The 72,089-nt window shown below is 41.3% G+C and overlaps 2 protein-coding genes and 1 pseudogene across 2 annotated transcripts; 1 reads left to right on the top strand and 2 right to left on the bottom strand.

Moving 5' to 3' along the window:
• Nucleotides 1–9,957: 9,957 nt before the first annotated feature.
• On the bottom strand, nt 9,958–11,007 carry LOC147424697 (uncharacterized; annotated as a pseudogene).
• Nucleotides 11,008–11,798: 791 nt separating this feature from the next.
• LOC147424698 (uncharacterized) lies at nt 11,799–12,412 on the bottom strand. Its single transcript, XM_086500759.1, has 2 exons — nt 12,198–12,412; nt 11,799–12,120 (listed from the first exon to the last, which is right to left on the bottom strand). The coding sequence occupies exons 1-2, from the start codon at nt 12,410–12,412 to the stop codon at nt 11,799–11,801; spliced, it is 537 nt and encodes a 178-aa protein (XP_086356885.1).
• A 1,516-nt stretch (nt 12,413–13,928) lies between these two features.
• Nucleotides 13,929–17,214, top strand: LOC147424699 (uncharacterized). The gene is made up of 6 exons (XM_086499980.1): nt 13,929–14,006; nt 15,180–15,383; nt 15,456–15,515; nt 15,564–16,110; nt 16,195–16,300; nt 16,392–17,214. Exons 1-6 carry the CDS (start codon nt 13,929–13,931, stop codon nt 17,212–17,214), a joined length of 1,818 nt encoding a protein of 605 aa, XP_086356106.1.
• Nucleotides 17,215–72,089: the final 54,875 nt, after the last annotated feature.

The raw sequence follows: 72,089 nt of genomic DNA on the forward strand, positions 1-72,089 counted from the left end.
TTGTGCACCTAAAAATCAATGTGTGCTTAATGATTTTTCAATTGTGATGATTGATTTGTGTTGTGGTCATGCCCAAGTAGATATTCATGAATTCAAATTGCAATTTCGACAAGATTAACCCTTGTGTGTGCGCACCTAAAAATTGGTAAAAATTGCCAATTATTAGTGTGTGTGCGCCTAAAATGTGCTTAATGTGCATGAGTAATAATGAATGATTGTATATTTGATGTGTATAATGGATAATTGCTGTGTCTTTTAGCTCAAAATAAGGATTTACGCACTCCAAATGCGTCAATTTTTGACCTAATTTTGCCGATTTTAATTGCCTAGTTTGGATTTTATTGATGAAATTATTTGGCAATTGCATCGATGTGATTTTTGTGATTTGATTTTGGCTACATTAATCCCCTATGTGTGGAGAATTTTTAGTTTTTTTGGGTATTTTTGAATAATTTCTTCTGATCTTGACGAGCTATTTTGCGTGCGTATTTATGGCATTATTTTGAGTGCATTTGTGCCCTCCTTGGTCGAGTTTTAAGCGTTTCGCTATTTTCGGGGGCCGGGTTGTTTATTTTGTTGCAAATCATTTTTTGATAAAAATTGCTATTTTTGGTGTGCTTATGCGAGTCAAAAGTGTTCGATTGTGATTGCTGACAATTTCTTGAGATTTCTAGAATTTTTTCAAATTTTTTTGGATCTTTTTGCTAACTGTCTGAATTTCCGAAGTGATTTTAAACGTTTTCGGCTAATTTTCAAACTAAATTTGGCTTTTTCAGGGATTAAGATAATAAAAATTGAGAAATTGGTAACAACGAGCGTCGGTCGGTTCATCACAAACTTGAACGAATGCTGTGATAAGTTTTCGACCATCGTGCGGACTCTACGGTAAAATTTCAGGCCCTGATGCAAAAACCCAATTTTGACGTCTCGTGTGCGTGGGAATTGCCCCTTGCGATGATCAAAGGCTAAATAATTTAAAAAATGAACAAATATAAATCTCCACCTCACGATCTCTCCTACTTCTCCTTTCTCTCTCTGCCTTTTAGGTGCAATAAACAAGCCTTTGGTTTTTTTTAATTAAAGTTTAACTCTCTCTCTCTTCTTCCTCTGTCATGCGAGAAACCCACTCTCTCCCTCTGTGCGTGGGCGTGGACCCCTCTCTACCTCTCTCTCACTTTTTCTCTCTCTTCGTGGCATGAACACACTTAAACACACATACCCACTCTCGCTCTCCCACTGTCGTATACCCTCACTCTCTTGACAGGCTGCCACATCAGCGACATGTAAAGTCCAACTCTCTCTCCCTTTGTTTCGCGCGCACGGCGTGCAGTATTTTTAATTCTAAAAATAAAAAATACTGATAAAAATACCAAAATTTTTAAGAAAATTCAGAATTTCACAAAAAATAATAAAATAAGAGAAGAGGAGTCGAAAAAGAAAAAAAAGTTACAAAAAGGCGTCGAGAAAACTAGAAGGAAGAAACCAAGAAGAAGCGAATCAGATTAGTAGAAGAACAGCCGAAAAACCCAAAAAAAGCGAGAAAAGAGACCAACTCAAAGCCGTGAGCAACTAAAAAAATCTTAAAATTTGTCAAAATTATGCAGAAAACGAACCGATTGTACCTAAGAAATCGAAGCATGTAGAGAGCTTACCGGCTAGGATACATTCACACAAAACTGAATTTGAAATTGAATTTTTGCGTGAAATTTGACCGTTACTGCATTGTTCACGCGTCGAAATTGGGAATCGGGACTGAGATTAGCAGATTTTGGTAAAAAACTAACAATATTCAAGTCATAAGTCTCGCCAAAACCTAAAATTTGACCTAGAATCAGGGAAACTCCTTAGGAACTGGGAGTGAATTATTTTGGCCAAGAATATCATTGTTCTAGCCAAATTTTGAAAGAGTTTCCACGATTCAGTCAAGGAGCTAAAATTGATCATACCTACTAGAAACAGGCAGGTCCAAGTAATTGTATTGCAAATTGAGCTTCTAATCGGACGAATAGGGACACAAATCACATTGGATTGCAGGTTATGCTATTCAAGGCCAAATTTTCATCATTTCAAAGGTTGCAATCAATTCTGACAGTTTTAAGCTAAAGTTGATGAACTCTTGTGAATCTAAAGAGCAGTCAACTACCAAAATTGCTTTTCCATAAGCAGTATTGTTGAATGTGAGCAGGAGAAATTCTACTAATCAACACAGGATTTGCTAGGAGAAAATATTTATAGATTGAGCCAACATGGACTCAAGTCAAGCCGAGAGCTCAAATGCACAAGAACCAAAGCTAACCAGTAGCAGTAGCAACACATACACAATTGCAACAGAGAAAATTTTACGGCTGTATGGCTACAATGGAGATAAGGTTTTGTATATAGATTTGGAAGTCCAAAGATACCTAATGAGCAACAAAAGCAACACAGGAGCCAAGATCCTATTGATAAAAGTAAAGCCATATTTAGAGAACTCTCGGATGTTTTTTCAGATTTCAGTGGATCTAGGTATTGCAGGCTCAAAGATGAAGTGCAGATAGAAGTTCAAAAAGTCAACCCAAGTGTTTATCCAGAAATCTGCACAAGCCAGCAAAGCATCCATTTAGTGCATATGCAATCAGGATCTTTGTACATAGATTACAGTGGTCAGATCTATAGTTGAGAACTAGAAATGGAAGATCCAACAGATCAACCAATTGAAGCCAATCTAATTGGAGAACCGAGTCAAAGAGAATACAAAGGTCAAGATGGAGCACTCTATAGCCTGATGCTCACTGTTTTAAAAGAAGATAGCAAGCACAGAAACAAAAACTTCTCAGCTAGAGCTTGACATGACAGGACCAAATTAAATACCACCAGTTATGGCATATTGCTCAGATTGTGGAGGAAGAAATGGACATTTTTTTGAAGAATATCCAAGAAATCCAGACAACAGGGACACATCAACTGCCAAGCAGGGCACATAGCAAATTGGAAATACAAATCTTGATGTAAGTGCATCTAACTTGTCACTTTTAATGCAATCAGATGCTCTGCATTACCATTAGAAGCACCAGCAAAAGCATTGCAAGTTCAAAATGAGCATAAAGATGCACAGGCACTTGAAAAGCTTAAAATTTATTCTTTGAACAACAAACTCCTGTGTGAATTTGGTCAAGGTGTCTAGATATCACCGAATGTTGAAAAGAGTGTTAGGTTTGCAAATGATTCTGCTTCCAGTGCCACAAGTGTGCAATCATTCATGAGTCTAAGGGACACATCGAAGCGAATGATGTTAGCTTTGTATGACACACATAATTCATATGCACACTATGTAGACCAAAAAAGACAATTGTACAAAAAGGATCAACCAGTGTTTGAACGGCCCACATCCCAACTCATAGAAGTGCGTCCTGTGATAGATCAGAAAGGATGGTTCATTTCAAAGGATAGAAACTATAATTATAGCCCATCCTCTGTAGAGATGAAGGATATTACCCGAGTGAACCCAAAAACCAGTTTAGAGCCAAACTCTCCTCCATCAGAAGTCAGGATTCGACGTTGTGACCAAACCAGCATATACTTTGACCAAAATAGATGTAGATATAGATGAGAGTCTAAAATCTATGATGCCTTGGGTCCTAAAAGCACCGAAGCTCATATCATAGGAGACCCATGGGGTAGACAATATTAGAGCAAAGATAATGCTAACTACAGCTTGGCTTGGGGAATAATTTGTATGTTTCACGAAGATACATAGAAAACTATGCAGAAGATTTACATATACCAAACATCAACAATGCCACCCAAAGTGTGCCTTCACAATCCCAAAAGGTAAGTCTAAAATAGTTTCAAACTCTCATAATGAAGTAGGCTATAGTGATCACCCTAGGAAGGGGGGAGTTGTAAATTCATCAAAATTAGCTCTTGTACCAAGAACTACAATTTCAGCTAGAAGCCCTAGAACTTCTAGCCAACAGACCCCTTCAAAGCAAAAACCATTGAAAGATCATATGGTTGTTGAAAGTTTCAAATTGACCTAGATTCCATCAGATTCTACAGATAAATACCTCTATGAAGATCATCAGGGACAAAAGTTTCAGCTAATCTTCACAAGTCAAAGTCAAAAGCCACCAAATCCAATAGTGTTCAAATAGCTACATGTGACCAAGCTCACATATGCATATCGTGATGCACATAGTAACAAATATCAGTAAGATCACGACCTTATACAAACCCCTATGGATGGTAAGATTGAAGTCAAAGACTATCTAAAGATGATGCAAAGCCTCAAGCTGCCAGAACACGTGACAGAAAACTCAAAATCAATGAAAGCTAAAGTCCAGAAGGATACACCAAGGTCGCCACCAAAATATCCTTCAAAGAGACAGATTCTGCCAGACAGTGCAATGGATCTTTTAAGATCAAAGGTTAGTCAGATGCAGGTAGGCAATTCTCAATAATTGCAAGAAAAAAGTGCAATATTACAGTGAATAGAGTCAACATTGATTGAAGAAAATGGTCAAAGCAAAAAAGTTGAAGAAAAAATTCAATCCATGGATATTGCCACAAAAGAATCAATCAATACAAAAAGAAATCCTGAGACGATCAAGTCCAACATTGTTGGTGAGAATGAAGAAAAACTCTCAAGTGAAGTAAAGCTATATTTTCAGTTAGACAAGAACCTCATGTCCTTTCGCACTTGGAAAAAATGTTGCCAACCACAGTTGGAAGATGCTCCTAAATTTGTTAGCATATCAGGAAACAAACAATCAAAATTTGTGGGAACCATCTCCACCACCATTGAAGTAGGTTTACAGAACATTAAAGCCCAATTCCATGTGATCATGGTAAAAGAAGTACCTGATGGCCTCATATTGGGAATGCCATTGGCCCAAAAGGTCCTAGGGGTGAAAGCATGTTAATGTGTCACGATTTTTGTGCTAGTTAGCATTTTCAAAATTTCAAGTTAGCACATTTTTAAAAAGTTGCGCGTCCTGTAAATTTTTTACAACTTATATCAAAATTTGCTAGAGGTTGTACATTTGGATTCCTTGTTTCAAGAGATTTCTACTGATATATCATATGTCATAGATCTTGGAGATGTAGCTCATGTTATTGTACTAGTTAGCATATGTCAAAATTGTGCTAGTTAGCATTGTCCGGGACATGAAAAAGTGTGACACATTAACATGGTTTCACCCCTAGAGTGACAGAGGTCAATGAAGATACAGTCATCAAAGAAAACAAAGAATGAACACTAAAAATGGTCACCCACGGACGACTGCACAAAGTCCTCAAGTACAGTTAAAATGGAGACTGATATGAAAGCAGAACTTATTCAAGATAATTCATATCCATCAAAAAGAACTTCAACAGAGCTTAAAGCAAATCACGCAATAGAAAGTGCAAATCAAACAGAGCATGTAATGGAATTGGCCTATTTAACTTGAGAGCAGTGGAAATTAATGAGAGTACTTTTGAGAAATGACTTTGTGAGCATAGCGGGTGAATATAATTGAAGATAGCAACATAATCATAGCAATTAGTTAACTTGGCCTGAACAATAATTTTGCAAGAAAGAGAATTTAGAGAACATGACAACAGTTGAGGACCGGATTTATGTGGAGCCGGTCCCCCCTCCAATAGGCATTTGTATTATGATTTCTCCCATTAAGAGAGACTTGTTACAATACAGCCTTTGTGTTCCTTGTGACCTAGGTAATGAAATGAAGATGGAAAGCTTCACTCATCACAAGCATAACATAGACTTGAACAAATCTTTAATTATCCCAAGCCTTAGTCCCAAGACCTGAAACACCTTCGAAGGTAGAGAGAGCTAGCAGGGAATGAGGGTAGGGAAGAGGAAGAAGAAACATTTCATAGGAGAAAGAATTAGTTCCTCACTTATCATAACTCTTCTTGCTAGCATATATAATATCATAGTAATGAAAGAGAAGGAGATGGCAAGCTTAAGCATTGAAGCATGGCTCTTGGTTGGATATGCACTCCATAGCCAAGAGTGGTAGTGTAGGCTCTCAACCTCTACTTGCTTGGAGAAGGAGAGGGAGATCTTGCACTGTTTGTGAGTGTGTTTGGGTGAGCATACCCCCTAACCAACCCCCTAGATTTCTTGGGTCGACCCCCCTTGTAGCTCATGCTTGAAGCTCATTGGACCCCTCCAGGCCTAGCCAATTACAAGTAGCAGGCATTACAAGCAGCAAGGGTAGCCTTGGGATAAGTGTCCCTCTTTCCGTTTTGAGAGAGAGGACTTGATAAATGAAAAATCCATTAATTAAATCTCCTAAATTATCATTGGACCCCTTGGGTGTCCGACCAATAGGCTTCAGGCACACCATGAGGGCAGCATGAGGAGGAACTTGACAAGTGTCCCTTTTGCTTTCTTTGTACCATGCATGCCTTATGTGAGTGTGTGGGTGTTCTCTCTCATCCCCTCCTCTTGTAGGGCTCTCCCCTTCCTTGTAAGGATTGAATCTTGACCTTTTGACACCTCAAGCCCCTCATGCATAGACCCAGTTCCCACCACAAGCTTGGCCCCTAAGCACTCTAAGCTTGGGCTGGGTTCTCACCTCAAGTGAAACCCTAGCATCTCAAGCATCGCAGTCATCAAGCACCTCAATCATCAAGCACCTCAAGCACCTTAGTCATCAAGAATGACAAGCAGGACAAGCACCTCGAGCTGGGTTGGGGTTCCCGCCTCAAGCTCATCCCTAGCTTATTACCTAAGGTCAAAGGACTTTTACACACATTGTTGGAGGTCTTCAATGAAGCTAACCCTAAGGTCTTATGCTCCATTGGTTAGTCTTGCTCTTTGATTCTCTCATTTGGGCCCCTTTACCACTGGCCCCATGTTGAAATAGATCTATAAGCACATGTCTATATCTTAACCCTTGTTCCCGTTTATTCTCCCACATTAAGTGATCAATTTAATTTGAGAAAATCATTCGGGTTGAAATAGATCTATAAGCACATGTCTATATCTTAACCCTTGTTCCCGTTTATTCTCCCACATTAAGTGATCAATTTAATTTGAGAAAATCATTCGGGTTGGTTAGATATTAGATATTAGATTTTATGGCATTACCTCTCTCTTGAAATCATAGTCAACCTTGACTATGAGGTAGAAGAGATAAAGCCTTAGTCATTAGTCAATTTTACTTAGGGGGTAGAGAATCTCTTTTTACCCTATGACATCTTTCCAAGATGGATGACTAAATTCATTTGGTGCTTGGGAGACATAGATGTCGCAAGCATGTCTGTTCTTTAGTCCATTTCATTCTCTCAAAGTAGAGTGACAAATTCTACTTGGTGTTTGAGAGACGTCGTCATCACAAACATGATTCTAAGCATGCATACTAGTTAAATTTGTGCACAATTAAAAAGAGGACTAGTCTTATAAGACAAAAACATGAGTCATTTAAAAGAAATTTGTACATTTGCTGTAACATTTAATGGTCTAGTAATTTTTGTGTAGTGGAAAATAGCATGAACATATTGAGCATTTCATTAGAATCCCGGGGTATTCACTCTATATACAAAATGGAACGCCACCTGCGAGCGGAGAACTTTGATAAAACCCCTATATACGACTCATATTAGGGAATATGACCCCCCTTTCTACTCTTATACGACAATCCATACAAAAAACTATCATACCCCTATCTTACATATAAAATTTAGGTCTTACATGATCTAAATGAGTAAAACTAGTCAAATAGCATGTAGCATAGTGACTGGCAACGTACTAAGGAGCCACTTCTAATGATAATTAAATGTACCCTCAATGTGTCTGTTGGACGGGAGCGACTCATACACCCATGAAGTGCATGCAAACACTACCTGGATCAACATAATGTCAATCGAGGACACAGATGACACGATAGGCACACGGAGGAAATCTCTTTAGCTTGTCAGGCTGAGACCATCCTACACATACAACACTCTGGAAGGCCAACTAAACCACAATCAAGAACCTCACTGCTCTCAACTACACCACCTAGCCACATACACACATACGGAAGGTAACTCACCTACGAAACTTAAGGAACACCATCCCCTCACTAGGATACACCTGTCCCTAAGCTTCTACACTCAAAACCCTCACTCTAAACCCATCTGCGGAAAACGCGTAGGATGACAGAGAAGAATTTTGAAAGTGCCCGAAACTAAAATTTATGAGTACCTATGCGTAGCTTATGTCGCCACGATTCTATAGACTACTAGCACGTAGAAAACAGACATCGTTTGATACACTTACGACCACAAATAGCTCGTAGATGCGTCGACGTGTGCGCTTCGTCTCGCGTGATATGCTTGGCGTTGTCGCGTAGCTCTCCTCGAGCCTACAACAATGGCGCAATCGGATCTCCAATGTGTTGAGTGAGCCGGGCGTAGCAAGAGGATGAAACTCACACTCACTCTCTTTCTCTCTCACACACAGTAGACGGCAACGCTAAAACTTTGATTATGATTAAAGTCCCCTTTTACAAAATGACCTAGGTACCTTACATACTAAGGCTAACTTAGGTTTAACCAAAAATGGGGTTGAAAGGGTCAAATGGCTTTGTATTTACAATCTAGAAGTGTCATTGCACCCCGACGTCTGAAACTAGAATAACTACTCATTACAAATGACGCTTATAGCCATAATCCGTAGCATTTCATAACTCGCAAAAGATAAGACTTTGGTATGAAACTTGAGTTATGTTGTGTTGTTGACCCAGCGGTCAACATTCCCCCCTTCCACGTTCATGTCGTCCCCGACATGACCTGATTGTCGATGGCGGCGATGTGGTCTTTGCTATCATTTTGTTGTTGTAAAGAAAGTATAGACTATAGACTTTGCAGTAGCTTGTCGAGTGCATCCATGGAGCGAGCCAAGAGCAGTGAGCCTCGAGCAAAAATGAGAAATCAGTTGAGCAGATAGAAGCAAGCACAAAGTAGCTTGAGACAACCCCACTGTAGTAAAATGAAGCCCCATGTATTTAGGGTTTAATACTTCTATGACAAATACTCCAGTGCACATAGAGAAAGACGATCCTAAAATCGAGAGAGAGAGAGAGAGAGAGAGAGAGAGAGAGAGAGAGAGAGAGAGAGAGAGAGAGAGAGAGAGAGAGAGAGAGAGAGAGAAATTTTTATAGACCTTCATGAATGTTAATACTCCCTAAGCAAAAATTGGTAGGGCAATGGAAAAATTGCATGCACCATGATTTCTTTTAAATCATGGGAAAAATTTATAGGGAGGAAAATTTGTAGAGAGCTTGTGTGTGTGTGTGTGTGTGTGTGTGTGTGTGTGTGTGTGTGTGTGAGAGAGAGAGAGAGAGAGAGAGAGAGAGAGAGAGAGAGAGAGAGAGAGAGAGAGAGAGAGAGAGAGAGAGAGAGAGAGAGAGCCGATTTGAGATGTACTACCTTTGCAAAAGGCCCAAATGATCTGTGAGAGAAAAACATACATTAATCATACCTATGATACAATTATTTGAAACACGAATGAAACAAAAGAAACAACCTGAAAAGATTATGAGTGGTGGGTACAAAATGAGATAGTGACAAGCTAGAGGGGGTTTGAAGTGTGTGTGTGTGTGTGTGTGTGTGTGTGAGACAGAGAGAGAGAGAGTGACAGAGAGCATGCCATTCAAAGTTGACCATTGGAAAGCAATGGAGATTGCAATATAGACAAGAGAGAGTGCCATGGTAGAGTTGCAAAGTTTGCAAAACTCTTTGAATATGTTATGGATGAAATCTATCATATTCTTGAAGGAATAACCTAGAAAAAAAAATGCTTTAGTACCTACCTCTTACAAAAAGTTTATGCTGATTCATTTCAAAAATTAGGTGCTGAGTGGGTTACAAAATGCACTAAGTAGGAGGAACTAAATAACTACAGTGATCTATAGACTATAGGTTTTGCTATCTTGTCTACCCTTCCAAAAACAAAATAAGACATCACCTAGGCTATAGCCCTTATAGCTGATTAGGTTGGATTCTGACTGCCTTTGTTAGCATATCCTTAAGAATGGCCTTTGGAATTCGTGCTTGATGGATATGCATGTTGTTGTTGACATCTTGTCCAAGTACAATCAAGTACACAAAATAAAGATGCTTGCAAGCAAGAAAGGATGCTTTTTTTGCCAACCTGCCTTGAAAATCAATGCACGAACAAGATGGGACATTCTGAATTATAACTTCTATGCATGATGTAGGGGCTCTACTGTGACCTGTCAGTACTTCTATGGTAAAAATCTCTTTCTCTCCTTCCACTTCTACGCGGCTTCCAGTCAATTTTGCTGACATTTCTAATGCTGCATTAACTTGAGCATAGGAAGACTTCGATACCCCTGGTCGATAGGGATAATTTTGATCTTCATTTTTGTTGGCATGGGACTCTCTCTGATGCACTTCTTTGGGGATCAATGATTCCGTTGACACTCCAATCTCAAATCCCGCCTTCACAAGTGCACAAGCTTCTTGGATGTTGAGTTTGGTGCCCTTTGCAATAGGCCAAACATGCGGAGCGCATTCTGGTGGGTGTATGATGCTTGTGACCATTCTCCATGTATGCCTCACATCTGTGTTGCAAAAGTAGCAAAATTTTTGCTTCCGCCAAGAAGATAATTGATAGTCACTCCAAAAACATGGAGCTGGGTCTCCCGGTCTTTGCCTCAATCCACACTTCTTACCAGCTGTCCAATGGTTACACTCCACTCTACTTGATGTTGGTATCCTGCGAATAGCCCACTTTGTGTCATGGACATTTTGCTCTAGAGCTTGCAACAATTCACTGCATGGTTGCTCATGTGCTGCATTTGACATCTTATTTTGCGTGACATAATTATACTCAGGCCTGTGGCTACAAATTCTTGTATCCATATCCATTAATGGTCGCTTGGCACGCATTGTCCTCTTCTCACCCTTGAAATTAACTCTGTTATTGAACATTGGAGTACCCATGGAAGCATCATCCACTGCCCTAGAGGTGGCTGCTGGTGATGGACTAGTCTGCATCCTTGACATGGCTCTGTCAACTAAAATTTCCAATGTTGGCCCCCCTCCAATATATTTACCATCCAAGAAGGCTAGACGCCGGGCACACTGAAGATAGGCATTAATAAGATCAGTGACACATGCATCATAAAGACTAATTTTTTGCTTGTACCCCTCTTCAGCCAACCAACTTGCATGTTTGCTCTCAGAGAGGTTGGTCCTTGGAATCAATGCATTCATTATGGGCTCCCCATCCTTGACCATCATATGTCCCCAATGGCTAACCCTGAAATACCACCAACTCAACCAACTATCTAGCTTTGGTATGTTTTTATCTGTTGTCTTGCATGTTGCCCACCAGCTCCTAATCCTACGAAATTGCTCGAGTGCCACATCTGTTGTTTCAGACAATCTCCACTCTCACACATCTCTTTATTCTTTGATTGGTACTGGGAGTGGATATACCTCTATGTGTGCACCCTCAAATTATCCTCCCAGTGCCATAGACAAGACCTTTCCCTACCCACCATTTCCTTCTTGTCCCCGAACACATATCTCACTGCATTCCAATTTGCTCCTGCCTCATCTGACATGAATCCTTGAAAATTGGCTGGCCTATCTGTGTGCTCAATCATAACCTGGTTCATAGATTCCCAAAACATTATTTGTGCTTCCTCATCCTCTTCTTTGAACTCACATGTGGCAATAGTTAGAAGCTCTCCAATCCTAATAACATTACAAAGCCATGAGCCAAGGTATACAATAGTTTACACAATTAGTATCCACATCCACTTATTTATTTTTTAATACTTATTTGTTACTTATGTGTGATCATAAACATGTGCTCCCATTGTGTGCCAGCCTCCTTCTATTCGATGGACATGGTCAAAACAAACCCATGATAATCGGAGGTCTTCATGTCCATCTCTATCCATCCTTTTGACCACATCTACTCCTGAACCTGGGCCAGTAGTAGACATCTTGAATATGAAGGACCGCTCTTGTGATGTTGATGCTTGCAACGGAAATCGAGAGCCATGGAAGAACTGAAAGTGGCACTTTCTCTTTAGTTCAAGAATTGCATCATATCCATCACCCATTGGTCGAGTGGTCCTTCTACACTGCATCACCATTTGCTTTACCCTACAACATACATAATCATGGGTGAACCAATTTTTCAAGAATACAAGTGTTTTGGTGCTTATAAGTTGAAAACTTACTTCTTCATGTTGACAAGGGTAAGCAATTCTTGGGACATCTCATGGACCTCCTTCTCACTTATAAAATCCCCACTTGTAATATTGTCATCTGTGAAGGCCTTGAGCACCATCTCTCTAGCAAATATCATTTGTACCTTCCTAGGGCCTGCTCTATTGTCCATTGTCACTGCCTTAGCTACTAAGGCTTTTATGTTCCGAATTGATGCTCTAGACATTCCCATAGGGACGATGTGTTTGTGCTTGCCATGGTGCATAAATAGCCTACTATGGCAAGAATCCCTAGGCATAAAGTAGTAAACTGTTGCTGGACAATCTTTCACACACATGGGAACATGCTTGCAAAAAAAGCATTCCAAATTTCCATAGCTCCCCATGGCTAGGCAGCCATTCTTTGGGAGCTTGGACAACTGACCATTCCAATGTTGCTTGTTAGTTTGATTAGTTCTGCTCCTAAATGAGCATCGCTCATTCATACATTGGAAAACCCCTCCACAAAAACTCTTCCTAAGGACAAAAGGATTTTGAGTTCTTGTCTGAGTTTGTGGTTTTGTCCACAAATTTCCCTCATACTTTTGCTCCATACCCTCCATTGCCTTCCCCTCAATCATTTCATAGATGCAGAATTCTTGGTAGGTTTTTGGTAGATCTTTGACCTTGCCCTTGTATTCACACTCTTGCATAATAGTGTGAAGCACATCATTGGGAGGGAGTGTACGGATGATCTGGAATGCAGAAACTGCTGTCTCAAAATTTAGAGTTTCTTCATCTAGCTTATCAAATTCAACATGATCTTCATTTTCCTCATCATCATCAATTTGTCTGCAAGAGAGCAAAAAAAATAGTGAAGAATTGTTCAAATTCAAACCTTCCAAAATGATCTTGGACTTACATGCACTTACATTGGTGCAGGTGATGGACCAATTGGAGATGACTAAGGGGTCTGAAAGATGTCTTCTAGTCTTGCAGTGTAATTTTTAGATAATGATTCCTCCAGGATGAAGTATGCCTCCATATAAACCCCCGCATAGGTGGGAAGAGGTGCCAAAACATTAAACTCTTGTCCCTCCTGAACAAGAGCCTCGACAATGACCCTAGTTGTACCACACAACTTCTCTTGCAAGAGCTAGACGGGAAGGAGGCATTTTCCATGGATGAATGGAATGTTGATGGACTGTCTGGACACAGATTGCAAGAAAATTTTAGCTTCCCTGCATAAAAGAGAACTTTCAATCAGATCAACACCATATCCATAGTTAATAATTTTGAGTAAATTGAACACGTGTCAAGTCAATCTGTACCAACAACTCTGTAAAGTTAACAATTTCACATTCATTCAAAAACACTACTGTCTCAATCCGAGTTTTTTTTTAAAATGAAATTCTGACACATGCTTAAAAAATGTTAATCTTGAGAAATGTTTTAAAAAACGTTAATCTAGCGAAATGGTTGTAAAAGTTAATAATTTCACAGACATTCGAAAACACTACTATCAATCCCAGTTTTTTTTAAAAAATGAAATTCTGAGAAATGTTTAAAAAATGTTAATCTTGAGACATGTTTAAGAATACGTTAATCTGGAGAAACGGTTGAAGAAAGTTAGTTTGGTTTTTTAATTATATTCTAACTTTCCAAAACATTTTTATTGCCCTTCAAATGTTCAACTTTTGAAATGCACACTGCTTATTCTTAATCGTTCATATTGTTTGCCTGGTTTCCATCCTTTGCAACACCATGAGGAAGGCAAGGCTCTTGCAAATGTCGCCACTGGCCAAATACTTCCACCCCTTAAGCCCCAAGAAAACAGCAAAGGTAAGCTTAACATTTTGATTTAAGGACCATCTTTCTCAAATCTTTAAGCACGCTGAGCGCGCTTAAAGATCTGAGAAAAGAGAAGGTGAATTTGACAGCAAATGAGAGCATTTGAGTTGAGCGTAGGTGTGAGAGGAATGGAAGATTCCTGTTGCTGTGTGTATTGAGCTGTTGCTGTGTGTATTGAGCTGTTACTGTGTGTATTGAGCAGGTGGTAGCACTATTGAAGCTTGCATCACTACTAGTTCGTGGTAGCAACAGAGCTCAGAGAGAGAGAGAGAGAGAGAGAGAGAGAGAGAGAGAGAGAGAGAGAGAGAGAGAGAGAGAGAGAGAGAGAGAGAGAGAGAGAGAGAGAGAGAGAGAGAGAGAGAGAGAGAGAGAGAGAGCTCCTATGAGAGACACTGTGTATAGTAAAGCTCCCTTAACACCTCAAACAGCGTGAGATGCAGGGTGTGAGTTGTCGATGGAGAACTGGAGAGCAAAGCCAGGAGGGGTCAGCGTGACTGCGAATGGAGAACACACACACACACACACACACACACACACACACACACACACAGAGAGAGAGAGAGAGAGAGAGAGAGAGAGAGAGAGAGAGAGAGAGAGAGAGAGAGAGAGAGAGAGAGAGAGAGAGAGAGAGAGAGAGAGAGAGAGAGAGAGAGAGAGAGAGAGAGAGAGAGAGAGAGAGAGAGTCACTTACATGTTTGCAGAAAGAACAGATAGATTCTTCACATAAAGCTCCAGGAGAATGGAGAAGAGCAAAATGATAAGTGGTAGTATAGAGGTGGTGCGAGATTTGTAAAGTGATAAATGTGCCAGCTGTAATGATTTCAACTCGCCATAATGACTCTAACACACCACAACTACCCATAATTTAGTTAATGGCTGGAGCGAGATTTGTGGTGATAAATGTGTCGACCGTAATGATTTTAACTTGCCATAATGACTCTAACGCAACACAACTACCCATAATTTAGTTAATGGCTGATGTTGTCCTTTCCAATGTGTCCGATTCAGTCATTCATATGGCTTTTAACTAGATTTCATATAATCGAGAATTTTCATTCTTTCAAAGTGTTTATGCACTTCACAAGATCGAATTGTGAGGATGGTAAGTGTGAGGCAGATATTATGAGTATGGTAACTATGCCTAAGAGAAGGAAAATTGTGCAGGGTGCAGGGGATTCTGGAGCAACATACAAGAGAAGAGGTAGACCATCAAAGCAGGACAACTTCAATAGGTCAATTGCAAGAGCAGGTAATCAAGAGCATTCTCAAGTAAGTCAAAAGGATGCTGAAGATGTTGAGGAAAATGGTGGTGCTGAGGAGCTAGTTGATAGTATTGTCCATGACTTGGAGCAAGAAAATGTTGAGAAGGTAGTGGATCAAGTTGCTATTGAGAGAGAGGAGCAGGGAGCTGATACTCAGAGAACTCAGGAAGATGATCAGAGTGAGGAGGTGGTAGTTGAGAAACATGACCAGGTGACTAAGGGGCAACGTGATGATGAGGTGACTGAGGGGCAACATGATGAGGAGGAGGGGCAACATGATGATGAGGTGACTACAGGGCAAGATGATGAGGAGGAGGGGCAACATGATGATGAGGTGACTGAGGGGCAACAAGATGATGAGGTGACAGAAGGCCAGAATATCTCCAATCTTGCAGGGGGGAGAAGAAACAAATTAGAGGTGTTTGGTAAGATCCTTGAGATCTCTACACCACAGGCATTCCTTGAAAGAATCAGAGTCACATTTTCTAGACCACCCCCTAGGATCCCATTATGCAGGTTACTGTCTAGTGAAGCCATTAGAAAAGTAAGCCCTTCCACCGAAAGATCACTCACAAGAAGTTTTATTAAGATGGGAGGATATCTTGAGAGCAAGGGAGCCTTTACTGTCTCCATTATTGATCTAGAGGGGGAGGAGACACCAATCACTCAAGAAAGGATAGATTCTTGGGATGACTGCTGGAAAACAATTAATGAAAGATTTGAGAGGTCCCTTGATTTAGAGACAGAGTGGGGACCCTACTTGAAAGGAAAGATGGTCCATGTCCTGGATGGAAACAATCGTCTGCATGCATGGATGGAATGCATTAGACAAGGTATTCTTTAACTTAATCTCCTTTAAGAACTTTTGTTGTGTTGATTGCACTATTTTAATATAATTGTACAATTATGCAATACAGGGTTTGAGAACGACCTGTCTAGACATTGCTCTGTGGTCTGCCACTTTTTGCAGTTTGCAAAGACTGATGTGGGGGAATTAATTTTTTCCTTGGCAAGATTGAACAAGTAAGATGATGTTGGGCATCTACTATTCTCCTTGAAAATTTTAATTGTTGTCTTGGAGTTATTGATATTCTTTTTTGTTTTAATGCTACAGGATGAACGATTATGCATATGTGCCAACCACATTTGGAGATAGGTTGTTCCAATTGAGAAGGCTAGGAGAGGCAGACAAGACTACTCTCTTGGATGGTTTGTCTATTGAAGACAGAGCATGGGTGGAGAACAAAATGCAGGTTGTTTCATCTCGGGGGAAAAGGAGTTGGTTTACACTCCCTATGCAAATAATGACATGGTTGCTCTTTAAGGATGAGATGGAACAGAAGATTGAAGAGTTGGCTAAGGGAATGGATGAAACTGGTAGGGCCAAGGTGATAAAGAAGATGGAGATTACCTATAGGGGAAAGACCTCCAAGTATGCAAGGATTGCAGATCTTGCAAATGGAGAGAAGTTTTGGTGTGCTACTCTGTCCTTGCCTTGGCATGAACCGAGTGCGCATATTGCAACTGAAGAGAAACTCAACATGATTGGAAATGCTTGCATAATAGATGTGGATAAGGCACACATTGTGAAATTGTTAGATAGCTCACAAGTATCAATTCGATCCTTGGAGTGCCTTCCCAATGACAAAGCTAAAGTTAGGGACTGGCTCCACATGTATTGCTTTTGGTTGCAAGTCAATCAATATGGTCTAGGTCTATTACTAGACATTCAAAATGCTGATCAAGTAAGGCTGCCATTGGAACATCGATTCAGCAACTTTGTCATGCTTTGCCGAAGAAAGTACTTCAATAGAGCATTTCGCGTTGTGGAAGGTGGCATTAAGTCGACCAATGCCATGAATGAGCAACCCGAGTTACACAATGCAACCCGTCGAGTTGTTTATAGGTTTGTTAATTTGTATGGTTCAATTTTTTAGTCCTCATTAAACTAGTACTCAGTAGTTGGTGTGTGTTTAGATGGCTACTCAAGGAGATTGCACAACACATGCTTGATGAGATGCCCCCCTTGGCAAGTGTATGGACATATGCAGATAACCCTACGTTCATGTATTCCGATGTGAAGCTTGGAAGGGTAAGCGATGCATTACATTGCATTTTTTATGTTAACTCTTAACGCATAGGAAGATTATGCTAAATAATAGGCTAAGAGAAAATGATGACATAATCAATGAAACATTGGAACCTACAGGTAGTGTTGATGCCTTTGCTTTGTCTATCTAATATGATCCATGGAGTGTTGTGATTGTTGATACATTTTCTTAAATCTAAAAGCTTTGATTTGTAGGCACTATTTACGTTTTCAACATTTCTGTTGAAGAGCTTGTTCATATTATTGAATATCCCCAACAAGCAGAGCAAATCGGACTTGAGGTGTTAGAGGCCTTCAATGTAGTTTGTAGCCAAGGAACTGTGAAGGGCACTCAGCTAGACTTGTGCATAGACCTCATATTTGCAGATTTTCCATCTAACGTGGCTGTCGAGGGATGCTTTTGCAATAAAGTTCCGTTTTGGAACAAGATAGTGGATAACCTGTATGACACCACATTACAGCTTGCAGACTCATGCTTGAGTGATATGGGGTTTTTTGTTTGTTTGTACACCATGGAGGAAGGGGTGAAAGTCGAGCAAGCTGGCAAGCAAAAAGGGTTTAAGATATATCATCGTCAGGTTGTGAGATGCACACCACCTATTGGAAAGAGGTTGGGACCCATTGTCACACAGGTACAAGTAATTGATTCTTGATTTAATGTGCAATAGAATTTAGTGTGGCATCCTATTCTTGAATGACATGTATGACATAAAGCTTTCTATTTGAATAGGTGAGTTGCTTGATCTTGTCTACTTTTGTTCGTTGTTCGACAACTTGTGTGTATCGTATACATCATGATCAGTTGCCAGAATTGAAACTTGGTGGTGACCTTCAATTTGGACAGGACCTTATCTTCGATATGTGAGTTGACTCTATCATTTACTTGTTTATATGCCTAATCCATCATTTATATATATATATGCCATTAAAGTAAGTAAAATGTGTATTCAATGTCAGAGTACCTGAAGCAGATTTAGTAAAGAGGAAAGGAAATCCATGGAGGGGTGGTTGTCAAAGAGGTCAAAAGCTTGTGAAGTACATAATCGCACTTTTTAGCCGTCCACAGGATGTAGTCCTTGACATATTTGCTGGCACGGGTACACTTGGCTTGGCAGCTGGCTTCATGGATAGACATGTCATTATGTTTGAGAGGGATGAGCGCATATATGATCGCTTGTTGAAGCCATTTGGAGTCAAGGTATGTTAGGAGTAGGTTCGTTGAAAATTATAAGTTGATTGACAAGAGGGTATGTATTAAGCAATTGTGTATTTTTTGCAGATGGATTGATTTTAAAGGGTCGCAATGTAGTTGAAGATTGGATCTAGCCAAGCTTCACATTTTCTTTTTGCTATTCTCTTAGATGATTGTGCTCAAACTTAGACTCACTGGCAGTGTTGTAGATTTCTTCAAAACTACCTTTCTTTTATGGTTGTATAAGAATGGTCGAATATGGTACTCGTGTGTTTGATGGTTGTATAAGAACAATCGAATATGGTACTCGTGTGTTTGATGGGGCTGTTTTTTTGGGATAAAAACGTTAATTCTTTAGGCTGATTTGGGGCTAAACTGGGGCTGTTTTTTGGAGCTAAAATTGCTAATTTTGTAGGCTGATTTGGTGGCAGATTTGGGGCTGATCTGGGGTTGTTTTTTGGGGCTAAAAACGCTAATTCTTTAGGCTGATTTGGTGGTGGATTTGGGGCTTTTTTTTGGGCTAAAAACGCTAATTCTTTAGGCTGATTTGGGGCTGATCTTGTCTGGGATGTCATCTCATGGAGTGCATTGACTACGGATATGCCCAACATAAGCGAAAAAGGCGAGGAAGCTTAGGGCTGTTTTGAGCATATGCAATGCAAGGACGCCTCTCCAAATGCGATCACCTAATCTTGTATCTTCACGGCCGCTATGCCATTACGCAAGACACTAATATGGGCAAAATAGTTCAGATGATATTGTTAGTCAAGGGCTATTGAAAAACGATGTCTTTCTTGGAATTGTCTTGGTCGACGTGTATGCCAAATGTGCTCTACCTCAGCAAGCACAAAAGGTGGTCGAGGAGTTGCTTGTCAGGGATGTCGTCTCATGGAGTGCACTAATTGCGGGATATGCCCAACACGAAAAAGGCCAAAAAGCTTTAGGGCTGTTTTTAGCATATGCAATGCGAGGACTTCTCATGGAATGCACTGATTGCGTGATATTCTCAACACAGGAAAGGCCAAGAATAGGAGCTAAAAATGCTGATTTTCTGGGCTGATTTGATGGATCATTTAGAGGCTAAAAACGCTAAGTTTTAGGGCTGATTTGGTGGTTGATTAGGGACTGATCTTGTCTGGATGTCGTCTCATGGAGTGCATTGACTGCGGGATATGCCCAAGACGAGAGGGAAAGGCGAGGAAGCTTAGGACTGTTTTCAGCATATGCAATGCAAGGACGTCTCTCCAAATGCGATCGTCTACGCTTGCATCTTCAAGACATGTGGCATTATGCAAGAGGCTAATATGGGTGAAAGAATTTCGATCATATTGTTAGGCAAACATTTCTGGAAAAAGATGTCGTGCTTGGCATTGCCTTGGTCAACATGTTAGCGAAACGTGCTCCACCTCAGCAAGCACCAAAGGTGGTCGAGGAGTTGCTTGTCAGGTATGTCATCTTATATAGTGCACTAATTGCGAGATATGCCCAACACGGGAAAGTCCAAAACAGGGAGCTAAAAATTGCTGTAATTTTGGGTTGTTTTGATGGCGGATTTGGGGCTGATCTGGGGCTGTTTTTTTGGGCTAAAAACGCTAATTTTTTAGGTTGATTTGGGGCTGATCTGGGGCTGTTTTCTTGGTCTAAAAACGCTAATTTTCTAGGCTGATTCGGAGGCGGATTTGGGGCTGATCTGGGGCTGTTTTTTTGGGCTAAAAATGCTAATTCTTTAGGCTGATTTGGTGGCTGATCTTGTCTGGGATGTCGTCTCATAGAGTGCATTGACTACGGATATGCCCAACATAAGCGAAAAAGGCGAGGAAGCTTAGGGCTGTTTTGAGCATATGCAATGCAAGGACGCCTCTCCAAATGCGATCACCTAATCTTGTATCTTCACGGCCGCTATGCCATTACGCAAGACACTAATATGGGCAAAATAGTTCAGATGATATTGTTAGTCAAGGGCTATTGAAAAACGATGTCTTTCTTGGAATTGTCTTGGTCGACGTGTATGCCAAATGTGCTCTACCTCAGCAAGCACAAAAGGTGGTCGAGGAGTTGCTTGTCAAGGATGTCGTCTCATGGAGTGCACTAATTGCGGGATATGCCCAACACGAAAAAGGCCAAAAAGCTTAGGGCTGTTTTTAGCATATGCAATGCGAGGACTTGTCATGGAATGCACTGATTGCGTGATATTCTCAACACAGGAAAGGCCAACAATAGGAGCTAAAAACGCTAATTTTCTGGGCTGATTTGATGGATCATTTAGAGGCTAAAAACGCTAAGTTTTAGGGCTGATTTGGTGGTTGATTAGGGACTGATCTTGTCTGGATGTCGTCTCATGGAGTGCATTGACTGCGGGATATGCCCAAGACGAGAGGGAAAGGCGAGGAAGCTTAGGACTGTTTTCAGCATATGCAATGCAAGGACGTCTCTCCAAATGCGATCGTCTACGCTTGCATCTTCAAGACATGTGGCATTATGCAAGAGGCTAATATGGGTGAAAGAATTTCGATCATATTGTTAGTCAAACATTTATGGAAAAAGATGTCGTGCTTGGCATTGTCTTGGTCAACATGTAAGCGAAACGTGCTCCACCTCAGCAAGCACCAAAGGTGGTTGAGGAGTTGCTTGTCAGGTATGTCATCTCATGTAGTGCACTAATTGCGAGATATGACCAACACGGGAAAGTCCAAAACTAGGAGCTAAAAATGCTGTAATTTTGGGCTGATTTGACGGCGGATTGGGGCTGATCTGGGGCTGTTTTTTTGGGCTAAAAACGCTAATTTTTTAGGTTGATTTGGTAGCTGATTTGGGGATGATGTGGGGCTGTTTTCTTGGTCTAAAAACGCTAATTTTTTAGGCTGATTTGGTGGCGGATTTGGGGCTGATCTGGGGCTGTTTTCTTGGGCTAAAAACGCTAATTCTTTAGGCTGATTTGGGGCTGATCTTGTCTGGGATGTCATCTCATGGAGTGCATTGACTACGGATATGCCCAACATAAGCGAAAAAGGCGAGGAATCTTAGGGCTGTTTTGAGCATATGTAATGCAAGGACGCCTCTCCAAATGCGATCACCTAATCTTGCATCTTCACGGCCGCTATGCCATTACGCAAGACACTAATATGGGCAAAATAGTTCAGATGATATTGTTAGTCAAGGGCTATTGAAAAACGATGTATTTCTTAGAATTGCCTTGGTCGACGTGTATGCCAAATGTGCTCTACCTCTGCAAGCACAAAAGGTGGTCGAGGAGTTGCTTGTCAAGTATGTCGTCTCATGGAGTGCACTGACTACAACATATGCCCAACACGGGAAAGGCCAAAAAGCTTAGGGTTGTTTTTAGCATATGCACTGCAAGGACATCTCTCCAAATGCGGTGACCTATGCTTGCATTTGAAGGACATGTGGCATTATCCACATTGAGGAGAAGTATGCTATGATCAGAAATTGGTGCTCCAATTCATTTGTCAATTGATTTGAGTAGCATTTCCTTATTGTTGATGTAGAAGGAATATGTACAAGAGGATGGTGATAGGTGTCTTTAGATTAGGGTCTGAAACCTGGATGACCAAAGGGAAAAAACCCGGTGGGAAAAATGCCTTTGGTATACGCTCTTATTGGAGTTGAGCAGTTGAACGTGAAGGACATGTTCATGAAAGGTGAGTGCTTGGGTGAAACACGGAAAGAGTGCTTGATGCAAGTGCCAATTATGGGACACTCTATATGCATATGAGAAATTTGTCAATAAAAGCATGCAATGTGAAAGAAGGAGATGATGGGTGTTTCGAGGAATAAATGTAGCACATGTGACATCAAAAGATGTCTCAATAGCTTCCACCTTTCCAAGAAGGGTTGTCGACGTAGAAGTTTCTCCACTCGTATCTCACTGTGCTCAGTGCGTGAGTGTCTTTTGGACCTTCTCCTTCACTTCACCAGACTTAAGTACTTAGACTTCGACTCTTTTGCTCACCTCTACCAGCATGAGCGACAAAACGTAAATATGCTCAACTCTTCCAGCTTGAGCAGTACCTAGAATAGCTAAGATGCTTAGACCACAGAGAATATTACTTGAAGCTTTGGGACTAACACCTCACTCATTTTGTGGCTTAGCTACTCGACTCTGACTTTTATGATGTTTCGGTTACATGATGACACTACTCTGTGACAAGTTCTTCGGTTGTTGTAGTGGCCTGTACCTTCTTCTCTTTGTAGTCTTCAGGCCTCTCGTCAGTCTTTTCTTCATGTGGATTATGGATTTTTAAAATTTTTCTTAATAATAAACAAAGAAAATCTTATGTTAAGGCGGTTACGCCGCTAGCGGAAGCTAAATAGCGAGAACTCAACCAACAACAGAATTTGTCAGACGAGGACGAAGCTTGACCCGCAGGCGCATGGAAACAACTAGGTGGGTGTCAAATCACCTACTCGACCTTCTAATGACAATCACTACCAAGGAAATCAAATCTAAGTTCTAAAATACGCAAGTGACTGAAATCCGTACTACGAACGAATGCTATACGAAACAGGATCTAGAATCATCGAATCGATCTCAAACTCAAGGGGAAGTCTATACACTAGGTAAGAACAACACCCTAAAGACTTGAACTGCAAAATCAACCTATAACCACTCCGTGCGGTAAACGCGTATGAAGACAGGCCGAAAATTACAGGTGACCGAAACTTGACCCCGATGGTACGAATGTGTAGCTCTACTCGTTGTGGTTCTATAGATATGCTGCACGCTCTATTCCGACACACGAGTTGGAAGAAAACTCACACCGAAGCTCGTAGGAACTTACCACACATAGAAGCCGATAGCGCGCACTCTTGGTATCTGTGCGTAGCTCTCGCCGTTGCTAACACAATGGCGGTGTCGCTTCTCCAATGGCGGCTCCGTAGCTCGCGTAGCAAGGAGATAAGACTCTCTCTCTCTCTCTCTCTCTCAGACACAGTCACAGCGCTCAAAACTCACCTTGATTAATAATTGAATCTCCCTTTAGGTTACAAAACTTTGGCTTATATACCTCAGCCTTGGAGGTGAGAACATCTCTAATTATTTACATAAGCAGGTGAAATTACGTCGGGATTACAAGCTGGAAACTCAATTGAGTCCCGTTACTTAATGAATGGCTCAAATCAAAATTAATGTCGGAAAGACATTTATTACAATCAATGGTTACAAAATGATGGGTGTGAGCAAAAATGCGGATGTGATCCTCTGCTGGCTCAACACTCCCCCCCTCCGCGTTCATGTCGTCCCTGACATGACTTTTGGCTTGGTCAATAGAGTCCTGTCGTCTTGAGCATCTGCAAATGTGATTCGTAGCGTAGGTTGCCGATGGTCAAGGTTGGGCCGAATATTTTGCTTTCGTGAGTGAAAAAGCCGGTGTAGAAAGCTTCTTCGAATGTTTGCATGTGGAAGCTAGGCAAAAACATAATTCTTTGGTATAAGAGATGTAACACCTTTGGTGAGGGCTGCAATGAAAGATCATACATCATATCCGTCACTGTGTCGGCCGTCGATAGTAGACTTGAGGTCGTAGCTTTATCTGGCGCGAACACTTCAATGCATGCTAAGAGAGTCTTGCAGATTTTCTTTAGCATCTGACACGAAAGGTCAGGAGAGCCAGTAAAGAGTTTGATGGTGCCCGTTAGGGTTTTCACCATGTAGGCTTTACCTATTCTCTCTCCTTCCTTTGGTCCTGGCATCCTTGGGTAATTAAGCCAATTTGGCTTCTTTTCTGCAATCCTGCCATGCTCTTTCCAGCTTCTGACTCTTGGCACCGGGCAGAAGGTTGCATCCTCCCGAATCTCCTTTGGAGCCTCTACCAAGTAGATGAGGTAGGCTGGGTATTTGTTCAGCCAACCTTTCCTCCATCTAGGTTGAGAATCTACAATCTTCTTTGATTGTTCATCCTTTGTGATGTCGCCTTCGTAAAGAGCGACATACTGCTCCTCCTCTATTCTCTTTTTCGTCTTTATCACTTCAAATTTCATCAGAGGGAAAGGCAGGCTTGGTTGCATCCACTCTTCATGGAGCACTTTTGTGTCTAAACCTTGAAGTCTAATGGAGATGAGGAGTCTCCTTTCCCATTCCATTTCCGCCTTGGCACTTTCCTCTGTTGACTTTTCTATTTGGTCCTGGAGCTTTGTTCTTCTTCTTCAGAGATTCCTGAAGTTGAGGCCACTTCTTGAACTGGGGCTGGATCTTCAATTGTGGTTGCCTCTCCAGTTTCTGGTAGCTCTATGGCTGCTCTCCCTGCTTCTTCTTGTGGTGTCTCTGTTTCTCTTCTTTGTTGCTCTTGGAGGTCTTGGAGCTGTTTGCGGAGGGCCTCATTTTCTGTCCTTAGTGTTTGGTTTTCTGATGTGAGCCTCTCCTCTGCAGCCAATGATCCCTCCGCCATGTGCAATCTTTGTACTTGCTCTAACCTCAGCTCTCTTTGCAAACTTCTGACCTGCTCTTCCAGAGCTGGTACGAGGGCTCCCTCTTGTTCTGTTCCTGCTCTGCTAGCTCTAGGGGTGGTCCTGAGTCTCATGATTGTCCTTTCTTGAAGTTCGACTCTTTCCCTTAGCTCAATGAGCTCATCCTTGGCTGCCTCCAGCTCATCTTCTATTCGCTCCTTTGCTTCCTGTGAACTTGTTACCTCTCTTGAAGCTTCGGCTAGTTGGAGTATCAAGCCGTCTCTCTCATTTTCTGCGTCGTAGAGTGATGCTTTATGACTTTCAGATTCAGTCATAGCATTCTCTAACTGCTTCTGCAAATCTGCTTCCTTTTGTTTTGCTGTCTCAAGTGCTACTTCTTTTGCTCTGGATCTTTCTTTAATCTTGCTGAGCAGTTCATGCACCATGTGCATGTCTTTTTCATCATCATCTGTCAACTTGACAGCTCTTTCTGCCACCGCCTCCAATGGCTTCGGCTCGTCCATTTTTTCTTCACTCTCCATTGTACCCTTTGTCTTTTCTTTCGTCCCTTTCCGATCATCTTGCTTCCGTAGGGATATCCCATAAACTGCCTCCAGGGCCTCTTCTTCACTGTATCCGATAGCGACCAGATCCTCATAATCATCTTTCTTTTGCTTAACTGGATCTATCTCCTTTTCCTTGGTCCCGGCCTCCGGCTTTTCCATAACTTCTGTTTCTATTTCTATTGGGGTTTCCTCCACAATAATTTCCATTTTCTTCGGGCTGGGTACAACAGTAAAAGAGGGCTGATTGTCCTCAGTCATCTTGGCTTTCCCTTTGTTTGCTTGCCCGTCTTTCTTTTGAGGTTCAGTAGACTCATCTACTTTCTTCTTCCCCTTGTCGTCCTTTTGCAGCTCAGCTTTTAAAAGCTGTACTTCCTCTTCAGTATAAGGCTCGACAGGTTGTTGCTCCAGTATGGCCTCCGACTCCTCATAAGCTCTAATATATTGATCGTATTGATCAACATGTGGCCTGGCTGAGCTGGTTCCGACTTTACTGGGGTCTGGCACCCACATTTCTTCAAAGTCCCCCTTTAGAGCTCTTTCCGCTCTAAACTGCTCCACCAGCCTTTCCATTCTTGCGGCTTTTTGACTTTTGGTTTGCTTGGGATCGGCCTTCTTCTTCACTTTCTTCTTGAGCGGCTCGTCCACGGCCTCCTCAGGTTCTGAAACTATTTCTAGTTTTCGGCGTGCTCTTGTGGATGCCCTCTTGGATACTTCTTGTTGTTCTTCCTCTTTATCGGCTTCTCTAAGCCACTCATTCTGGGAGGGAATCTGGGGCCCTTGATCCCTAGCTCCAATAGCTCATAAGCTATTCTTGTTAGGATTTCTCCTCCTCCTATGTACTTTGGCTTCTGGTTGTGCATGGCGATTACTTGCTCGTGGATGTATTGAGCATAATTCACCTCTTTTGGCATGTTGCTTTTCAATGCCCATGTGATGGTTGTCGCAATGGCATGGGGTGGTGTAGTATACTTCTGCGGTCTTTTACTACACACATGGAAAAATTGGTTGTATAATCGGCAAAGGGTTGCCGCTCGTTGATCTGCCATATCTCCGTAGGTTGTATTTTGTTTCTTTGATCCATAGACCTCTATGGCTTCCCTTCTTTCTCTGACAGAACTCCCTTTGTTGTGCAGCTTCAATGCATCTGCAATGAGCTGTGGAGTGATCTGTACTTCAACTGTTTCTCCATCCATGGCTGTCAACGTGGCTTTCCCATCCTTCTGAATGGATGTTGCCAACTCATACACTCTTCTTGTGTCTACACCTGATGGTCTCGAGGTGAAGAACCTGTGTAAGTCAGCCTTTTCCAGGTATTTGCTTATGTTCTCTGTTCTGCTATAATCCACTAATTCTCGTGGGATCATAGGTACATCGATCGATTGCCCTTGAGGATCTCTGAAAGTCCCTTGGTAGATCTTTATACCCTCTTTTTCTAGTACTGCTTCCTCCATCCAAGTCTTGGTTGGCTTGAGGGTTTCCGTTGGAATATCAAAAGGTTCTGCGTCTGCAAGAGCATCCTTGATGGTTGGTCTTTTTCTCTCATTTGCCGATGACTTAGCGGAATCCATGGATCCTGTAACTCCAATCATAGAAGTTAGCGTCTTTTTAGTAGTACTGAAAGCCGAAATGAAGCTTTTAACTATTCAAATGACTTGAAAATTGAAACATGAGCTATTCAGGGCCTAAGGATGCAATGTAGGTGAAAAAATATGCAAACTGGGCTCAAAAACATGCTTGAGACATCATACGCGTATGATGTCTTTTGTGTCAGAATGACTTCATATTGGTTGTGCTTGTAGCTGATAGTGTTTTCATGAGTGTCATATGCTTGGATTTGAGTTTGGATCCCATTTGGTCAAGTTTTGGCCAGTTTAGTCCAGTTCAGGCTCTTGGCAAAATTTTGAAAGGGAAATGGATTTTATGATCCAAATTGGGTAAAACTTGGTGGATTACTTTCAAATGGCATGTAGAACACTTCTGTTTGGTGGTTGAAGCCCTGAGATGCCAAAATCACATAGTGAGACATCATACGCGTATGATGTCTTTTAGTGCATTTTTGGACCAATCTTCTCTATAAGCTTGGTTTTGGCTTTAGATAGGCTTATTCAGTGGATTTATCAAGTTTGGATAGAATTTGGGCTAAAAATGGCTCAAAAGACATCATACGCGTATGATGTCTTTTTCATCAATTTTGCATGGGATTGGTTCTGTGGATTCTCCATGTGCTAGTGAAGGACTGTTTATACTCAAATCTTGGTTTGGACTTGAATATGTTGGATTTGGGACAAAAATAGGCTTTGTATGAAGGATTTTCTCTTAATTGGGCTAATGGGGTGATCCACTTGACCAAATGGTTCCAAACTTCATATGTAGCATGTATTAGATATATATAATGGATGTATGATGTCAAATGAGCATTTTTGGCTCTGTAAGTGCAAATAGACATTATACGCGTATGATGTCTTTTGTGTCAAAATAGTGCTTTTGGTTCCAGATAGGTTGTAGATGTGTTAATCAACAATCCTACAAAGTTTCAATGAGTTTGGAGTTATTTTGACAAAATTAGGACCAAAAATCAATTTTATGGCCTACTTTGCGTCTTTTTGGTTTTCCTTGGGTTTTCTAACTCCAATTCTCATGATACTTGGTTCATAGGATGTGATTAACATGTGGAATGAGGCTATGCACTCAAATGTTGAAATGGATGTGAAAATCATGCTGTGAGACATCATACGCGTATGATGTCTTTTCTTGAAATGTTGGTCTTTTTGTGCAAATAATGCTTTGTGCTAGTGCCCTAAGCCCTGCTAACTAGTTTTCAACTTAAAAAGTCATCAGTTTAGCTAAAAAGCCCCCTTATAGGCATTTCAGTCTCCGAAGTCGTCTTTTTGCCTTGGAGTTGAATTTCTTCAACTTTTCTTCTTGAGAGTTGCATTTCCAGCTCATTGGATATGTTGTGAAGCCACCTATTCGGTTGAACTCGACTTTGGCTCCCCGTTCTCCATCTTTCTCCATTTGGTTGCCCGAAAGCGTCTTTTTCACCATCGGTAAGTGAATCAGCTTTCTTTTGGGTTTTGCTTGCAAACATAAGTCATCCATGTATATTTGAAGCTGCTTGTGAAGTTTCATGTCATTTGGTCGTCAATTTTAGCCGTTATGCCAAAATGACGCTTTGTGTGTCCACAGCTGAATCGGTTGTTCCGACCTACTTTTGGTGGTCCAAACCTGGAGATACTCCATGGTTGCATTGCCCTCGATGTTGTTAAGCTTCTTGAGAAGTTTTGTGTCATTCCGACAACTTTTTTCTGTTTGCCTCTTGCAGGCTCTGTTGACCTAGGGTTTTTCCAGTCGTTCTTTCTCGAGCTTTGAGTGCTAGAAACTTATCTCCTATACTAGGGTAACCCACCTCTAAGTTCTTGCAAGGTTTGGTTAGGCGGTTGTGCCCCTACCTAGAGTTCTTCCCCATTCCCCATCTGCTCTTGTTTCTTGGTTTTGGTGAGTTTTCGCGACAAAAGTTAACGATAAGCATCAAAAGCTTATGGCAACGAGTCTACCTCTCATGTCTGGTGTGCTCTGAGCTCTCGTAGCAGTCGTAGAAGCGGTAGAAGGTCGGATGCTCCTGTGTGCTCTTTGCTCTCTCCAAGAAGGTAATAGTGGAAATGAGCTTGATAGTGAAGTGAAAAATACTTAACTTCGAGCTTCCCGGATCACTTGTTACCAAATTTGACATGTGCTCCTATCTCGTCGTGAAATGCACTTTAGGATTTGAAATTTCTCAGTTTGGACTCCATTTGACCTGTTTCTGAGAAATCTGTCCACTTTGCCAAAATTCTGTCATTTCGGGCTTTCCGCAACTTTTTCAGAATTGTACCCAATTTTTACCATGGGTTGCCCTTGTCATTAGGATCATCGCCGTCTATTCTTTTCTTTTTTCCGATCTCATTTCACCTGCTTTTTTATTTTTCTTTTATTTTTATTAAGAAAATCATAAAAAATAAAGGAAAATAGCAAATTGAAGCCAAAAAATTCCAAACATACACGATAAATAGCTGGTAACCCTGTGTATATGAATATACACTTCTTTGTGATTTTTGGACTTGGATTACCACTTTTTCCACTTTTTAGCTCCAAAAACACTCTTATTTAGTGATATTTACACATCTAGAGACCCAAATTCATCATTCGATCTCTTCTTGTTGCAAAACAAGGTATATAAGGGCATAAATATTATCAATATCCGCAATCAAACATAAAAATTGCAAAATCATGTAAGACACTGCCCTTGTAATATAATTTTTGTTTTTCTTTGTTTTTTTTTTTTTTCCACTTGTAGTTGCTTTGTAACTCCTGTATACCTCCCCCCCTCCTAGTCTGAGTCCTCCCGGACGACTATGAAGTGTCTGTGGGTGAAGCATTGTAGTGTTTTGGTCATAAGTTTCCAATGCAATTGTAGAGCGACGATACAACATTCTTTCCAATAAAGCTGCTCTTTGTTTGATTGAAGGATTGGTGGTCGGGTTTTGGGTTGGTTTTGTCACTTCGGTAGTAGAGTCAGTAGATGGATTCTTCGTTACCTTGTTGTCTTTCTTCAGAATCCAAATCTGCTTCCGCTTTGCTTGTGCTTGCCACAAACTCTTTGCGACCCAAACCTGCTTTGTTCTGTGTGTTGATTCCCTCGCCTTGAAATACCTAGGAGTTTCCGTTGATTGTATGGAAGGGAGTTCCTTTTACAAATCTTTGGGATCCAAATTTGCTGTCTGTAGCTTTGTGCCGTCATGAACTTCTTTGGAATCCAAATCTGTTTCACTGTCCTTGATTGTCGGGGATCACTCTGTTGTCTGGTATTGAAGACTCTGTTTTCCACCTTTTTGTTCTCTGGCACAGCCTTTTTTGGTTTCCATACCAACTTTGACTCCTTTGTTTTCCAAGGTTGAGCTGTTATATTATTGCTTGTCTTCCTTATCCACTGTTGAGAATTCCTCGTCGAAGAGTAATCCGGTTGTATAGAAACTTTTGGTTGCCATTGCTTCTTCTTTTTCGCTGTTTGTTGTTTGCCCTTGTCCGTGGATTCTTCCTTTGGAGTTGGCTCTGCTCCTTTGGTGAACTTAACTGATTGACTTTCACCTTCGTATTTGATAAGCACTGATTTAGAACTCCAGTCAATCATTGCATTGTATTGCTTCTGCCATGGTTGTCCTAGCAATAATGGATGTTGTGTAGCTTGGTCTTCAACCACGTAAAACATATGAGGATACACGTATTGGTTAATCTGTATATGTAAAACTGTGCATCCAACAGTTTTGATTGAATTCTCAGAGTAACTTTTTAACTCTTGCTTGGCAGTTTGTAATTTAGTGTCCTTTGTCAATTGTCTATACAAACTGAGTGAAAGTAGGTTAGCTTGAGCTCCTGAATCCAATAGTGCTCTGGCTTTGATTTGGTTGGTCCCTACTTTGCATTCAATGATGGGTTCTTCTTTGTCATTATCCATTTCTGTTATACTGACTGCGTTTATTCGTATTGCTCCTTCATTGCGCTGTTTCTGACGTAGTAGTCTTCTTTTCTCCATTCTTTCCTTCGCCTCGGCTTGCGCTTCCACCTCAATCTTTTTCTTTTTCTGGACACGCAGCTTTTCTTGATGTATTTTGAGAAGCATGTCTTGTGTTAGCGGCAACAGATACTTTTTCACTCTGCATCCACTAATCCAATTGGGCATTTCTTCTCCGTCTAATGTAGCAAGCTTGACGGCTCCACTTGGTGATAGATCTTTAATCACCAGAGGTCCCATCCCTCGCTTTTTAAGCTTTTTAGCATGCTGTTTCAGAGTGTAAACTAGGACATAGTCCCCAACTTTAAACTCTTTAGTCCGCACATGCTTATCAAAAAATTCCTTTTGTCGCCTTTTTTGAGCGTAGATGGAAGCTACTGCTTTTAGGCGAAGCTCATCTAGCTTTTCCAGGTCATCTATTCTATCAGAGAGCTCGTGCCCTGTCCACTCTAGATCCTTAGCCACCCTTAAGGTTGAAATCAAGAATTCTATTGGTAAGATAGCATTTAGCCCAAAAACCATGTTATATGGGGTCGTTCCTATGGATGTTTTATATGCTACCCTATATGCCCATAATGTTGAATGCAACTTCTGGTCCCAGTCAGTTCTCGACTTAGATACAATCTTCGTAAGGACCGTACATATGGTTTTGTTTGTTGCTTCAGCTTGTCCGTTTGCTTGTGGATGATACGGGGCTGATTTCCTATGGATTACCATGAATTCATCTAGAAGGATCTCTATCACTTCATTTATGAAATGTGTGCCTCGATCACTCACAATTTCTATTGGCAATCCATATCGTACAAAGACGTATTCATATAGAAATTGTGCCGTGGTCCTGGCATCTGCTTTTTGAGTTGCCTTTGCTTCGACCCACTTTGTTAGATAGTCTGTAGCCACAATGATGTATTGTGCATGAGTCTTATATGCAGGAGGTGAAATGGGTCCGACATAATCAATCCCCCATTTTGCAAAAGCTCTTGCCCCAATCATTGGTCTAAGCGGCATATCATCTCTTTTAAGTGGTACTTTGGTCCGCTGACAGTCATCACACCTTTTAACGTATTCCTCAGCGTCCATATGTAATGTTGGCCACCATATTCCTGCGGCTAAGACAAGTTTTGCTGTCTTATCACCTGAGAAATGGCCTCCACCTACTCCTCCATGAGCTTGCTCCAGGATTATCACATACTCAGACTCTGATGCGCAAATCCTAAGCTGGTTGTCTTTACCTCTCTTATAGAGTTGATGTCCTAATAAAGCGTAATCTCTAGCTTCTGTCTCTACAGATTTCTGACGAGCTTTTGACGTTCCTTCTGGGAAAGTTCTATTTGTGAGATATTCAACAATATACTGACTCCATTCTGGAGCGATCATTATCTGATATAATGTCGAATACTCGGCTGGCGGTTTTGATGAACATACAATACATACAGTGACATATTCATGTACGCTTTCTTTCATTCCTGGCCAATAGACTCCCAATTGTAACAAATTCCTATATGTGTTCCTTCTTGAACAATGAAATGCACATTCCTGAACATGTGCTTCGAGCAGATATATACTATATTCCTCAGGATTGATGCATAGTCGTAAAACATGATCATTTCCCAATTGATACAACCTTCCTGCAATCAATTGAAGATTCTTGGATTGCTGAATAGCAATATGTTTCAAGTTGTATTCTCTTCTATCGAACTCCCCTCCATAGGTTAATAGGTTAACGACATTTTGAGACCACCTCGGTATCATTTCTATGTTGAACAAGTACGCGTCTGGCATGTCGTCATCTACTCCTATAGGGTCTTCTCCATTTGTCAATCGCGAAAGATGATCAGCTCTAAGATGTGTTTTTCCTTTCTTTACTACTACCGTGAAGTCGAATTCCAGTAAGATAATGAACCATCTCACTATTCTCCCGGTATTGCATGGTTTATTCACTAGGTAGAGCAAGGCTTGGTGATCCGTAAAAAACACAAACTTGTTGGCTAGAAGATAATGCCGAAATTTCTTCACAGCATATATCATCCTAATCCTTCTCGCTCTGTTGTGGTGTAATTCTTCTCTGCATGGTTGAGCTGTCGACTGGCGTAACAGATAGGAAAATCCATGTTTCCTTCTTCTGGCTGAGCCAGAATGCATCCTATTGCATATGCAGAAGCATCTATATGCACATGGAATATCTTCTCCCAATCTGGTGATTTCAAGACTGGAGCAGTAATGAGTGCCTCTTTCAATTTCTTGAACGATTCCTCACACTCCTCTGTCCATTCAAAGTTCACTATTAGCCTGTAAAGTGGTTGGCCTATTATAGCGTACATGTAAATGAATCGTCTATAATATCCACAATGTCCCATAAAGCTCTGTACTTGTTTCGCATTGGTTGGTCTAGGCATATCCACTATAACTTTTATCTTCTCTAAATCCGTGGATATTCCGTTTTGTGAGACAATATGTCCCAGAATTCTGCCCTGTCGGACCATAAACACACATTTCTCAGGATTGAAACAAATGCGATATGTCCTACATTTCTCAAATACTTTTCTTAGGTGTTCTAAATGCTCATCTCTCAAAAGAGAATGTACACATAAGTCATCCATGTAGATTTCTAGAAACAGCCTTAAGTATTCTTTGAAAGCATGAGTCATCAGCCTCTGGAAGGTTGCGGGAGCATTGGTTAGACCAAAAGGCATAACCCGATAAGCATAAATTCCCCACTCCGTTGCAAAAGCTGTTTTATGTTGATCTTCTGGTGCTATGGCTAGCTGGTTATATCCTGAAAAACCATCAAGAAAGGAGTATGCTGTTTTCCCTGATACACGCTCTAGAACATGATCAGTTATCGGCAGGGGATAATTGTCCCTGATTGTTGCAGCATTCACTTTCTTTAAGTTGACACACACTCGGAGTTTTCCGTTCTTCTTAGGTACTACCACAATCGGAGATACCCAATCAGTGTGTTCAATCTCGTATATGAATTCAGCTTCCATTAGCTTATCTATCTCCTCCTTGATTCGCTTAGCAAAAGTATCATTATATGTGTATGGTCTCTGTCTGCTAGGCTTTGCGTCTTGTTTCAGTGGGATTGAGTGTTGGCATATCGATGGGTCAACTCCCTTTAAGTCCTTATAAGACCATGCAAACACATCCCTATACTCTCGGAGAAGACTCAAAAGTCTCTCTTCCTCGCCTGGAGACAAATCTGTGGCTATGTACACCGGTCTAGGTGGCTCACCTGGAGCTGCTAAATCAACTTTTTTTGCATCCTCCGGTCCGTCATAAGATTCGTTCTCCTTTCTCTCTCGAATAGGTTGGGTTAATACCACCTTCCTATCCTCAATTGTGAATTTCCTGTAGTGAGAGGGAACATCCATGTTTTCCTTGATTTCGGCGTTTTCGTCCTCTCCACTCTCGATTTCTGTTGTCCAAACTTCTTTCAGAGTTTTCTTGAGCTCTCTGTACTTGTTTCTACGTTCTAACTTGGACTCCGTGTATTCTCTGTTGCGCTTGTTCTTTTCTGATTTTTCTGTTTCAGTTTTCGTTCCATTCTTTTGAACTTGATTTCTTGAGCCTCTTTTGTCTTTTCGTAAGCTCTTTTGATCGTTGCCTCTCATTCTTCCAGAAATCTTATCCTTAACACAATCTTCAGCCTTTACTAGCATTAGGAATTGATTTTTTCCTCTTATTCTAGGCATCGGATTGGTTCTAACCCCTTTTGTTTTTTTTTTGCTCTATAGTGTTTCTGGCGTTGTTTAGTTTGGTTCGGAAAATCATAAAATCGGACATCCGTTATAGTTTCTTCATTTCCGCTGGAATTGTCCGTTGACTCGTTGTCTGCTTCATTTCCCCACTCAGGATGATCGGGAATGTCGTGAAACACCTCTTCTTCATCTTCCTTTTCCAGTGTATCGTTCTTTTCAGTTTCTTTTTTGAGGACAGTTCTCAACATGAAATACGGAACCACGTCGTACCCGTCCTTGTCGCAAAATTTCGTTGTGGGACCATCTGGAATTGCACAAACATCTAGGGTTGCTAGAATGTGTGTCCATTCTAATGGTTCAAACGTGTCCTCTGGAAAGGGTTCTCTTACATAAGTTTCGTCTTCGATAGCCCTTTCTAAAACACATTCTTCTCGTTTCAGACTTCCACATTTCGAAGCTCCACACATCCATAACTCCTTGGGTTTACCTAACCAAGCTGGAAATTCGGATCCCGCCCAAGTAGCTGAATCAAACTCCTCTACCGGTGTTCGGTTCACATCTTTGTAGCTATGGTCTTTCAGGTTCACACGTGTAGTGGTTTCCATATTTCTCAGGTATATGTGATCGTAGCCCCAATCCTGGACCATTTTCAACTGTCTCATGAATGGTCTTCCCAGTATGATATCATAGTTATTCTCCTTGCCAAAATCGACAATAGCGAAAGTATGTTCGTATTCAATGCCGCAAGAAGTCACTACAACTTTCTCTAATAACCCCATAGGTTTCTCCATGTGTCCATCTGCTAATTGGAGTTTCAACCTAGTCTTCCTTATTGCTGGTTTCCCCCATTTTTTCCAGATTTCTTTTGTAGCAATGGCTACCCCGCTCCGCTGTCTAGTATTGCCATTGTGTTCACTCCTTGGAATTCAACTGGTAAGGTTGTATTCCCCTCTTCACCTTCGCAATACTCTCCGACCTTGTTTAAGGGTACAGGCTTAGCGTTCTTTTGTGGCTTGCTCAGCTCCTCTATGCTCTCTTGCAATCTCGATGTTGGATCTTTTATCCCGAATTTCTCCAAGCATTTTCCTACAGTGGTCCACATATGTGGTCTTAGCCTCAAAAGCTCAGCTAGAGTGATAGTGCATGTCACTGGTGTTGACAAGATCTCTATCAATCCTTGCGAGTCCATGACTTTTTCTGGTGAGATTTTCGTGAGGGAAGTGCTCTAATTTCAGATTTTGCTTCATACTCTCCTAAGTATGAAGGTAAGGTTTTCAGTGAATGAGGTTTGCTCTCCATTGTTCTAACAGAGCCCCCATCTCCCCAGTAAGATTGCAGATCCAAGTCCACTTGAGATCCTGCCTCAAATTCCACTATGGGAGGATTCCTGATGTCCTTTTCCCAATTTGTCTGATTAGCTTGGCAACTTAGCTCGTTTGCAAAGTTTGCCTCTCTCACTTGTTTCCAAAATTCATTGTAATCCTCATCTTGTCCGTAAGACCTCTGTATGACTGGATGAAAACTCTCGACCTCCTGATCGGTTGTGTTCAACACTATGCGGTCATCCTTTCGTGTATCTTCAGGCTTTTGTGCACTGGGAGTCCTTTCAGCTACCCGTGAAACAATAGTCTCTTGCTGAATTGGGTTTTCCTTCCCACAATTCATTGTTTCTTTTGGTGGTTCTAATAAAGCTTGTGCAGTCTCGATCATTCTCTGGCACATTTCAAGTCTCTGCTTTTCCAATTCCGCGTTTGGGTATGTCATCCACCTCTGTTCTTGTGTTTGGTTGTTCTTTAACCTAGCTTCATAAGCTCTCATCAGTGCGTCTAATGGTTCGTGTACTTTGTCGACTAGCACTGATCCCCCGGAGCTTAAGCTCGTTGTTTCTTTGATACTCTTTTGTTTCGTCCTTTCCGGGCTCATCTCTCGTTTCCCGTTTTGACTCTCAAGTTTTTCTAATCTAGCTTTAGTTTGCTTTAGTTCCTCAGCTAGAATAGCGTCTTCACGTTCTTTTCTCAACTTCATGCGTGCTTTCCTAGCTTTCCATGTGTTTTTCTGACTCCGCGGTCCTTGATTAACCACTTCAGTCGCTAACTTTCCATTCTCAGGTTCTCTAGTGGTTTTCTTAGCTTGAGCTCTAGTAACAACTTGCGTTGGTATCAGAGTTTCATTTTCAGACCCACTGCTGGTAGGAATAGTTTCTAACATATTCAATGTCGTCTTTTGCACTTTGTTTGGATTCTTTGAACAATCCTCAATGAAGTGAGTAACCCCACACTCAGTGCAATAAGCGTTAATTCTAATGATTTCCGTATGTGGGCAAACATTCATCAGATGGTCACCTCCACACTTGTAACAGGGTCCTAGTGCTGGTCTTGGTCCCCTTGATTCGTCCTTTGTGGATATGATGGTCTTTGTCCTGTTAACCCTCCATGAGCTATGAACATCAAGGTTCTTGCGTCCAAATTGTATCTCTCTTCATCAGAAGCACTTGTAACTGTTGGTGTTCCAACATTCCCCATCATGCCCCATGGTTCTGGTTGTTTTGGTTCTTCTGGTGGGTAATACACTGTCGGAGACATGTGTGCACCCGATTCTTCGTAATAGGCTTGAACAGGCACTAAGGCTTGTTCTTCCTGATTCTCTAAGTTGGTGCATATCTAATGCCCACTGGTCTTGCTCCTGGTAAAGGTGGTTGTTGTCCCAATACCGGTTGCGGTCTTTCTATCCCCATAGGTCCTGGTACATTTCCCGTTGGGTATCGAGGTACTGGATGTATCTGAGGTGGCGCTAATTGAGCAGGAGGTGCATACTGGCGCTCCCTTACATACCCTTTGTTGTAATAGCACTCCTCTGTTGGATGATTTGTCCATTTTTGTTCGATAGCACACCATTTCAGTGTTTTTGGCAATGGTTTTTGGTATGGTGCCATCCTTTTTAGAGCATCTTCTATCATTTGCTCTACATTTGGCATGGTTGTTGTTTGAACATTCTTTTTAGTGGTAGTCTTGCTCGCTACGGAGGAGGAGCTACTGGATGCAAAATCTGTATCCGCTGACACCTCTCCATAAACCGTACAGTTATCCACTAAGTACAATGCCTCTCTCGTTACTTGCTCGAAACTTGTACAAGCTTTCAAGTGCAAGTCTTTCTTGAGAGTGTCGTTCCTCAGTCCCTCAATAAAGAGAACAGATAGTCTGTCATCTTGTGGTCGTTCACGTACTGGACATCTCTCAATGTATTGTTTGAAGCGAAGTGAAGCTTCCTTCACTTTTTCGTGTTCTCTCTGTTTAAAAGCATATATTTGTGAGACCGTATTGTGCTTAATCCCTCGTTTTGAGAATTCCTCAGCAAACTCTCTTAGCAAATGGTCAATGTCATGGAATCCCCCTATGTTCATTGGTTGAAACCATGTCAATGCAGTACCTTCTAGAGTAAGACCAAATCCCTCGTATTGTGTATGGAAATCGGTTATCTGCTCAGCTCTTAAGACTTGCTTAAAGAGTGACACATGTGCATACGGATCTCCTGAACCACCATACTTCTTTTGCACACACTTGGCTACTTGAGATGGTCTCATACGTCTATGATCTGCTACCAATCTCATTGCTCCTGTGTCTCGGCTAAAGCTTTCTCTAGCACATGGACTTCATGGGTTACCCTTGTCGGTTCCTCTGCCCTGAATCTACTACTGGGAGGTAAATGTGATGGTTCCGCTTCAAACCTTGGACCTGGAGTGGTATAGGTGGGGATTGGAACTGCACTACCTCGATTCGTCTCCATTGACTCTCTGGAATGTAATGATCCCATTGGTCCGAGCTTCGAGTCCCAAGGTTGACTGAAAGAGTCAGCGACCTGAGTTCTTTGTCCTCCTGTTGTCATTGAGTTTTGCACTCCAGTTGTTGGTGCTGGTCTATGTGAGCTAGAAGTAACATAATACTGATGTAGAGGTCCCCCAAAGTATGTATATCCTTCTAATTCTTTCTTGCCCATTGTTGAGTATTGCCTGCCATACTTATCGTAAGCGGCAATTTTCACTTCCGATCCCTCTGTGTAGGTAAAGACATAGAGTCTTTTTTTGTCTGTCAACTCTCCGGTGTAGGGTTCTTCACATCTATAATAGAGATCTTGCTCCCCATTATTATATTTGTACAGCCCCACATAGATGTTATCAGTATTGATCCTTGTAGTTTCATTCTCTCTTCTTAACCTCGCATTAGGGAAGTTCATTATTGGTGCTTTCTCCTCGAGTTCTTCATCTATTTTGGCTTTGGTGCCCATCAATCCCCACTTGTCCACAATGTTAGGATTTAGGACTACCAAGTACATGGTACCCTCGTCATCTAGATATCTATCTCCGCTATAGCTCACAGGCACTAAGTCCTTGAACTCACTAGGTCTATCTTCTATCTTTACACAATAGCGGTCCATTCCATCTTTGTAGATCTTGGCACCTTGCTCATTGTCGTACTGGTATTTTATGAACAATAGCTTCATGGTGGCGGAAGGGTTTGATGATCCTGCTGCCATATTTTCTCTGTTGTTCCTGTTCGAGTGTTCGGTGAAAATCTCGTAAGACCTCTCCGAAGAAGTATCAGAAACACTTCCTTCAAGGATAGGCTCTAATGGTTGCACCCAACTTTGGTTTACGCTTCCCTCGGTTGATATGACACTTGCTGGTTCCCCTTGTTTTGGTTGATTATTCCGTAGATTCCTGCCCGATCTCAAATTCATCAATTCCCCTAAAGGACTGTAGCTTTTCCGTCTCGGCAATTTGTTTTCCCCAAGTTTTTGTGGTCAGAATTGATCCAAATTGACTGATACTTGGTCAACTGTTTAATTTTGTCAGTTGGACAACTTCTGTTTCATCAAGTGAGAATTTTGTTGCAGTTATGCTGAAAAAGACATTATACGCGTATGATGTCTTTTTTCACAGATTTTGACTATTTTGGTTATGCTCACTCTCAATGGCCCCTTTATGCTCTGTTCACTCACAAAATTCAGTTTGAACTCTGTTTGAGCAAGTTATGGCTAGTTCAGGCTTTTCTTGGCAATTTTCCGCTTTTGACTTGTTTTCTGGGTCAATTGTGATCCAAATGGGATGAAACTTGAAATATAACCTCTAGACAGGTATTACAATGGATCTGTGTTGGCAAAGTATCAAAATATGTCCAAAATTAGGTCAAAGACATCATACGCGTATGATGTCTTTTTCATCAATTTGGGTCCAAACTTGATATTTATGCTTCCAACAGTGATTGTAACACTCTTGTCAGGTCAGATTTCAAAAATAAGCAGTGGAAGTGCAAAAAGACATTATACGCGTATGATGTCTTTTTTCCCAGATTTTGACTATTTTTGGTTTTAAGCCTTCTCCAATGTTTATAATTGAGTTTCAGGTGTTTTTGTCAGGTTTGAATGTAAAAACAAGATCTGAATCCAAAATTTCCTATTCTTTGCGTTTCTTGGACTCCGACTTGTCTTTTCGGGTTTCTTTGAGTGTTAATGCTCTTGTTTTAAGTTGACCTTAGGGTAAAACCCCCCTTCTAAACACTCTGGCAATGTCAAATTTTCAATTTTAGTCTCTGTTTAGGTCCTAAGACATCATACGCGTATGATGTCTAAAGTTGCAGATTTTCAGTTTTTCAGCACAGAACTCTTCCAATAGCTCTTTTAAGTGCTCAGCAACAATCAGTTACACAGAAAATTTTTCTGAACTTTGTTTATTGCATATTTCACTACCAAAGAGACTTTTTCAGTGATCTAACATGCAATCAAACACATCAAGCAAATAGAACACCAATCGATAGCTCTAGATCAGGATCAAATCAGGCCCTACCTAAGCTACTTCTAATCATAAAATGGAATTTTTGCAATTGAAAATATAAAGAGATTTACTACCACACAAGGAGTAGCAAATGCTTTTTATGTCAACAACCACTTAAACACCATCAAAAAACAATCTAATCTAAGCTAGACTAAAAATACTGTCAACGCGGAAGACCCAGGAATACCCCACTTCCTAGTATCTCTCGAGACCTTCGGAGTCCACCACTCCTAGATCTTTTCTAACTAAAGTATACAAAGTAGTTTATACGACTCACCTCGTAGGATTAGTCTAAGGTCACCTACTTAGGGCTCTCGTCCCCGGCAGCGGCGCCAAATGTTAAGGCGGTTACGCCGCTAGCGGAAGCTAAATAGCGAGAACTCAACCAACAACAGAATTTGTCAGACGAGGACGAAGCTTGACCCGCAGGCGCATGGAAACAACTAGGTGGGTGTCAAATCACCTACTCGACCTTCTAATGACAATCACTACCAAGGAAATCAAATCTAAGTTCTAAAATACGCAAGTGACTGAAATCCGTACTACGAACGAATGCTATACGAAACAGGATCTAGAATCATCGAATCGATCTCAAACTCAAGGGGAAGTCTATACACTAGGTAAGAACAACACCCTAAAGACTTGAACTGCAAAATCAACCTATAACCACTCCGTGCGGTAAACGCGTATGAAGACAGGCCGAAAATTACAGGTGACCGAAACTTGACCCCGATGGTACGAATGTGTAGCTCTACTCGTTGTGGTTCTATAGATATGCTGCACGCTCTATTCCGACACACGAGTTGGAAGAAAACTCACACCGAAGCTCGTAGGAACTTACCACACATAGAAGCCGATAGCGCGCACTCTTGGTATCTGTGCGTAGCTCTCGCCGTTGCTAACACAATGGCGGTGTCGCTTCTCCAATGGCGGCTCCGTAGCTCGCGTAGCAAGGAGATAAGACTCTCTCTCTCTCTCTCTCTCTCAGACACAGTCACAGCGCTCAAAACTCACCTTGATTAATAATTGAATCTCCCTTTAGGTTACAAAACTTTGGCTTATATACCTCAGCCTTGGAGGTGAGAACATCTCTAATTATTTACATAAGCAGGTGAAATTACGTCGGGATTACAAGCTGGAAACTCAATTGAATCCCGTTACTTAATGAATGGCTCAAATCAAAATTAATGTCGGAAAGACATTTATTACAATCAATGGTTACAAAATGATGGGTGTGAGCAAAAATGCGGATGTGATCCTCTGCTGGCTCAACACCTTAAAACGACTCAACAAAAGAAAAATCATTCAAATAGAAATCTAAATGCTATGTACACTATACACATGTCCCTAGGGGCTCATATATGGATTTTGTCCCCATACTCCTCTGTAACACTACTATGAGGGCATATACTCTAAATTTCGTCAAAAAATTATCACAATAAAACGCAAAAATTCAATGCATCTCACAAAACATTGCCCTCTAATCGTCATAATGTTAGGTCCGCATTCAGAATGCCTCTTCCCTTCCTATTTGGAGTCATCCTTTACGACAGGGTATCGCAAAGGGTATGTGTTGTGCTTTGGCAATTAAAAGTTGTGCCTATGCAGGCCTTGTAATATAGCCCTATTATGCATATACAGTCAATGCATGGAAAAGATTTATGTTGTGCAAGATGTGGGTATAAGCAATTTTCTTATTGGCATTTGTCGGTGAGGCTTCCTATTCTAAGCAATGTAACGGTGTTTGAAGCTCGTGTATCGTTGCTTGATTGAAGCGACTTGCTCTCTTCTAACTGTACTGTAATCGTAGGAAGAATTGTAAGAATTCAAGCGGCGGTGCACTGACAGCAGTTTTGTTGTTCTTCTTTGGGACCCATTTCTTTGCGATTATTGGCTGTTTTGTTGCTGACGCTCGTTTGGGAACCCATACTTGCCCGTGCTTTGTTTGTGTTTGAAGAGACTTCTTTGGGATCCACCTTTTTGTTGTGTGAGTCAACAGTGGTCTTTGCTTCAGCCCTTGTACGCTTGGTTGGGGACAGGATTTAGGCTTTGAAAGTTGATAGTGTGGTTTTTTTGGAATCCAAATGAATTCTTGACTTTTTTGTGCTTGAATCAACTTCTTTGGAGCCCAAACCTGAGTTGTGAAAGCTTGCGACTTTGTGATATTCTTACCCGTTCGTGCACGCTTTCCTTGTTTTTGTTTTGGTGTTGGATCTTGTGATTTGTCATTAGAGATCTTTGTCTTCTTGATCCATATCTATTTTTGGCCGATTTGGCTTTTTGGTATCCAGATTTGTCGAGCTTTTTGGCTTTGACTTGTTGTCCTGTTCTTTTGACCTGTCATGGTTGTTGCTGAAGGGGTTGGTGATAGTGATGGCCTGAGTTGATGATAGGGGATGTCGTAAGATTCTTCACTATCGCTACTATTCTCAGCAAGGTTGACTTCTTATACTTTCCCTTGATTTTTTGGTTGGTAGTGGAAAGTTACTGTCTGTTTGCTCGTGGGTGGTAGTTTCTTGGAGGACTTTTCTAGCCCATTGATTAGAGAATTGTTAGCTCGTTGCTCTGGTCGTATTCCTCCTAGCTGAGTCTTTGCATCCTTATTAGGAGCCATGTATGAGGATGCTTGTGGTGGCTGTGTCTTCACCGAGGACTTTGGAATCCACTTTTGATGCACTTTACTTGTGTAGCGATGACATTGATTCCCAGGTCGTTGATCTTCGTGAAGCTCGAAGTGTTCTACAGAGTCATAGAACTCATCGTCTTCTTCATCTTTTGATTCTCCACATTTCTTTGTTTGCTCCTTATTTAGAGAGCTTGTTGATGTCTGGTTCTCTTCGTTTTCTTGGATTACACTCACTGCAAAATAAGGAACGACATCATATCCATTTTCATCACAAAACTTTGTTGTGGGAGCATCCTCCATGGTGCACACGTCTAGAGTAGCCAAGATGTGTTCCCATCCAAAAGGCTCTAACTCTTCTTCAGGAAATGGTTATGGGATATAGTCTCTATTCTCTATAACTCGCTGTAGGATACATTCCTCATGTTTCAAGCTACCACATTGTGAAGCTCCACACATCCACAGTTCTTTAGGATTACCTAACCAAGCTGGAAGTTCTGATCCTGCTACTGTGGCAGAATCAAACTCCTCAACCAGTGTTCTCATCACATCCCTATAGCTATGGTCCCTCGAGTTTATCTTTGTTATGGTTTCCATATGTCTCAGGTATATATGGTCATAACCCCAATCTTGGACCATTTTCAATTGTCGCATGAATGGTCTTCCCAGAATGATGTCATAGTTGTTCTTCTTGCCAAAGTCAACAACAGCAAAAGTGTGTTCATATTCAATGCCACAAGAAGTAACAAGTACTTTTTCTAGCAATCCTAGGGGCTTTTCTTTGTGTCCGTCTGCAAGCTGTAGGGTCATTCGTGTGGATATCAACGCAGGTTTTCCCCATTTTTCCCAAACTTCTTTGGTTGCAATGGCCATGCCAGCTCCACTGTCAAGGATTGCCATGGTTTTTACATTATTGAATTCCATAGGAAGGGTGGTGTTTCCATATTCTCCCTCGTAATACTCGTCTACCTTGTTTAATGGCACTGGCCTAGTATTTAGTTGAGGCATTTCAAGCTCTTTGATGCCTTCTTCGATTTGAGTCATTGGGGTTTTTACACCAAATTTCTCCAGAGATTTACCCACATTAGCCCACATGTTTGGTATTATTCTGAGAAAAACTCGGCTAACATTATTGTACAGGTGACTGGGTAGATAGAATATCTACTAGCCCTTTTGAATCGATGCCCTTATTGGGAGGACAGTCTCTGTGATGGGACTGCAACCATATCTGACTTGGTCTCGTACTCTCCCATGTAGGACGGTAGTGTTCTTAGCGAATGGGGTTGACTATCCATATATTGTATAGATCCTTTGTCGCCCCAATACGATCGCACGTCTAGATTCATTTGAGATCCAGTCTCAAATTCCTCTATTGGTGGTAGAAACACTCCTCGTTCATCACTAGTCTTGTCTACTCGTCTTCTTAAGTCATCGGCTTCATTGGCCTCTCTGACTTGTTTCCACAATTCGTCAAGACCATCTATCTCTTTACAATCCTCAGGTATAGCTTGGTGAAATCCCTCGAAAGAGTTATCCGTGGTATTCAGTACTATCCTTGGTCTTTGAGGTTTGGTTTGTGCTCATGACTAGAATCTGGCTCTTTTAGTTCCTGGTTTGGTGGGATTACTTGTGTAGGCATGACATGGATCACATCCTCAGGTTTTGCAACTGGTGGTTCTAGTAAAGCTTGGGCTGTTTGAATCATTTTTTGGCGCATTTCAAACCTTTGCTTTTCTAGTTCCGCATAGGGATATGTCATCCACCTGTGTTCTTGGGTTTGGTTGTTTTTGAGCCTCACATCATAGGCTTTCAAGAGGGCATCTAATGTTTCATTAACCTTCTCTACCAACACAGATCCTCCTGAACTAGCACTTCTCGGTTTCTCATACGTGGATAGTTCTTCTAGAGGTTTAACCATCTGTGTAAGAGAAGGTGCCTCCTTTTCCTCATGTTGTTTTGTGTTCTCCTCAGCTTCGGTAAGCTTCTCAGCTAGGGATTTTTTCTCTCGTTCCCTGCGTGCTTTCGTCCTAGTCTTTCTAGCTTTCCAACTATTTCGTTTGCTCTTGGTTTTCTGACTAGGTGTGTCTGTCTTTGGTCCATCATCAGTCTTTGGACTCATGTCACTTTCCGTGTTCTTTGTCTCTGGATTCTCATCAGCTTTCTTTTGGGCTTGTGCTCTCGTAACCACTTGAACTGGTACGACATTTTCATTTTCTGAGCTACTGTGGAGCTGAACAATCCTTAATACATTTGTCGTGATTTTCCTGATTTGGGTAAGGTTTTTCGGGCAATCGGGGATCAAGTGAGTGATGCCACACTCAAGACAATAGGCATTTACTTCAGTGATCTCCATATGAGGACATTGTTTGACCAAGTGGTTGTCACGACTTTTGTGATAATCTGTCTCTGGTTGAGGAGATTCTTTTAGCATTTCCTCTTGGCTATAAGCAAGCTTTGACCTAGATAAGCCGTTATTTGCAATGAATCGCAATGTCCTTTTTTCCATTTCATACCTTCTTTCTTTCAACTGAAACCCAGGAGGTGGAGGTTGTACCGGCCTCACCACTCCATGTGTTTTTCTCACATTTTGTTGCTCCGGAGGGTAGTACTCACTTTGGTTGCTATACCACATTGTAGCTGGTACTGGCATTGGTTTATTTGATGCTTCCATCATTGGCATGTATCTCATGTCTACCGGCATTCTAGCACCTGGCAGCGGAGGTTGTTGTCCTAAGACAAGCTGTGGCCTTAAAACTCCTACTGGTCCTGGCGCATTCTCCGTAATGTATCTAGGTGGAGTAGGTGCTTCTGGAACAGGTTGTACATACCTCTCCCTAGCATTTTCCATGCTATAATAGCACTCTTCCCCCGTATGATTCGTCCATTTTCTCTCAATTTCACACCACTTCGGCTCTCCCGAATCAGACCTTACAAGAGGAATCAACCTCTTGACCAAGTCGTCGATAAAATTTTCTTGATCAATAGGTGCCGCTGGCTTGGCAATGGAATCACTTATCTGTGAAACACTGTGCTGAGAGGATGTGTCATCTCCTTGACTCTTTAAGTCCGTTTCTTTGTATGCCTCACAGTTATCCACTAGATAAAGAGCTTCTTTGATCAACTCGTTTAGCATCATCCTCCTTATCATATGCAGATCCTTCTAAAGGCCCGCATGTCTCATTCCCTGGATAAAGATCAGCATCAGTCGTGCTTGCGTAGGTAATTCCACTCTCGGATAGAGCTTAACATATCTCTTGAGCCGTAATGATGCTTTGCGTACTGATTCATCCTCTTTCTGTTTGAATCTATGGATTTGCGAGACCGTGTTGTGATCAATGCCTTTTGGCAAGAATTCTTCAATAAACTCCTCAAACAACTCATCTAGGGGTCACCGAGTCGAACCATGTAGCTGCATCATCTTCTAGAGTCAATCCAAATCCCGCAAACTGTGTCGCAAAATCTGAAAATTCCTCTGCTCTAATCACTCTTTTAAAAGCCGTTACGTGATCTCTTGGATCTTTATCTCTGGAGTATTTTCTGTTTACCCATTTTTGAGGTTGGGATGGTCTAACTCGTCGATTGTCTACAAGTCTAACCAGAGACTCTCCCAATCCTTCTTTCGTTATCGCTCTTGAAGGGAATCCTGGTGGCTCTCTTCCTGGAATTCCTATAGGAATTCTTGTGTTTGGTGGAGGCATTTGTGGTCATTCATTGACCAAATATCCATCTCTTTCTAGTACAGTCTATGGATTTGTGCTTTCTACAACTCTGTATTCTCGTCCATACTTGTCGACAACTATAGATCTCCATTGACAGCCGACTCCGTATGTGTAGACATATAAGAGCTTATCCGTTATCTCTTCTAGGTATGGATATGAGCACCTGTAAAGATTGACCTCATTGTCGTCAATGTATCTATATAGTCCTTCACTCTCATGACCAATCATCCAAACTCTCTCAACAAGATGGATCTTTATCAATTGCAAGTTTGGAAGATCCATTGTGGGAGGATATTCCTCTATCGTCGGGATCTCCAAGCTTGTGTAAGCTGCATTTGAATCTAGGGTAGACATGATTTTTTGGCTTAAGAGCTTTTGCTTGGTTCAAGTAGACTTAGTCCACCGTGTTCAATTGCTTTGGTTAGGGAAAAGTCAAAACTATGTCAAAAACCGCAACTGTTTCGTCACAATTCTCGCAAATTGTCGCTTTTAGACACCCCTAACTTGCGGATGTATTTTGAGGCCTCAAACGACGTTTTTTTTTCAAAATTAAACTAAATGGTTTTTCTCTAAGATCTGTAGAGCCGCTCTCAGGCTACGTTTTGATATAAAAACTTTTCCGATCCAATATCGTTTGTGAAAGTTATGGCCAAAACAGTAAAATACAGTTTAGACTAGTCAAAATGAGTCCAATTTCAATTTTAAAAGAAGATTTGGGATCTCTGTGACACTGTGAACACTTCTGTATGGTCAAAATTACAGTTGGACCCTAAAAGTGGCCTAGAGACATCCTACGCGTAGGAGGTCTTTTTGCTCAGAATTTAACAAAATTTGGTCCAGAGACTCCCCTTAAGTCCAGCAACACAATGGTATGCTCAGAATTTCATTTGGGCCTAAAAATGGCCTTGATACATCCTACGCGTAGGATGTCTTTTTGCTCAGAATGACTTGAAATTTTTACCCCAGCTTCTCCTTGATGTGCTGATCACAGTGGTGTGCTCATAGGTTGATTTGGAGTCCTAAATCAAGCTGGAGACATACTACGTATAGGATGTCTTTTTGCTTTGTTTCAGCTCAAACTTGCACTGTAGCTTCCCCTTGATGTGCTCAACTCATTGCTATTTTTACTTTTTGATTCTGACACCTATAGGTTGGTCAAATGATCAAGAATCTGTTTCAAAAGCCTGATGTCTGTTCTGATGAATTCCTAAGTCAAATCAACTCCAATTTGGACCAAAATTGACTAGGAGGCTTGCCTAAGGCTGTACAACACCCTGCTATGTCCACAGTTTGAATTTGGCCTCTAAATCATGCCTTAGACATCCTACGCGTAGAATGTCTAACTGCTCAGAATTGCCCCAAATTTGAATCACACACTCTCCTTAAGGTGCTGATCACTGTGGTATGCTCAGAAATGTGTTTAGAGTCCAAAATCACACAGAAGACATCCTACGCGTAGGATGTCTTTTTGGCCTGTTTGACCCCAGACTTGTCCCACAGCTTCCTCTTAATGTCAGTAACCCAATGGTATGCTTAGATTTTGGTTTGGATTTCAAAAGTCACAAATTTGAGCTATTCTTGCCTTTTTCAATCAAAAATGCTAAAGTCTGTTCAATCTTCACTTTCACTGACCCAAATGAGATGAAATTTATCACATGCACTCAATACAACATTTAGAACATGCCTATGGAGTCATCCTATGGTTTGGTCTCAAAATTAGGCCTTGGACACAATTTGGGTAGGATGTCTGGCAATTCCCGTCTTTTGGCTTTGATCTATAAAAATTTGGTCAAATTTCCACCTTCCAGGTGAAAATAGGGTAAAACCTACCTTCTGAACACACTGGTAACCTCAGATTTTCAAAATTTCCACCAGATCACCCTGTAGACATCCTACGCGTAGGATGTCTACTGCTGATTTTTTCAGACTGAAGTGTCCCTGATGCTTACTTATGCTCTCAGCAAGTGCAAGTATGCTTCACAATTGCAAAAACATGCAAAAATCACTCAATTTAAGCCTTTTTTGAAATTTTACGTTTTTCGACTCCGCCTTTTGGCTTTTGATCAACAAAAATAGGGAAAAACACCCAAGTCAATATGTTACTAGGGTAAAACCTACCCTCTGAACCCACTGGTGCAGTCAAAATTTTCAAATTTGGTCTCCAGAACCCCCTTGAGACATCCTGTACGTAGGATATCTATGTTTACAGAATTGCAGGTTTTCTTCACAGAACCCTTGCAAATGCTCTTTTATATGCACAGCATCAGTCAGTCATACAAAAATATCCACAAAAGCTTGTTTAATGCATTTTTACCCTCAAAAGCACACTTTTCCGTGATTTCAAATGCAATCAAGCACTTTAGCAAATAATTCAGTGCTGAATAGCTCTAGATCAGAATTGGATCACTTACCTAAAGCTACTCCTACAAATCATATGGGGTTTTGCATCTATGAGTAGAAAAATGCTTCACTGCCACACATGGACTAGTAAACGCTTTTATCACCTCACAAATCAGTCGACCACCAACAACTACTCTAATCCACAGATCCTAACTAAACCTTTCTAGTCGCAGACCCTCGGCAAGACACACGCTTCCTGGCTATCCACTTGATCGCGGAATATCCTCTTCCGGATCCACTTAAGAAAAACGCTTTCTTTAGCCGAAACTAAATCAAGCAACCATCACACAAGTGTTAGTAGGAAACCTACTTGTGTCCCCGGCAGCGGCGCCAATGTTGGACAGGAGCGACTCACACACCCATGAAGTGCATGCAAACACTACCTAGATCAACATAATGTCAATCGAGGACACAGATGACACGATAGGCACACGGAGGAAATCTCTTTAGCTTGTCAGGCTGAGACCATCCTACACATACAACACTCTAGAAGGCCAACTAAACCACAATCAAGAACCTCACTGCTCTCAACTACACCACCTAGCCACATACACACATACGGAAGGTAACTCACCTAATCATGCCAGATTCGTACGAAACTTAAGGAACACCATCCCCTCACTAGGATACACCTGTCCCTAAGCTTCTACACTCAAAACCCTCACTCTAAACCCATTTGCGGAAAACGCGTAGGATGACAGAGCAGAATTTTGAAAGTGCTCGAAACTAAAATTTATGAGTACCTATGAGTAGCTTATGTCGCCACGATTCTATAGACTACTAGCACGCAGAAAATAGACATCGTTTGATACACTTACGGCCACAAATAGCTTGTAGATGCGTCAACGTGTGCGCTTCGTCTCGCGTGGAATGCTTGGCATTGTCGCGTAGCTCTCCTCGAGCCTACATCAATGGTGCAGTCGGATCTCGAATGTGTTGACCAAGCCGGGCGTAGCAAGAGGATGAAGCTCACACTCACTCCCTTTTTCTCTCACACACAGTAGACGGCATCGCTAAAACTTTGATTATGATTAAAGTCCCCTTTTACAAAATGACCTAGGTACCTTATATACTAAGGCTACCTTAGGTTTAACCAAAAATGGGGTTGAAAGGGTCAAATGGCTTTGTATTTACAATCTGGAAGTGTCATTCCACCCCGGCTTCTGAAACTAGAATAACTACTCATTACAAATGACGCTTATAGCCATAATCCGTAGCATTTCATAACTCGCAAAAGATAAGACTTTGGTATGAAACTTGAGTTATGTTGTGTTTTTGACCCATCGGTCAACAATGTCTTAGTTTGACTTTGAAACTATGTGCATGAGAGCCTGCACTCTACCTACTCGTCCAATTCGGGTCCGATTTTGACCCATCTAAATTACTCAAAAACCATGGTTATAAAGTTTTTCTAAGTTCTCCATGTAAATTTGCATCTATACAAACTAAACAAATAGACTATATACAAAGCAATGTTAGTTCTTGCATGTATCTTTGTAGCTATTGACTCACAAGTTCAAGGGAAGAATCTTTTGGGAAGCCATGATTTTGAAACACAAAAACTTCCTCTCATGTTTCCCTTTTCTCACTTCTCCCCCCCCCCCAAAACATAAATATGATACCCCTTCCCTTATTTTTAAGCTTGGAAGATAAATTACTGGAGGCCTATCACTAACTTATACACTTATGTAACTTGTGAGAAAACCCCCCTCCCCTGCACTTACGTGGTGCGGTAAGTTTTCCATGGTGAATCCCCCGGGATTAGAATAGCTTCCTAATGAGAATAACAAGAGTGCTTGGGTGGAGAGAACAACAAAAAGAATAACACCTAGTTAGATAGCATGAACAACACTTCGAAAGAGAGATAAATTAAGCAATTCACAATAGTTGAAGACCGGATTTTCACGGAGCTGGTCCCCCCTCCAAAAGGCTTTGTATTATGGTTTCTCCCATCAAGGGAGACAATTTACAATGCAATTTCTTGTGTTCCTTCAATAATAGCTAGTGCAATGAAGATGGAAACTTCATGCACTAAGCAAAAAACTTATCAAAAACAACATCAATTCCCTCACGATCTCAGACCCAAGACCTCACACACCTTCGAAGATGGTGAGAGCTAGTGGGGTATGAGAGTAGATTGAGAGGAAGGAGTATTCTTACGAGAAAGATGTACATCTCCTCACATAATCACTCATACTAGCATAGATTAGCTTAGTAATTACGATGGTAGAGGAGATGAGCATGCATTGAAGCTTGGCTCTTGGTTGGATTTGCATCACAAATCCAAGAGTTGTTGGTGTAGGCCTCCCTTCTCACAAGCTTGAAGTAGGTGGTAAGCTTGAAGTAGGTGGTAAGCTTTCCATTAAAGCTTGAGAAGGAGAGAGAGTCTTCTTTACTTCACACATGAGATTATGTAAGTGTGTGTGTGATAATGCCTTGCAAAAATCAGCCCCCTCTCTCTTGTTCAAGCCCTCTTGCTATTTGATCTTGCTAGCATCCTATTGGACCTATTGGACATGTGTCCCCCTTTCCCCTTTTGTGAGAGCTTTAGGTAATTATTTAGTTCAACTAAACTCTCATTGGACCCCTTTGCCTCTTGGCCAATAGGAATCACGCAAGCCATTGGGCTGCTGAATGCTCATTGGTCCCTTTGGGAGACTGTCCAATAGTCTTTTAGAGAGATTAATTCTTATTGGTTCTTTTATTAGGTGCTTTTAAATTAATTAAATTATATTTACTCTAGCCTAATACTCATTGGTCCACCTCCAAGGCCATCCAATAGGAATTGGGTACACCTTGTGGGCATCTGGGCTAGGGTGGTGACATGTGTCCCTCATTCCCTTTGTGTAAATGGAGCTTGTGTGTGTGTGTGTGAGTTTCTCTCCCATCCCCTACTTGCAAGGCTGACCCCCTCCTATGTAGGGATTGACAAAGACTTTTTGTGACACACACTAAGCATCCAATTTCCCTAGTGTTTGGCCTTTGGACATAACCTTTGAATTTTGGAACCTTAGCATTTTGAAAGTCTTAATGGGATCAACCTTAGGGTCTTTTAAGCCCATTGTTGTACATTTCTCTTTTGCAGATGGCCCCCCCTTTGGATCCCTATTTTTCCTGCTTTGGATCCCTACTATGGCCCGGTCTGCTAGCTTAACCAATATTCTAGCTTTTTCTCCCTTGACACTTACCCATATTAAATGATCACTTTAAAATCATTTAGGAGAATTAGATATTGATTATTATGACATTACCTCTCTCTTGAAATCATAGTTGTCCTCGACTATGGGGTAGAGAAGATAAAGCATATTCATTAGTCCTTTTCGTAGCGGGTAGAGGATCCCTATGCTACCCTACGACATCGTTCTAGAGTGGATGACTAGTCCATTTGGTGCTTGAGAGCCTAAGTTGCCGCAAGCATGTCTGCACATTAGTCCTATCAATCTTCCATAGGAGAGTGACAAGGTCTACTTGGTGTTTGGGAGGCGTGCGTCTCCACAAACTTGATGTAAGAATTTGCCTACTCTTGGGAAGCATTGTAAGAATTGACAACGTTTAGGTTATCCTTTAATTGTATGCCTTGCATCCATCTATCATCTTCAAAAGGATAATTCTTAAACTTAATAAGATATTGTCGGATAGTCTTACCGCCTCTTAGTACCTTGTCTTCATGTTGGAGAATGGACTCGGGTTGCAGCACCTCTTCTTGGTCCTTGATCTCTGGTGGGTCTTCAATAGTTGGTTCTTGAGGTGGCTCTCCTTTGTAAGGCTTTGGTAGGCTCACATGGAAAGCATTGCATATGAGCCAATGGTTGGGCAACTTGAGTTGATAGGCCATCTCATTGATTGGCCTAAGAATTTGGAAGGGACCATAGTACCTTTTTGCTAACTTAGCATAGTACTTTTGGTGTCCCGCAGGATTCTTGTCTGTCGTGTGCCTTAATCGAGCCTTGGGAAATTTGAGTAAGACCCAATCATTTTCTTTAAAGGCTTGGGCTCTTTTGTGCTTGTCAGCAGCAACCTTTTGCCTTTGCCGTGAGATAGAGATAGCATCCTTAATCTTTTGGAAAGATTCTTGTAGGTCTCAGCTATACTCATCTGCAGGGAAGATCTTTCAGTGTACCTTAAGTAGCAAAGGACTTTTTGATCCTCCCTCAATTACCTCAAAAGGTGCTTTTCCGGTGGAAGTATGTACAGTGTTATTGTAGGCATACTCCACTAAGGGTAAGTACTTCTCCCATTGGGATCTTTGATCTACTTCCGTTACATAGGCTTTTAGTAGATCGAGAATTGTTAGGTTAGCTGTTTCACTTTGGCCATTCGTTTGCGGGTGATAGGCCAAAGACAATTTAGCCTTGTTCCTAAATTCTCAAAGAGACCTTTCCAGAAGTTACTGGTCATTCTAGGATCTCTATCCGACACTATGGACATTGGCAAGCCATGGTACTTGAAGATTTGTGAAATGAAGAGGGTTGCTATTTGATGGGCTTTGATAGTCTTTTTGACAGGTATAAAATGATCTTGTTTACTGAACCTGTCTACTATCGTCCATATTCCCGTATTCACATGGATAGACTTTTTAGCTAGCTTGAGGACCTCCCTTCTTTAGAAAGAAAAGAGAAACCTTGTGCTCTGATACCAATGTAACATTTAATGGTCTAGTAATTTGTGTGTAGCGGAAAATAGCATGAACATAGTGAGCATTTCATTAGAATAGCTTTCTAATGAGACTAACAAGAGTGCTTGGGTGGAGAGAGCAACAAAAATCATAACACCTGGTTAGATAGCATGAACAATACTTCAAAAGAGAGAGAAATTAAGAAATTGACAACATTTGAGGACCGGATTTTCATGGAGCCGGTCCCCCCTCCAAAAGGCTTTGTATTATGGTTTCTCCCATCAAGAGAGACATTTTACAATACGATTTCTAGTGTTCCTTCAATACTAGCTAGTGCAACGAAGATGGAAACTTCATGCACTAAGCAAAATACTTATCAAACACAACATCAATTCCCTCATAGTCCCAGACCCAAGACCTCACACACCTTCAAATATGGTGAGAGCTAGCGGGGTATGAGAGTAGATTGAGAGGAAGAAGGAGTATTCTTACAAGAAATATGTACATCTCCTCACACAATCACTCATACTAGCATAGCTTAGCTTAGTAATTAGCATGGTAGAGGAGATGAGCATGCATTGAAGCTTGGCTCTTGGATATCGTCGGATAATCTTACCATGTTGTAGTACCTTGTCTTCATGCCGAAGAATAGCTTTCGGTTGTAGCACCTCTTCTTGGTCTTCAACTTTGGGAGGGTCTTCAATAATTGGTTCACTTTATGGCTCTCCTTTGTAGGGCTTAAGTAGTCTTACATGAAAGGCATTGTGTATGAGCCAATGGTTGGGCAACTTGAGTTGATAAGCGGTCATTGATGGGCTTCAAGATTTGGAAAGGACCATAGTATCTTTTTGCTAGTTTAGCATAATACTTTTGATGGCCCGTAGGATTTTTGCCTATCGTTTGCCTTAATTGAGCCTTAGGAAACTCAAGTAAGACCCAATCATTTTCTTTGAATGTTAAGACTCTTCTGTGCTTATCAGCAAAATTTTTTTGCCTTTGTTGAGAGATGGATATAGCCTCCTTAATCTTTTGAAAAGATTCTTGTAGGTCACGACTATACTCATTGGCGGCGAAAATCTTTCCATGTACTTTGAGTAGCAAGGGACTTTTAGGTCTTCCCTCAATGACCTCAAATGGTGCTTTTCCTGTAGAAGTATGTACAGTATTATTGTAGGCATACTCTACAAGAGGTGAGTACTTCTCCCATTGTGAGCGTTGATCTACTTCGGTAACATAAGTCTTGAGTAGATCGAGTATCGTAAGATTGGCTATCTCACTTTGGTCATCTGTTTGTGGGGGTGATAGGCCAAAGACAAATTCAATCTTGTTCCTAGATTTTCAAAGAGACCTTTCCAAAAATTACTGGTCATTCTAGGATCTCTATCTGACACAATGGATGTGGGTAATCCATGGTGTCTGAAAATTTGAGATATGAAGAGAGTTGCCATTTGATGTGGCTTAATAGTCTTTTTGACAGGAATAAAATGTGCTTGCTTACTAAACCTGTCCACTATTGTCCATATTTTCGTATTCCCATGGATAGACTTGGGTAATCCAAAGATGAAATCCATGGATATACTCTCTCATGGTGAATTTGGTATAGGCAATGGCTGGAGTAATCCAGTGTTAGCAGCTGGACACACCCTACGGAGAAAGATTGCTCGGCGGAATATTATTTTTTGTAATTATTCTTTAATTGATAAAACTCGACATTTCACCTTTGTAAATAGTGGGTCTTGCAAAAGCTTCTAGATTGTATCCCATTTTTGACATTTAGATTGAGTAGATGGTTAAATTGGAACATTAGGGTTTGAGATTGTAAGGTATTTATACCACTTTTGACCTTAATGAAAAAAACCTTTGTCATTTTTAAAAAGAGTTCTGTCTGTGAGTGAGCGTACTATGTACAAGAGAGAGTGAGAGTTTCATCTTGATGCTACGCACGCACCGGTGGTCAGAATCGAGTGCGGAGAAGTGCAGCGTGTTGCCCCGACAAGAGCTACACGCCAATACCTACATTGCGGGTGTACGGTCTGGTTTTGCGAACTCAAATCATGAGCTACATCTGGTGATTTGGTGAGCATAAGTTTTCTGTTTTCGCATTTCAACATATCCACATGTTCGCATTGAGTAGAGCTACACATTAGGCACTTTAGTTTTTGGAAATGACGACCTGCAAATTTTGACCAGACATCCTACGTGATTTTGCACCAGGTGTTTAGGGTTGGGATTTTGGTTCATGGACCTTAGGGAGAGCGACCTATTGGTGTTAGTAGGGTCTCCTTCAAGTTCTGTGGTGTTTCAAGAATGTTGATGGATATTTGGCTCTTGAAAGCGTTGTAGGAAATCTCTTCTTATGCACTCCTGAAAGCTGTAGCTTAGAAATTGGGTAGATACCTCTGTAGGAAGTAGTCGAGAGTTGATCGAGTGTAGGTTGACACCCTATGCTTGCTTCAACGCGCCTGCGGATCGAGCTTCGTCCTTAGCTGACAAATCTTGTTAGGTGAGTTCTCGCTATGCTGACGTCCGTCGCGGCGTATCCGCCAACATTGGCGCCGTTGCCGGGGACGAAAACCCTAGGTAGGTGACCGAGACTAGTCCTTGAGGATAGGGATTCTCTGGCTTGCCAGAGTCTCATTTTAAATTTAGATAGGATCAGAGCGTGGAGGACTCTCTAGGTCTTAGAGGGAGTCTAGGGAGCGTGTGTCTGCCCTAGATCCTTTGACTTAGGTAGACTCAGGTAGACTTAGATAGTTTTTAGGTATTAGTTGAGTTGTGGTGTAGAGAGTAGGAGTTGGAGTGGCAAAAGTGGTGAAAGGAGAGCTTGAGAGTCCGGAGAGGCCAGGAAGCAACCAAGACACCAATATCACCATTTCACATGTTGAGTAAGAGTAGGGTAAGTAGGACATCATGATTTATGATCTGGAGCACTTCATGCATGTTATACTTGCTGTTAGGTTCATCACAAGGTTGTAAAAGACTGAAAAGAGTGTTTCAAAGCTGAAGTGAAGTTCAAAAGTTTCTGTGAGTGTTTTTGAGAGAGCTGCAGAGCATCAGGAGCATTTCTGTCAGGAAAAAATTAAATTTTAAGCCAGGAGACATCCTATGCTACAGGGTGATCTGGTGGAAATTTTGAAATTCTGAGTTGACCAGTGTGTTTAGAAGGTAGGTTGTACCCTATTTTTACCTGGAAAATGGAAGTTTGACCATATCTTGACAGGATAGGCTAGATAGACAGAAAATTGCTAGACATCCTACCCAAATTGTGCCAAGGCATTATTTTAAGACCAAAACCATAGGATGGCTACATGAGCATGATCTGCAAGATTTATTGAGTGCCTGAGAAAGGTTTCATCTCAATAGGGTGAGAAAATTGGGTTTTAAACAGACTTTAGCATTTTTTACTGAAAAGGGCTAGAATAGCTAAAATTGGGGTCTTTTGAAATCCAAACCAAAATCTAAGCATAGCACTGGGTTGCTGACATCAAAGGGAAACTGTGGCTCAAGTTTGGGGTCAAACAGGCCATATAGACATCCTACGCGTATGATGTGTTATTTATGATTTAGCACTCCAAACCTAATTTTAAGCATACCAAAGTGATAAGCACCTTAAGAGGAGTCTGTGCTTTCCATTTAAAGTTATTTTGAGCAGTTAGACATGCTACACGTAGAATGTATAATGCATGAAATTGGAGCCAAAAATTGACTGTAGGCATAGCAGGGTGTTGTATAGCCTGAGGCAAGCCTCCTATTCAATTTTAGTCCAAATTGGAGTTGATTTGACTGGTCAGACCAACATCAGGCTGCCAGAACAGATTTTTGATCAATTGACCAGCTTATAGGTGTCCAAATCAAAAAGTAAAAACAGTTGTGGACTCAGCACATCAAGGGGAATCTATAGTGAAAAAACCAGGCAAAACAGAGCAGGAGACATCCTACGCGTAGGATGTCTACTGGGGCTTAGTGAAGTGAAAAGCTGACTGAGGACATAGAGTGATGTTTCAATTGACTTAAGAGTTCCAGAAATTCTTTCAGAAGTGAAATTGAACCTTGTTTGACCTTTTGACGAAGCAAAGACAGAATTAAGACTTTCCATGTGAATTGACCGACATTCGAGGGAAGTACAGTTCCAGATTAGCAGACCTAATCCAGAACATCAAAAGTGTATAAAATACAGTAGTGGTTGAGATTAACCCTCCAGTTATACCAATCATTATTAAGACCACCTCTAGCAGTTAAATGCTTTGATTCGATTGCCGAGATTAAACGCTTGTGTACAGGTATATTCAGAAGCAAAGCAAGAAGTTTGGCGAAAACTGATCCTTTGCCAGGTGAGTGGTTGGATTTGTGTTAAATAGTATTGCTAAGTTTGATGAATTTAAGATCAGAAAGACACATTCTTAGAGATCAAACTTGTGTATAAAATACAGTGTCAAGAATAGCTTTGGAAACTACTCCTTGGAATTCTACTGGTAGCGTGGTGTTTCCATCTTCTCCCTCGCAATACTCTCCAACCTTGTTTAAAGGTACTGGCCTAGTGTTTAGTTGAGGCTTGTCCAATTCCCTTCTTGAAGCTTCGAGGTGGGGTCTTTTACTCCAAATTTTTTCTAAGCATTTCCCTATGGTGGTCCACATGTTTGGTCGTAACCTCAGGTGTTCCGCCAATGTGATTATGCATGCCACAGGGGTGGACAATAACTCAATCAACCCTTGTGAATCCATCACTCTGTTAGAAGAAAGTCTTTGAGATGGGATTGCTCTCACCTCAGACTTGGCTTCATACTCCCCAAGGTAAGAGGGTAGAGTTTTTAGCGAGTTTGGTTGGCTGTGCTCCGAACTAATTGATCCCTGGTCTCCCCCTTGTGAATGTATATCAAAGTTCATTTGTGATCTTGCCTCAAATTCTTCAATAGGAGGTAAGATCTCATTTTTCTCTTTTCTCATGCTATGCATTTGGTAACTCACCTTGTTGGCTTCGTTGGCGTCACGGACTTGCTTCCACAGTTCGTCTAGACCATTACAATCCTTACCCATTTCTACCACTGTTTTAGGTTGGAACCCATCACTTGTCTCATCTGTTGTATTTGGCACTATGATAGGCTCTCCCCTAGACTTAGAGGCATTCGTGAGTCTCTCCTTCGTGTCTACTTGTTTCTCTAAAGTTGGTTTGATAGGGGTCGGAGCTGGTACTTCATGCCAACTTGCAGGTTTACTAAGCGGGTTTTCTATCAAGGATTGGGCTATTTCAATCATCTTTCGACACATTTCCAACCTCTGTTTTTCTATTTCTGCATATGGATAAGTCATCCATCTTTGCTTTTGGGTTTGGTTGTTTTTGAGTCTAGCTTCGTAAGCTTTTAAAAGTGCGTTTAACTGCTCATTTACCTTTTCTGCCAACACTGATCCTCCTGATCCTACACTTTTGGGTTCTTCTATTTCCTTGGGTGCCATGGTTGCCGCAGTATGTGAGCTTAGACTAGCTAGATCCTCTAACCGTTCTAAACTATCCTTTGTGTGTTTTAACTCCTCAGATAGAGCCATTTGCTCTCGTTCTCTCCAGGCTTTCATACGCGCCTTTCTAGCTTTCCAAGTGCTTCTATGATTTTTCATTTCTGAACTTGGGGCATTAGTTTTGGGCTCTTCAATTATGGGTTCGTTCGTCATTCTTTGAGCTTGGGCTCGTGTCACTGCCTGAATAGGTATTACTGTCTCGTTTTCTGATCCTCCACTGGAAGGCACTACTTCCAACATGTTCAAGGTAGTTTTTGCTTCTTTGCTCGGGTTCTTAGGGAAATCAGGAATCAAATGAGTAATTCCACACTCGGTGCAATATGTGTTGACTCTAATGATTTCATCATGAGGATAGTATCTTAGCCAATGGTCTCTACCACACTTGCAGTAGGGTCCCTTAGGCTGTTGAGGTGCTCCTTGAGCTCCTCTTTGTTGGTATGCATGTCTCTACCCGCCCATGCCTCCGTTGGATATGAACAACAATGTTCGTTCATCCAAGCTATATCTTCCTTCTCCTGCTGCCTGTGCAGCTGTTTGTGGTCCTGCACTTCCCATCATGCTCCAAGGTTCTGGCGTTGGGGGTTCTTCCGGTGGATAATAAATAGGATTTGCAGCATATCCATTGGGATATTTGTAATATGCATGCATAGGCACCAAAGCCTTCTCTTTTGGTTCGATTACTGTTGGTGTGTATCTAATGCCGAACGACTGGTCGTAATCCTGGTAGGGGTGGTTGCTGCCCCAACACTGGTTATGGTCTTTCGACACCTACAAGTCCTGGTTGGTTTCCTACTTGATACCTAGGCATCGGTGGAAGTTGAGGAGATGCTACCTGAGCCTGGGGAGCATAAGGTCGTTCTCTCACATATCCCTTGTTATGATAACATTCTTCCGTCACATGGTTTGTCCATTTTTGTTCAATCGCACACCATTTTTGCTGTTTCGCCTGAGGTTTGGCATACAGGTTAATCTTTTTTAGCACTTCCTCTACAAGCTACTCCTGGCTTACAGCTGCTTCTCCTTTCGGTGTTGTCTTAGCGGACTTGCTTCCACTTTGTTGTGAGGATGAATCGTCATCAAGATCCTTGAATTTACCCTCCTTATAGACCGCACAATTGTCTACAAGGTAAAGAGCCTCCTTAGTTAACTCATTTAACGTCGTGCTCCTCTTCATATGTAAGTCCTTCTGGAGATCTATAGTTCTCAATCCTTGAATAAATATAAGCATAAGTCTAGACTGAGTTGGCAGTCCTTCCACAGGGCAGAACCTAACATATCTTTTTAGTCTTAGGACCGCCTTTCGCACAGATTCCCCTTCTTTCTGTTTGAATTTATGGATTTGTGAGACAATATTATAAGCTATCCCCCTTCGTGAGAATTCCTCAATAAACTCGTCAAACACCTCCTCCATAGACTCAAAGTCTCTACGATCCACATAGTCAAACCAAGTAGAAACATCCTCCTCTAGGGTCAGTCCAAACCTTGCAAATTGGGTAAGGAAGTCTAACACCTCTTTAGCTCTAATTACACGCATAAAGGCTGCTACCTGATCTCTAGGATCTCTGTTTCCCATGTATTTCTTGTTTACCCATTTTTGCACTTGAGAAGGTCTAATTCTATGATGGTCTACAAATCTCATCATTGGATCTCCTCGTCCTAATCGATATACTCCTCTGGCCTTCGGTAGTGGGCGGGTTCCTCTCCTAGTGGTGCTCCTAAGCCATAATTTCTAATGGTTCTTGCAAGAGATGGTTCATCTCTTTGAACTCGCTCTATGGGTGGTCTTCCAGGCTCTATTGACCCTTGAGTTTTTGGCTTACTCTCGCCTTGATACCGTGAATAGAGTGGTGGTTCTTGTAAATCCCTTAGCCCTCGTGCGGCTAGATAACCATCTCGGTTTTGATCTTGTTCTAATGTTGCACTCTGTCGAAGCCATGCCTACAACGATGGTTGGGTTGTTGGTTGGTTCTGGTAGTTGGACGTCTGTTGTCGGTTAGAATGCGAGGTCGCGTCATACTCTTCTGAAAATGGATTTGTCGATTTGCTAGGAGTGTAGGTGACCCTTGGCACTTCTTTGGGGCCATATGTTGATGCTTCTGGAACTGTTGCCTTTTCTATCTCCTCTGGGAGAATACGTTTGTATTCTCGCCCGTACCTATCAACAAAAACAATATCCTTCCCCATAGCAATTTCATAAGAGAATCAATCAAACACTTTGTCTTTGCTTAATTCGTTTGGGTAGGGTTCTTTGCAACGAAAGTAAGAGACTACTCCCTTGCTCTCATGCTTGTAAATGCCCACATTCTCATTATAGGTTGAGACATTGGTTGTTTTCTTATCATACATAAAAAGAGCTCCAGGTCGTTCAATGTTTGGAGGTGGTTCTTGAGTCTCTGAAACCATTTTTCCTTTTGCCACGTTATCTCCATATCTGTTGTAATCCTCAAGGTTACTAACTATCAGATAGTGGTTCCCCTTTTCATCTCGGAATCTATCTCCATCATCATAGACTCAAATTATCTCCAGTCTATGAGCAGGCCTTTCTTCAATACAAATACACTTGCGTCCTCAATAGTCAGAATAAACTAGGGCTCCCCTAGAGCTTGTTCCTTCTAAGAAGATTATAGTGAACTTGGAATCGTTCAAAGGATTTAGGGAGGTGCTTCCTCCTAGCATTGGTCCTTCATCGGAGAAACCTCCTGGCTGTTGACTACCCATCATGAAGGACTTATGTGATGAAGTGTCAGTATCACTACCCTCCTCAATGATCGGTGCTAGTGGATCTAGCCTTGCCCGAGTTACACTCTCCTCGGTGGACACTAAGCTACCTTGGTCACCTGCCACTTTGTGTATAAAATACAGTAGTGGTTGAGATTAACCCTCCAGTTATACCAATCATTATACCAATCATTATTAAGACCACCTCTAGCAGTTAAATGCTTTGATTCAATTGCCGAGATTAAACGCTTGTGTACAGGTATATTCAGAAGCAAAGCAAGAAGTTTGGCGAAAACTGATCCTTTGCCAGGTGAGTGGTTGGATTTGTGTTAAATAGTATTGCTAAGTTTGATGAATTTAAGATCAGAAAGACACATTCTTAGAGATCAAAAGGTGGCAGGTGACCAAGGTAGCTTAGTGTCCACCGAGGAGAGTGTAACTCGGGCAAGGCTAGATCCACTAGCACCGATCATTGAGGAGGGTAGTGATACTGACAGTTCATCACATAAGTCCTTCATGATGGGTAGTCAACAGCCAGGAGGTTTCTCCGATGAAGGACCAATGCTAGGAGGAAGCACCTCCCTAAATCCTTTGAACGATTCCAAGTTCACTATAATCTTCTTAGAAGGAACAAGCTCTAGGGGAGCCCTAGTTTATTGTGACTATTGAGGACGCAAGTGTATTTGTATTGAAGAAAGGACTGCTCATAGACTGGAGATAATTTGAGTCTATGATGATGGAGATAGATTCCGAGATGAAAAGGGGAACCACTATCTGATAGTTAGTAACCTTGAGGATTACAACAGATATGGAGATAATGTGGCAAAAGGAAAAATGGTTTCAGAGACTCAAGAACCACCTCCAAACATTGAACGACCTGGAGCTCTTTTTACGTATGATAAGAAAACAACCAATGTCTCAACCTATAATGAGAATGTGGGCATTTACAAGCATGAGAGAAAGGGAGTAGTCTCTTACTTTCGTTGCAAAGAACCCTACCCAAACGAATTAAGCAAAGACAAAGTGTTTGATTGATTCTCTTATGAAATTGCTATGGGGAAGGATATTGTTTTTGTTGATAGGTACGGGCGAGAATACAAACGTATTCTCCCAGAGGAGATAGAAAAGGCAACAGTTCCAGAAGCATCAACATATGGCCCCAAAGAAGTGCCAAGGGTCACCTACACTCCTAGCAAATCGACAAATCCATTTTCAGAAGAGTATGACGCGACCTCGCATTCTAACCGACAACAGACGTCCAACTACCAGAACCAACCAACAACCCAACCATCGTTGTAGGCATGGCTTCGACAGAGTGCAACATTAGAACAAGATCAAAACCGAGATGGTTATCTAGCCGCACGAGGGCTAAGGGATTTACAAGAACCACCACTCTATTCACGGTATCAAGGCGAGAGTAAGCCAAAAACTCAAGGGTCAATAGAGCCTGGAAGACCACCCATAGAGCGAGTTCAAAGAGATGAACCATCTCTTGCAAGAACCATTAGAAATTATGGCTTAGGAGCACCACTAGGAGAGGAACCCGCCCACTACCGAAGGCCAGAGGAGTATATCGATTAGGACGAGGAGATCCAATGATGAGATTTGTAGACCATCATAGAATTAGACCTTCTCAAGTGCAAAAATGGGTAAACAAGAAATACATGGGAAACAGAGATCCTAGAGATCAGGTAGCAGCCTTTATGCGTGTAATTAGAGCTAAAGAGGTGTTAGACTTCCTTACCCAATTTGCAAGGTTTGGACTGACCCTAGAGGAGGATGTTTCTACTTGGTTTGACTATGTGGATCGTAGAGACTTTGAGTCTATGGAGGAGGTGTTTGACGAGTTTATTGAGGAATTCTCACGAAGGGGGATAGCTTATAATATTGTCTCACAAATCCATAAATTCAAACAGAAAGAAGGGGAATCTGTGCGAAAGGCGGTCCTAAGACTAAAAAGATATGTTAGGTTCTGCCCTGTGGAAGGACTGCCAACTCAGTCTAGACTTATGCTTATATTTATTCAAGGATTGAGAACTATAGATCTCCAGAAGGACTTACATATGAAGAGGAGCACGACGTTAAATGAGTTAACTAAGGAGGCTCTTTACCTTGTAGACAATTGTGCGGTCTATAAGGAGGGTAAATTCAAGGATCTTGATGACGATTCATCCTCACAACAAAGTGGAAGCAAGTCCGCTAAGACAACACCGAAAGGAGAAGCAGTTGTAAGCCAGGAGTAGCTTGTAGAGGAAGTGCTAAAAAAGATTAACCTGTATGCCAAACCTCAGGCTAAACAGCGAAAATGGTGTGCGATTGAACAAAAATGGACAAACCATGTGACGGAAGAATGTTATCATAACAAGGGATATGTGAGAGAACGACCTTATGCTCCCCAGGCTCAGGTAGCATCTCCTCAACTTCCACCGATGCCTAGGTATCAAGTAGGAAACCAACCAGGACTTGTAGGTGTCGAAAGACCATAACCAGTGTTGGGGCAGCAACCACCCCTACCAGGATTACGACCAGTCGTTCGGCATTAGATACACACCAACAGTAATCGAACCAAAAGAGAAGGCTTTGGTGCCTATGCATGCATATTACAAATATCCCAATGGATATGCTGCAAATCCTATTTATTATCCACCGGAAGAACCCCCAACGCCAGAACCTTGGAGCATGATGGGAAGTGCAGGACCACAAACAGCTGCACAGGCAGCAGGAGAAGGAAGATATAGCTTGGATGAACGAACATTGTTGTTCATATCCAACGGAGGCATGGGCGGGTAGAGACATGCATACCAACAAAGAGGAGCTCAAGGAGCACCTCAACAGCCTAAGGGACCCTGCTGCAAGTGTGGTAGAGACCATTGGCTAAGATACTATCCTCATGATGAAATCATTAGAGTCAACACATATTGCACCGAGTGTGGAATTACTCATTTGATTCCTGATTTCCCTAAGAACCCGAGCAAAGAAGCAAAAACTACCTTGAACATGTTGGAAGTAGTGCCTTCCAGTGGAGGGTCAGAAAACGAGACAGTAATACCTATTCAGGCAGTGACACGAGCCCAAGCTCAAAGAATGACGAACGAACCCATAATTGAAGAGCCCAAAACTAATGCCCCAAGTTCAGAAATGAAAAATCATAGAAGCACTTGGAAAGCTAGAAAGGCGCGTATGAAAGCCTGGAGAGAACGAGAGCAAATGGCTCTATCTGAGGAGTTAAAACACACAAAGGATAGATTAGAACGGTTAGAGGATCTAGCTAGTCTAAGCTCACATACTGCGGCAACCATGGCACCCAAGGAAATAGAAGAACCCAAAAGTGTAGGATCAGGAGGATCAGTGTTGGCAGAAAAGGTAAATGAGCAGTTAAACGCACTTTTAAAAGCTTACGAAGCTAGACTCAAAAACAACCAAACCCAAAAGCAAAGATGGATGACTTATCCATATGCAGAAATAGAAAAACAGAGGTTGGAAATGTGTCGAAAGATGATTGAAATAGCCCAATCCTTGATAGAAAACCTGCTTAGTAAACCTGCAAGTTGGCATGAAGTACCAGCTCCGACCCCTATCAAACCAACTTTAGAGAAACAAGTAGACACGAAGGAGAGACTCACGAATGCCTCTAAGTCTAGGGGAGAGCCTATCATAGTGCCAAATACAACAGATGAGACAAGTGATGGGTTCCAACCTAAAACAGTGGTAGAAATGGGTAAGGATTGTAATGGTCTAGACGAACTGTGGAAGCAAGTCCGTGACGCCAACGAAGCCAACAAGGTGAGTTACCAAATGCATAGCATGAGAAAAGAGAAAAATGAGATCTTACCTCCTATTGAAGAATTTGAGGCAAGATCACAAATGAACTTTGATATACATTCACAAGGGGGAGACCAGGGATCAATTAGTTCGGAGCACAGCCAACCAAACTCGCTAAAAACTCTACCCTCTTACCTTGGGGAGTATGAAGCCAAGTCTGAGGTGAGAGCAATCCCATCTCAAAGACTTTCTTCTAACAGAGTGATGGATTCACAAGGGTTGATTGAGTTATTGTCCACCCCTGTGGCATGCATAATCACATTGGCGGAACACCTGAGGTTACGACCAAACATGTGGACCACCATAGGGAAATGCTTAGAAAAAATTTGGAGTAAAAGACCCCACCTCGAAGCTTCAAGAAGGGAATTGGACAAGCCTCAACTAAACACTAGGCCAGTACCTTTAAACAAGGTTGGAGAGTATTGCGAGGGAGAAGATGGAAACACCACGCTACCAGTAGAATTCCAAGGAGTAGTTTCCAAAGCTATTCTTGACAGTGGAGCAGGAGTGGCTATCGCCACCAAGGAAATCTGGAAAAAATGGGGAAAACCGGCTTTGAGAGGTACCAGAATGAAATTGCAACTGGCATATGGGTTCATGGAAAAGCCTCTAGGACTTTTAGAAAAATTATTGTCACCTCGTGCGGAATCGAGTATGAGCATACATTTGCAATAGCCGATTTCGACAAAAAGAACAATTACGAGATCATCTTGGGAAGACCATTCATGAGACAATTAAAGATCGTCCAGGATTGGGGTTACGACCACATATACCTCAGACATGGTGAGACTATAACCAAAATACACATAAAAGACCATAGTTACAAAGATGTTAACCAGATACCCATGGAAGAGTTTGATTCAGCTACATTGGCGGGTTCCGAACTCCCAGCATGGTTAGGACAAGAAAAAGAGCTATGGATGTGCGGAGCTTCACATTGTGGGAGCTTAAAAAGAGAGAAATGCGTTTTAAAAAGAGCTATTGAGGACAAGGATTATATTCCGGAACCTTTTCCTGAAGATGCCTTAGAACCTCTGGAATGGGAACACATACTAGCAACATTGGATGTCTGTACCATTACAGATAGCCCAACGACAAAATTTTGCGATAAGGACGGCTATGATGTGCTACCCTATTACATGGTAAGCCTTATACCAGGAGAAGATGAGATTGTAGAACCACCAGAACCAGGTTAGTTTTATAACGCCTCTAAGCATCTGGAGGTAAATAACGATGCTGATAACGAGTGTTCAGACAGCTCAAGCGAGCGTGGGGAGAAAACAGCGAATATCAAGTTTTATGATTTTGCCAATCAGCACCCTAGACGCTAGGAACGCTATAGAAAAAAACAAGCAGAAAACAAGATGAGAAAGAACCTGATGCCCAGGATAAAAGAGAAAACTCACTATCTAATGCTTGTCAAAGCAGAGGATTTTGTAAAAGACCAAATATCAGGCAGATTCTCAAAAGTTCGAAGAGAAGGAACGCAAGAGGAAATAAAACAAGTACGGAAAGCTACAACAGAAACAAAATCACAAAAATCTCAACAATCAAAACAAGAAAAAAGACCCAGAGTGGACCAAATTGGAGTGTAAAAAGAAATACCAGGAACTAAAACGATCGTTACGAGAGGTATGGACTACTGAGGAAGAAAGTGATGGTAAGGAGGAGTCAGAAAAAGGAAGCATAAATGTACCATCCCACTATCAAAAACTTACTATCTAGGACAGAAAAATCATAATGACACCACCAGTCAGGGAAAGAATAAACCAAGAATCTTACGATGGGCCAGAAAATGCAAAACAAATAGACCTCGTGGAGCCAGGAGAAAAGCCTCAGCCGGTCTATATAGCAACTGATTTAGAGCCTGAAGAAGAATAATTGCTAACACAAATTCTCAAGAAGTATAAAGGTGTGTTTGCATGGTCCTACAAAGACCTCAAAGGAGTTGATCCATCGATATGCCAACATACAATTCCATTGAAATCACATGCCAAACCTAGCAAACAGCATCCTTACACATATAATGACACATTTGCTAAATGAATCAAAGAGGAGATTGACAAGCTGATGGATGCTGAATTCATCTATGAAATCGAACATATAGATTGGGTGTCACCCATTATGGTTGTCCCCAAAAAGAACGAAAAGCTGCGTGTGTGTGTGTGAACCTCAAAAAGGTAAATGTAGCCATCATAAGGGATAATTATCCCTTGCCGATCACAGAACATGTTCTTGAGCAGGTGGCCGGAAAATGGGCTTATTCCTTTCTAGATGGGTTTTCAATGTATAACCAACTAGCAATTGCAATAGAGGATCAACACAAAATAGCGTATGCCATAGAATGGGGAATATATGCGTATAGAGTTATGCCTTTTGGCTTGACCAATGCCCCAGCTACCTTTTAAAGGTTAATGACTCATGCGTTCAAAGAATATCTGAGAATATCTTAGAAATATATATGGATGATCTTTGTGTACAATCTCTTCTACGAGAGGAACATATTGACCATTTACAAAAGGTATTTGAGAAGTGCAGAACATATCGAGTCTGTCTTAACCCGAAAAAGTGCATTTTTATGGTTAGGCAAGGCTGCATCTTAGGACATAATCAAGAAATGGCATAATCACTGACTTAGACAAAATCAAAGTCATAGTAGACTTACCCAGGCCTACTACTGCCAAACAAGTACAATCCTTCATGGGACACTGGATATTATCGAAGATTCATATATATGTATTCACTCATTGCACAACCTGTGTATCGCTTATTAGTCAGCTTCGACTAGACTGAGGAGTGTGAAACTTCATTCCAAAAGCTTAAGAAAAACCTTGTATCAGCACCTGTACTTAAAGCACCAGATTCGAAAAAGATATTCCATGTTCACATTGATGTATCTCCATATGCAATTGGGAGTATTCTGGCTCAACCTGGAGCGGAACAATGGATTTCCCAGTTTTTTATGCAAGCCGACAGTTAAATAGTGCAAAAAAGAACTACACAACCACTGAAAGAGAGGGGTTAGGAATGATCTATGTTGTAAATGAATTTTGGCATTATTTGCTCGCAAACAAATTTGTGTTCTTCACAGATCATCAAGCTCTTTTGTATCCGGTAAATAAACCATGCAATACAGGAAGAATTGTATACTGGTTTATTATATTGCTAGAGTTTGACTTCACAGTGGTAGTCAAAAAGGGTAAAACTCATCTACGGGGGTATAATCTTTCAAGGCTGCAAAACGGGGAAGCTCCTGAAGGTATAGATGATGACATACCTGATGCTTATCTTTTCAATATTGAAATGATACCCAAATGGTTCCAGGAAATTGTTAGCATTCTTTCCTTTGGAGGTAGATTTGATAACAAGGAAGACAAATCCAAACAACAAACAATTCGACAAACAAAAAACTTCCAGTTGATTGCAGTACGGCTGTATCATCTAGGATCGGACCAGATTCTAAGATTATGTATAAATCCAAAGGAATTCAAGTGTTATCTTGAAGAAGCACACATCCACGATTGTGCATTTCATTGTTCAACAATGAAAACACACTAGAGATTGAAACAATTAGGGGTTTATTGGCCAACTATGTATGCTGACACACACGCTTATGTTAACAATTGTACTATATGTAGTTCCTGTAAGGTCCTCCTCTTAGCCTTACTCTTGCTGAAGTATCTAAGCGTCGACTTTCCGAATACAATGGAGTTAAGCACCTTAGCTACCCATGAGATGCTTTCGGTTTTAACCATGGGAACATGGATATAATCAATGCAAAGCTATCCATGAGACACTTTCGGTTATCACTGTGGGAACCTGGATATACCTATGCATGGGATATTAGTTTTATCTCAAGAAAATATAAATGTGCTGATAGCCGTTTTCGGCTCTTTGTAATTGCCACAATGAGTTACTTCACCCTACCAAAATCACCCAAACACTGTGGCTATCCCTACCATTTCACTGTACATAGGCGTGCGTGAGCCACGGGACTTTTCCCATATCTTCTTCAAAAACCCTCAATTAGCTAGTCTATCGGGCTAGTTGAGCCAAAAAAATAAAAATAAAAATAAAATAAAAAATATAAGTATATTATGGCCCATGCATATGTAAATATTTCTTTGTATATAGGGCCTAAATAAAAGATTTTTTCATAATTATTTTGGTATTTATTTAAATATTTCTACCTAGGTGTGTGTTATTTATGCTCTGTACATTGCCTCACCATTACCACAATTTTTTCTTACCATTTTTCATACTCTTTATTCCATATAGAAATATTTTCATGTAAGCTTCTCTTATATTTTGTGTAACTCCATCCCAACAAAAATCCAAAAAAACTAGTTCTATTTATGTGTATATTTTTTTCACTATTGTGATTTTTTCCTTCCTACATATATTCTCTATTACTCTCATAAATTAGACCACCAAAAATATTCATCTTTTTATGGTAGACTTATAATGAGAGAGATTTATTTTGACCCCTTTATATTTTTCCACCTATATTATTTATATTTGACATGTACATATTTTTTAGACCCCTCAATATTTGATTTTCTTAGTTGTACTATTCACTTATATCCTAATCTCAACAATATCTTCAATTATAGACCTACCAAATAAGGTCAAGGGTAGGTGGCATGCATACATGTACTATGGAGGGCTCACTCTTGGAGGTATTCAAAAGAATCATCCAAAGAAGGACCCCACAAAGACCTTGTGCAGTGGGAAAAAACGGTCGGTTTTGCTGAATTTTTAAAGTTCACTTGCTCTCCGAATTTGAAAAGGTGATACAAACAAAAGTTGTAGCTCGTGGGCTGAACTTTTGCCTCAAATTTTTTCATATTTTTTTGAGCTACGAGCTGTGAGCTATGATTTTTTTAGTGGACCCCAATTTTCCCATGCTATGCAGCCACACTCTCTCTTCCACTTTATCATTTTGCTCTTTCACACACACTTCTCCACTCATCATCCCCATCTTTCTCACCACTCCTCTCTGCACCCTACTCACCTTCTCCTCAACCTTGAAGAATAAGAGAAACCATGGTGAACTCATACCTCCCACACACAATTCCATTCCAAAATTGACCACCTAGTCTCATTTTTCCTCCTCCAATTTACCCATATCTATCAAAAAAACCACAAAATTCAGCCTCTTCTCTTAAAAGACAACATCATGGTGGTTGATTACTCAGCTTCAATTACCTTGTCTCTCAAGGAAGGTCAAGAGTGGAGAAAAAATGTATCGTCAAAGCTAGTGGACCGTCAACAAGCGTCAAAATCGGCCCTACTCAAGACACTTGGAGCATCAACCTTGTAAGAAATCCACCTTTTCTTACCTCTTAAGAGTTTTTCTTCCTTATTTGTATCCTACATGGATACTCCCATTGTAAATATCCAATTCCATTTGTAAATTAATACTAACTCTACTAACACTAACCCACTATGAAAAGTCCTATCACCTCCATTTCTCTCCTCTCTCTTTCCCCACCAACTTCTTGATAATTCCAAGCAAAAGAAATTAGATAAATTGCTGAAAATCTAACCCAACCATGGTTAGAGAAGTAGCCCTAGCCTTCAAAATTGCTATAAAAGGAGGGTGTAGCTAGCACAAAGGGGGGGCCATAAGCAAGAGCACTATGCTATAGCTTGAGAAGCCAAGCTCAACCTCTCTAGAAGGAGCTCTTGAGTGGAAGCTCATTGTCTTATGCATGTGCATGTGTTGTAATAGGGGATTAGCAAGGGAACTCTATGCCATTGTAAGAGAGAGAGTGATCATTCAATTGAGAGTAGGAAATCTATCATTTCTCCTACTAGTGTAAGCCCAACATTTGCTGAATCAAGGAGGGTGGATTTGGACTAAGCTTGGATATTTTGTCTCCCTTCCAACGTGAAGTAATGGACAACAATGATGCGTAAGTGTCTTGGTGTTTTCTGTTAAGTTCTTGATAGCTTGTTCTCTGGTGTTGTCATCAACCTAGCCATAAATCCCACATACTGTAAGAGGGCGACAGGGTGGAGAGGACTCCCCTGGCTTTAAGACAGTGATTGGGGT

Source organism: Adiantum capillus-veneris, chromosome 25, assembly GCF_014529385.1.
Source record: "Adiantum capillus-veneris isolate H3 chromosome 25, ASM1452938v2, whole genome shotgun sequence".
NCBI classification, from domain to species: Eukaryota; Viridiplantae; Streptophyta; class Polypodiopsida; order Polypodiales; family Pteridaceae; genus Adiantum; species Adiantum capillus-veneris.

Coding starts and splice junctions, on each gene's coding strand:
- LOC147424698 (XM_086500759.1), bottom strand. CDS start 12,412: ATGTCTAGAGCATCAATTCGGAACATAAAAGCCTTAGTAGCTAAGGCA. Junction 12,121..12,197: donor ACCCTTGTCAACATGAAGAA/GTAAGTTTTCAA, acceptor TGTATGTTGTAG/GGTAAAGCAAATGGTGATGC.
- LOC147424699 (XM_086499980.1), top strand. CDS start 13,929: ATGAGGAAGGCAAGGCTCTTGCAAATGTCGCCACTGGCCAAATACTTC. Junction 14,007..15,179: donor GCCCCAAGAAAACAGCAAAG/GTAAGCTTAACA, acceptor AAAATTGTGCAG/GGTGCAGGGGATTCTGGAGC. Junction 16,111..16,194: donor GATGGAATGCATTAGACAAG/GTATTCTTTAAC, acceptor TATGCAATACAG/GGTTTGAGAACGACCTGTCT.